Raw genomic sequence first — 68,749 nt, 5'->3', positions numbered from 1 at the left:
AAACGCCCCATGCCCCACTTATATGCTTCAGTGTCGGATATTTTCTTCCTTTTCTCTTCCAGCAAAAGCCTATTGGAGGGCTTTCACGAATGCTAGCAATGAGTCGACATCCCGTTTCTCTGAGGGGTATTTGATGGGTGTGGATGAATGCTTAGGGAAGAACAGGATCGTGGGGAAGCTACCCAACTGAAGCTGCTCCTTCGAGAACTCCTTCTGCTCCCCATCTGCTCTGAATTTCCCCACTTTGACACCAGAAGACATGCCCTCCAATTTCTCTGCCAGCTCCACGAAAGAACCTTCCATGGCCTGAGAAAAATGAAAATTGCTTTAGTGTAAAGAACTTAAAGAGATTCCAGATATGGCTGGTTTACATTTTGGACATCAACTTTGCTTACTTGGCAAAAGCGGCACCATGGAGCATAAAGGACAACCAGCCATGGCTCCCTCCGGTTCTCCACCTTCATCAGATTCTCAATTCCAACACGGCTGAGGCTCACCACGCTCTTGCTGTTGAAAATGTCTGATGGGGCAGCAGAACCATTCGTGGCGGCGCTCCCATTTCCTTCGACCTCCTGCTGGATGTTTCCCTTGTGAAGGCCGCACTCCTTCGCCTTTGCATCCTCCCACCACCAGCGGCCTTCTCGCTCGTGTTGACCCGGTAACACAGGCCTTGTGCAAGGCTCACAACCAATAGAGACATAACCCTGTTCAAAACAATCACCTCAACATGTCTTAGCCGCAACAGTTATATAGCAAAAGAATTGCAATCAGTCAACAACTATGCAGAGCGTTCAATGGACTCATAGAAACTACGATAAATATGAACCGTCCAAGATAATCTATGATCAATTCCAGACGATTACCTGAGAGTGCAAGGAATTCACTGGCACGTTCATGGCCCGGAGAAAATTCCACATATCAACACCATTAACATTAGCCACAGGATTCCACTTGATCAGGCTGCCAGCACCACCATCCAACCCTTCAAAAGAAGGGTCGACTTGAACCACAGGAATGTGAGCCCTGGTGCCCGGTGACTGATCTTTGCGCTGTCCGGTGATCCATGCCCTTAGCCCTTTGAGAGCTCGCCGGAGGGGGCGCACCTTTCTCACCCTGCAGCACTCCTGGTGCCCATCTTCATAGAAGGAGAACAAGCCCTTGGTTCGAACCAAAGCTTGAACCTCAACAGAATCAGGGAACATGTACTCTATGTGGATGCCATAGTGCTTCTCCACCACATCAAAAAACTGATAAGTCTCGGGGTTCAACCTTCCTGTATCTAGACTGAACACCCGGAACGGCCTGCCGGTGAGCCGTGCGTATTCGATTAGTGCTACATCCTCAGCTCCACTGCACAGCAAAGAAATAAAGACGTGAGATTCTGGCCAAGAATCTAAGTTCAAGGTTCAAACCGCAGTTACCAGCAAAGCGTAACGCATACGGGAAACGATACACGACCCGGAAGAAAACAAAAGTAACGAACGAATTCAAAGCGGGGAAGCGAATTTTGATAAAAAGGAAGCGGATTTTCTGATATCAAACAATTCTGAGAGGAAGACAAAAAAGCAACGGTTCGGTCTCGTAGTGAACGTTCGATCTGGGGGCGAAGGGACTGGGATTCATCCAACGATCAAGTGGAGTCTTTAGAATATTCTGTTATAAAACAGAATCTACCATCATCTTCCATGGTTGGCACAGAAGGACCATACCACGATGACCCCACCACCGCACCCAATCAACTGATTCTAAAATGGTTCTTAAGGCTTCAAGGCACGCAACTTGGCCCAGGTGAAGCGAGCCGGACGAAAAAAAACCCCTTCATGGAACGACTCGTGCCGAGTCTCCTAGACTAATCCAGTGGTGGATCCCTCTTATCCACCAGCCACAAGTCATTCAAACAAAAATAGCTGCACGTATCACCATCTTCGTCACAAATAACGGGTCGTCAACAGCACAAATTGGCAATTAAGAAAACGAACACCTCACAGAAGAATAGGCAGTAAAAGAGGAGGATAACCATGGCCGTTCGAGCCTACCTGAAAGCAATGGCTATATCGTTGCCGAACCGGGCCAGGGCGTTGTCAATTATCTCCAAAGGCGATGCATTCTGGAGCTCCTCCGCCAACTTCTCGTAGTCTTCTTCTACAACAAAGCCAGCCCCCTCCTCCACCTTTTCCTCTTTCTTCTTCCTCTCCACCGCTGGAAAAATCAAACCCCCAAAAGGGATACCGTTATATTAAGTTCAGCGTTATTCCCAACAGAAAATGGCATCTCCATTAGCCCCCCATGCATAACCCCACCATTCCTCGCCCCACCGAGATGAGTCAGACAACCCCAAGAACCAAGCGCTAAATTCCCGTCAAGAAAGCGAACGTACCAGGGAATTCGACGGCGGGCGACGCCGTCCGGACGGAGAACCCACTCTTCAGAGGTGCGACATCTTTCCGCCCGTGGGTCGAGGTCGCCGGAAAGCAAACTCTCTGCAACAACCCCGCTCCTGAATGAAACACAGAAGCCGAAATGTCCCGCAGATGAGTTAGCCACAAACCCGAAGAGCAAAACAGAACAAAAAAAGGCCCAAAACAAGAAAGAGAATAAAGAGAAACTGGATATAAAAGGAGGGGAAGCGGAAGTGATGTGCCTCACCTCTCTGGTCCTTGGGGATCGAATGGGAAGAGGAAAGAGAGCCGGAGACTTGAGCGGACGCAGCGACAGACGCCATTGATGGAGAAATTGGAAAATTTTTTCCCCCTGAGAATCCTTTTCTCGTTAGGACTCTCCCAAGCCTCGCGAATGGAGAGGGTGGGGAGGAGGGACCGATATTTGTAGCAGGGGGAGGGAAAGGGCGAGGGGAGGCCACGAGTTTCGATTCATTGAACCTGGACGGGTTTCCGTCTCCCGAGCATCTCGTTCATACGTGGCATTATTTTATAGGGAAAAAGCAATGGCACGGCAGCGCAGCCTCGCGTCACTTGTCATGCCCCTCTCCTCTCTTTAATAATTTTCTTCTTCTTTCATTTTTCAAATTGCCACCCACTTTTCTCAAATATCACTAACAAGTAACAACTGCATCAAGAAAAAAAAATTACCATGAACGGCCCCACGTTTGAGTGAATAACAAAGGGGCGCCTAACTTGTGAAAATATAACAATGGGCCCTAGCTTCCCTAGAAAACTCACAAACAACTGCCCTGAAAAAAAGTCTTAAATTAAATACTAAATTATAAATATGGTCCTCCAATTTAAAGTAATCTTTGAAAAAAAAATAAAAATAAAATAAAGTCATTTTTACCCCTTATTGGATGGTAAGTGATACCTGCCACCCTCGTCCAATTTTCAACAAAAAAAGCTTGAGGTTAAGGGTGAACATGAGCAAAGTTGAGCCCTAATTCAGTCAGTTTGAGCTCAGCTCGACTAATGAAACATCGAGCTTGACTCGGCAGTTACATGTTGAGTTCGAGTTCGACTCGATTAAGACTCGATAAACTCATTTGAATAGAATTAATATTCAACGTTACATGTTGAGCTTGAGTTTCACTCGATTAAGGCTCGACAAACTCATAAACTCGTTTGAATATATCGACTTGATTAAGGTTCAGACTCAGTAGTTACGTATTGAGCTCGAACTCAACTCGATTATTTGAAAGAGTCGATTCATGAACTCAGCTTGACTCATTAAGCAAATGACTCAGCTCGAACTCGTTCATGAGCTGAACTTTAACGAGTCAAACTCAAGTAGCTCAACTCGTTGTTCACCCCTTCCTGAAATTGATTTTTGTGTTTAGTCAAATAAAGAAAGGTCCGAAAGCCTATGACACGTCCCATAAAAGGGGTCAACTTTTACACTCCTCCTTGTTATCGCTGAACATTTAACCTGTCTTGCAAAATTGAACTTGTATAGTGAAACAAATGGAGATGTGATCCTCTTCTTGATATTTTCTGTGACAACTATCATGGACCTCCTATAGAACTTATTACTAGGAACATGATTATCTATTTAGAAAGAACGAATGAAATATTTTTAGCTTATGTTACTATTATATTTTTGAGAACTAGGAGAAAAACATGGTCACAGAAGACAACTTGAAAATACGAAGGCCGTTTCTGAAATTAGGATGACAATGCTGGGTCTAAGAGTGATTTGTTTGCCAAGTTGCAATTGAAGTTCTCATTCCACTCATAATCTGCCAAAGTTGTGAGAGCATCTAAAGCTTGCTTCTCAAGAAATTTGGAAAATGCCATAAAGGGACCCAGCCCCGTGAAACTTTTAAAAACAAAAATTTACTAGGTATAGTATAGTATGACAGAAATTTGATAAAATAATAAAAGTTCCTTCTTTCGTAAAGTTAATAACCGAAAATCCAAGAAGCCATTAAGGTGCCTCTTGTTCCAGTGAAGTTAGAGTATCCTTTAATGGGTTAGAGACTTCTAGAGTTTTATCAATTTTAGCTAAAACGAAATGATTTTGTGAAAAAAAGAAAGTTAAAAAGATGCTGTCAAATGATCTAGTTTACCAGATGTCGATTTTAGGTGAAAACTTGAAAATTAATCACATGCTAATGAGAGACGCGATGAACATCGTTTTCTTTATCTCTTTCTTGTAATTTGGTCTTTGGTGTTATGGACAGGAACAGTAACATCAACGAGATGAAAAGATCGACGTCACAAGTTCGAAATCCAAGTAATCCTCTGAACCGATTAAAAAAGCTTTGATACTGTCAAATTAAGAGTTGACTGCGTTTCTTTTCTGATGAAAGTACCTGTCATACATTTACGAGTGTTGACTACTTGGCATCGAAGCTGCAATCTGCGAGAGTTCCTGTGGTTCCCAGTTGTTGAAGGCGCAGCACCACTAGCATGTGGAGGTCTCCTCTGATTACGTCCACGAAAATTTTTCTGGAAGGGAAACAGATTTTCATATATGAAGGGTCACTCGTATACATAAGAGACCAAACATTTTTTCAAAATAATAATTGAAAATAAAGAACTCTTGAGGAGCTGGTGTGGACAGCAGCCTATACGTGGCTCTGCCTCTGCTTTGCACCACAAAATCTCAATGCACATTCAGGAACATTCCATGGGGGTACTCCGAATATTATTATTAATTATTATTATTGTTGTTGTCGTTGTTGCTGTTGTTGTTATTAACTATTTGTTAAACGGGATCTTGATCTTCGTTCTGCGCCGGCAGAACTCGATCACACAAAGTCCGTAGTGTAGAGATGAAATGAATTTGAAGAGCAATGAATGAACACAGCACATAGAAAAAGTGAGAGATGCAATAACAATTCGGCTTGAAGATCTCCAAGCCCATCGATGATTGTCTGTGGCGGCCTTCAAACTTGAATATCTTGAGACGAAGTTCAATCAATGAGTTTGTGGAGATGAAGAGAGGCTGCGGAAGGATTAACGCAGCCTTTCCCTGCAACATGCACATGCGTGTTTGGTTGGCTGCTTCCTTGATGAGTGAGTTGCTGCTTTATTATATTAAAACTCTGAGCAAGCATTGGTGGCTTCTGGAGCTGTTGAGAGGTGCAGAAATGGAGAATAATTGATCATTAAAGACATTTGTTTCTATATGAATAAATTGTTACATGGTTCCCATTTTTTAAAAGGTTTTACCACTCGTTACTGGTTACTGTGGCAGATCCTGTTGGCCAAGCCCATAGCTCAAATTGTTAGTATTTTTTGCCTTCTGAAGATCACGCGGCTGAACTAGTTGGCTGAGCCACTGTGTGCTAGGAGGAGTGGTGGGTCCAGAAAGAGGCGGCTGAAAGTGGTCAAGTATGGCAACTGGGTTCAAGCAAATTTGGGGAGTGGGCTCCCCTGCTTGATCCGGCCTGTGGAACTTGGTGAGATTTTCCCTTCCTTTTGGTGGATCGTCATTGCTTTCTTTCTTTTCTGTTCCTCAAAATTAAAAAAGAGGACTATCTTTTTCTCATTTCTATTGGGGGAAGAAAATTGAAAAGGACATATGAAAAACAAGTCTACGAAGCGCCATGATTTCATTGTCTATTTCAGAATAAAGTGGTTTCCTTGGCTTGGGGCCGTTTGGCAACAGTAATAGTATTTCATATATCTACCTAAAAATTGGAGCGGATTCGTGAAAACACTTTTTAAAATACTTCATGAATGAATGTAATTAAGTCTTTGGGGTAGAGATGCAAGTGACAGTAACGTATTGTTAATGATACCAGACGGCCCTTCATGTCGCCATGGTTAAAACCCTAGAGATCGCTTCAAGATTAATGCTAGATGTGTGTGGAATGGTGAAGGATTCAACGCAGCAGATAAGAGAGAACAGCAAACCCTTCAGTTGATGATCTGCAGGAGGGCTCAGAATCTTGATGTTGGCATCAGTAAACATCAATGAATGAGGAAGTGCAGGAGAAAAGACATGAAAAAATGCTTGCCACTCTTGAAAATGAAGAAAATTTATCCGTTGTCTTCAAATATTGATAGCAAGGTTGAATAGCTAGTTACATGGCTAGGAGCTCCATTCAACCCTGTTTTGCCTCAATCTGTACCGAATGTTCTTAGGTGCCAAATGCAGACATCTCGATTTACTTTACAACGCATTAGTGAACATATCTATGTATGTAAAGGCTTAAATCTTTCAACTGAATTTGGTTACTTCAACAAAATGTGAAGATGGTCAAGCCAAAAAACTTTGATCGTTCACATAGATTTAGAATTAAGCAGCCATATCCAATCCTGTAGTCAGAAATACTTGTGATGATCTTTTAATTCATGACCAATTACAGTACCTGTTGGCATGAAGCCTGTTTGGATATACCATTTTAGATGCAGAAATTAAGAGTTCATCTTCAGATGTTGCATCAATTAACAACTGGGTAAGCATTAGTCTTTGCTTAGGAACAAAACAAATTAGAATTAGGCTCGGTCAAGAGTTGCACACTTTGCAGCAAGCACCATAGCTTCTTTAAATACAAAAACCAGCACTCACTGGTTTTTGGTCCACCACTTCAACGATTTACTTTAAAAAGAGCTCGCGTTAGAGCAGAAGTGCACTGTGATTAACCTCTTCCACTCGCTACCATGACAAATAGTCCAACCAATACCAAATCATTGACCGAAAGAGCAAAGATGTCCTCCCCACAACATTGAAGAACATGAGTGGCTTAGAAAGATACCATTAAATGCCAAACATGAGCACATTTTTTGTGGTACTCTCAAGAGCTGAGAATATTTTCAAAATTTTTTTAATAATGAAATTCTAACAAGTAGCCTACTGCTTCTATTGCCCTTTTAAAAGATACCATTCAGTAACCCTGCTATGGAGGTGGGACCTCAGATAAGGATTTTGTGGTTTATTTCAGATGGGTTGGTGGGCCTTCTTCAAATAGCAAGCATCATATTCAACATTGGTTCCCACAACCAATCCTCTAGTGTTTTTCTGGTGAAGGTTTAATGGTTAACTACTGTTCTGCAATTGTGGGTCACCATACTTGGACTCCAGATTCTGTGGGACAACTCATCTTCTTATCAGTTTTGGCTTCACGCATCACTGATCAAACAAATTTTCCTTTACCACATGAAAACTTTGTCCATTCTTCTGCATCTGTTTTCATTAATTGTCAGTTAATCCCAACAACAACTGCTCCAATCTTTGAGAAGAAATCAGTAACCTTCAGAAAGAAAAAAACTATTGCAAGATAGATAATTGCCAATATTGAAAACTCCAACAAGTGTCTCAACGTTAGAACTAGAAAGTGGATAGTCAGAAACGGAAGCAAATTATACTTCAGATGAGATACGGTTTGGTCGTTTCTCCGATATGGTTCAGGTTCATCTGGCTGAAGACCCAGTCGCAACAGAATTAAAAAAAAAGAAAACGCATGTAAAGTGCGAGGCATTTATCGCTTATCAGACTGTAAAATCTTCTGTCACTTGATGCATTCCGTATCCGTTAATAGAATTATTAATTCAGTGGAACATGGGGAGGCGTTTGGCAAGAAAAACATTAATAAAGAGTTATGTGAATATATCAACAGATTAATTAAAGTAGATTCAATGAACTTAGCAATTCAAGAATCCGTTCCAATTTTTGGGATACATTCACCAAACACTGTGTTGGTGTTTCTTTTAGCAAACACCCTTTTACGAGTGCCTTTTTTTGTTCCTCAAAAGAGTATCTTTCTTCTCTTTAAATGGTTATCTTTTTGGCTTTTTCGTCTCTTTCAACTTTGTAGTTATAGGCAATGTTGTCACTGGTGTATTGTATTGTGTATCAGTCTAAAATTGATTTTTTTAATTAAAATACACTAAAAAATTAGTAAAAAAAACACTAAAAAATTAGTAAAAAAAATCATGAAAAATATCTAAAAATCTGAAAAAATAAGAACAATGTATTTCATGTAAAGAAACTCATCGCACATACATAAAGAACATTAATAATCCATAATTCATCATTCATAAACCATAGACATATATAACAACAACAAATTAAAAAACCAAAAGTACGACTACGAGATTGAAAATAACATATTAAAACATTCATGACCTACCACAAGTTCAAAAAGCATCTATCACATAGTTTAGACTTTGGAGTGTTGTAGAATTTAGTAAACTACATTACGAGTTCATCAAATCCATGGTTTCTTCCTCAAATCAGTGATTTTTTGGAGAAACCAGCAAAATCTCTCCCTCTCACAGGCTTTACAGAAGTTTAGAGAGAGAGAGACAAAGGTTTCGTTTAAAAGAATGAAGCAAAAAGAGACTTCTGAACCTTTTTTTTTTTTGAAATTTAACCCTGTATCTTACGATATGGGGTGTATCATATGATACAGCCCCAATACGGGTGATACACAGACATATCACGTATCGAACCAGTAGGATCTGAGTTTTCTTCACCCTGTATTGTACGATACATATGACACTGTTATAACATATGTCTTCTCTTTTTCTTGTTTGGTTCAAGGGTATTTTGTTCATTTGCTCTATATATGACTTGAGTGTTCAGAGGAGCGTTCAATCTATTTCGGACCTTCGGTATATCAAAATTTTTTCCAAATAAATAGCACTTATCTGATTTTGAACATGTTTAGATTATGATGTAGGTTCATACTTAATGGCATCATTTTAGAGTAATCCAGATTCGGACTCAAGAGTATGAAGAACGTAGCCCCAACCTGATCCAGTTGAATTTCACAATTTCCTGTTTAATTTCTTTGCAAAAATAAACCCGTCATCCCCGTAGTCGTTTTAGTATGAAAACGAACACCATATGCAATTGGTGCCAAAGCATTGAAATGTTGATATTTCAAATTTCACGAAACCTTTTAAAATTAAAAAAAAAATTCACTTACAAGGAAAAAATGTAACTCTAAGTAGTAAAGAAATGGTAAGAAAATATGAGAGGTTTTCTGTGTCTAAATAAGATCTCAGCTAATATGTGCCTCATCTTTCGTACGATACAGTGAGGGCGCATCTTTAATTTAAAAAATGATAATAATCAAGGTAAAAAAAAGATAAAAGGACAATTTGCACATATAAGAAGAAGATTGTATGTTTATAACACACATTTCTAGGACATATGTCTTAAAAATTCATATTCTTATTTTAAGAAACATTATGGGTGTGTTTGATAGCTTTGGATCTCATATCCGATCTCAAATTCCATTCCTTTCATGGGGACATTATGTGAAAAAGAGGACAACATCAAATTTAAGGTTGAATAGGAGACCCCAATCTTTAGATTTGAAATTTCCAATGGTCTCAAATTACTTTGGATCTCTATGAAACACACCCATCGTGGTTTGATTGTTAGATGTGGACATAATGTATCTAATTTCTTGAAACAAGAATATTGATTAGTTCATTTGTTTTGAAGAATATTTGCTCTAAGAAAAAACATTCTTTCTTATCAAACTTTATGATAGCTAGGTGTGCACACTTGCAATTCATTTCTTGCCCAATTTGAGAGTTATAAATCACGAACGCAAACTCAACGGACAATTCATACGGGGGAAGTGCCGATAAAATGATTGATAATCTGGTTTTCGATTATAAAAATTCAACTGGAAATAATAACAATCTTTATTATTCTTCTCATATTCTTTGGTGATAAATCCAGGTAAACCTAGGAAAAGCCTTGACCGTTTGATAAGAAGAATACTGTGGTCTTCTAATATGTGTTCATCGTCACGTTCTTGTTCTATCAAATATGATGTGATTATGTCCAAAATTTAATTATTGGATTCAAAAATAATTTTCATAATTACATCATGTTTTGTGCAACAAGAACATGGTTCATGTTGGGGACGTTTGGGAAGAAGAACACTACATACTTTGAAACAAGGTGTTTAATGAATATGTCCATTTTTAGGACACATGAAATGCTCTGAACACCGCTCTTGTTACCAAATGCCAGCACATTATAACACAACTTTCCACTTACCTAACATCTCCAACACCAGTTAAAATGTCTAAGTAGTCTACATCAAAACACTAAAAGGTTTTTTAGAGGTTATTTTTTAGCGGGAACACTTTTCAAGTGTCTCATGAATCTACCCCAAAATTAAGACAGGTACATAGAATGTCCCAAAGGTTGAGATGTGCTCATAATAAATTAGTTCATGGGACACTTATTGGGTGTCCTTACCGCATTTGATAAATGAACACAGTGTGAATATGTTATGAATCAGCCCTAAAGACTGAAGTAGATTCATAGACATCTAATACTCCACCCTTTAAATAGATTCATGAAATATTCTCAAAGTGTTCCAACTGCTGAACGACCCCTTGGGACTTTTTGATAATGGTTTCCCATAATTCAATTCAAAGAATTAGCCAATTTCAATGGCACTGGCTCAAAGCTCCCCAAGTTCGAAGAGGTCATCCTTCATTACAGACCAAACTAATGGGAAGTTTTGCACTGTGAACGACCAAAGCATGGTAAATGTGCAAGTGAAACAATACCCATCTCTTGGTTCTCTCGGACTACAAATCAAATAAGAAAAAAACCAATGATAAACTGCATCAATTAGCCAAATGATAAGCTACTTTGTTTGTGTGTGTGTGTGTGTGTGTGAGAGAGATCGAGAGAGAGCAGAAGCATCTAGTGGCTAGTGATGGTGCAGTAGTAGATATATATCAACGGATCCTCCAATGAAGATGATCCAAGTTGCAGTTCATACCCTTCTGCATATGCCCACAAACATGGGCATAATTCATTCTCTTCTCTCACTGTCATTCATAACCTTGTCATCATAAATGAATACTTGTGCAACATGGGATGCTGTTAACATTTTAAATTTCGAAGTTTTGTACTTTCTGCTCATTTCGCTGCATTCTACCTTACAGGCCTTTGAATGGTAGGAAAGACCTGCGTAAGTTTGACTAGCGGATAAGGACACAAGTCACAACTTCTCTAATTTAAGATGTTCATTACTTTGACGTTCCTAAAGCAATCAGTGAACTTTTAGTTTAAGGAAGAAAAAAAAAGAGTTACAGGACTTAACCTATATAAATGCCTGTTCTCCAGCTTAAAAAATTTAATGTTTCAAGCTTCAAATTAGTTGTAACAAAGAAAATTCATTCTTCTAAATGCAACTCAACTGCCATTCTACTAATACACGAGCCCTACGTAGTTCTTTATTTCAAACAGGCTTCAGACTACTTAAAGCTTCTTATGCGTAATGTAGCCATCAAGCCGCATACACCTAACGAAGTGGTCGACTTAACAATCTCGAACTTAACGAGGTCAAGAGTTCTATATCTGAGATGCATCTCTTAGCATAACACAATCGAATTGTGCCCAATAAAAGGAAGTGTGAAAGGCACAGCGGAGAGAACCTTCCTGACTCGACCATGGACTCTGTACTTTGGGAATCATGATAATATGGTCTTCGCAAGTGGGGATTCTTTTAGGTAGACAGAGACCCTATGATGAAGATTGAATAATAGGAAAGGCATACCCACTACCATCCGTCCGTGAACCAGGCGTGAACCACAGGCAAATACATTAAAGAAGTGGCAAAAAATTTACCTAGAGCAAAAGCTCTGCTCCTAGCGACACAAGAAAAGAACAGATAGGATAATTTATTAGAAATTTGGCAGAAACTAATAGAAGAAACCAGAGCCGTGATTCATGGATGGTTCTATCAAAGAACAAGTATCTCGTGATTCAAGTTCGATTCCTAGTCGAAATTTTACAGAAGAAAATCCTATGCATACCTTAGAACAGGTGTACTTTTATGCAGGGTGACATTTTTAATGGCCCTCTTTATTGAGGAAAACAAGCTGTTCTCAAAATGTCGCGAGATTTTCTGTCGCGGAAATTTTGCCGTGAACTTGAGATTGGCAAGAGTGGCGGATGGCTGTTGCTGACGCTTTGACCGTTTGACAGGACCATCGCACCGATCGCAGGGGAATCAAGGGCACTTTCCATAATTGCCTTCCCCAGGGCGGTGGGAAGGGAGTGCTGGGATGCCTTTATAAAACCTCAAGGGCCACCATTTTGATCAGCGTCTCTTCCGGCCATACGATCTCAGGTACGGGAAGACTGAGGCTACCCACATCCCATTCTTCTATTTCTGGGTAGGAAAGTTGGTTTCCTTTTCGGATGAGTTCGTTTCGGGGTTCCTGGTGTCACTTGTTCTCGTGAATGATGGGTTCACTTTATATGCTTTGTTATGTGCGTGTTCAAAGACTTTGAATTGGCAAACGAGTGACGGTTTTGGTGTTGTCTACTGTCTAGTTTTCATGGTTTGCAAGATATTGGATTTGCTTGGTGATATAGAAATGCGTGCTGCTTTGGTATTTGGGTGGCCTTCCAAGCATGTCGATGTTTTCTGAACTGTTAGAGACGTATGGCTTGTTTCAATTTCTGGAAAACAACGTTGAAAGAAAGTCTAGATGGAATTTGGAACTTTGTTTGGAAAAGTTGAAGTTTGTGATTTTTCCGACGTACCCTGAGAGAACGATGACTGCTAATCCCGTATACCATCTCCGCTCTCTGTGTGTGTTCGCGCGGGCGTTGTTCGGTTGTTCGCACGAATGATGGGTTCGTTTTATATTCTTTCACGAAGAAGCTGGATTGACAAATGGGTGGCACTTTTTGTGCTGTTTGTGTATCTTTACGGTGTGCAAAACATTGGCGTTTGCTTGGTGATAAAGAAACGTGTACTGCTTTCGTGCTTGGGTGGTCTTCGTAGCATGTTGATCTGTTCTGGACTGTTAGGAAATGTATGGCGCTGTTTCAGTTAGGAGCAGTTAAGGTTTGTGAATTCATCCAATACACCCAAAAAGAGTGATGCCTGTCAACCCGTTAAACAACCTCTCTCTTTGCATGCTTGATTGTTGAAGTTCAGTTTATTTAGAACGCATATCCTCCTTGTTTTCTTCTCTGATGATCACAATAACCTCACTGTCGTACCGATATATAGCAGCCGGGATATGTTTAATCCTGCCGACGTCACTTAGTGATTGTATTTAATTTTACCGTCCATCACCTATCCCAAGAATGGACTGTTAGGTAGCGGAAGTGTTTTGATATGTCAGTTGAACCTTTGTTATGCGTATCAGGTAACTTGACTTCTTTCGTTCATAAATTCTTTGAGGATTATGAACTGAAGTTGTCTTTGTGTGTAGTTGTTTTAAAATTTGTATGGTCGTTCCTCAAGTTAGTTCAGTTACTGTAGCTAAGAGTCTGGAAAATACATGCAGAGCTTGACTATGTCTGACTTACATGTTACAGGATACTGTTTAGAGTTGTACTTTTTTTGGCAATGATATTCATTGCCTGATTGCATTGGTTTCTTTTCCTTTGGGGCATTTCAGTCTCTAACTTAGGCCTCAGCCAATCCTATGGCTGTTAGGTTGAATAACTTTGAGGTTTCTTGGCAGCAATTAAAATCATGATATGGGGTGCCCACAATTGCATCAAAATCCAGAATTAGTCTGTATTAGATGAAAAGGTGCGAAAGGACATGGGTTTATGGCATTTATAGCATTCTAGTTCAAATACCCTTTATTTGTTATCAAAGAAGTTATTTTCTTTGTTCTGATTATTATGTAAACAAAGAAAAAGGAAAAACTTACATAACTTATCGCTTCATTTATACTTATATTTTTAGAGATTTTGCTAATGACAGGTTAGACATTGCTGGAAATAATGGCATCTGAACATGAAGCTGAAAAGGCTGTTCCTACTGACGATCTACTGGAATGGCCCCAGAAAGACAAACGCCGCTTCTTACATGCTGTTTATCGTGTTGGAGACTTGGAGAGAACCATAAAGTGTGTTCTCATTTGGAAATTGATTTTTTTTATCTTGAATTAAACTTTGTAAGTGAATCTTGTGCTCAGATCTAACCTAAGAAGTGCATGGGCAGATTCTATACCGAATGCTTTGGAATGAAGCTATTAAGGAAAAGAGACGTTCCAGAAGAAAAGTACTCAAATGCTTTTCTTGGTTTTGGGCCTGAAGAATCAAGCTTTGTTGTGGAGTTGACTTATAGTATGTACATGCTTCCTTGGAACTTAAATATGGTCTATATTGTTTATGCTTATGTCTTATTATTGTACTTATCTATTTTCTGATCCATTTCTTTCATGCGTGATGGAACCATTTCCTGGATAACTCCTGAGCTTCTCATATTTTACTCTTATTGGTAGATTATGGAGTTGATAAGTATGATATCGGCACTGGCTTTGGGCATTTTGCAATTGCAACTGAAGATGTAGGTACCATGTTAGGAAGTAAAACATGTTACAGTTGATAATATGTTGTGAGCTCACTATTTCTTATGATGAAGTCACACGTGTTCCTAGGTATACAAAATGGTTGAAGACATCCGGGCAAAGGGCGGGAAGATAAAACGTGAGCCAGGTCCTGTTAAAGGAGGCACAACGGTAATAGCATTCGTGGAGGATCCTGATGGGTATGTCTTCGAGCTCATCCAAAGGGGTCCCACACCTGAGCCATTATGTCAAGTTATGCTCCGTGTGGGAGATCTAGAACGATCTATCAAGTTCTATGAAAAGGTAGAAGAACGTCTTCTGAAGCTTGTGTTCTGAAATCTCAACTTTTTTGTAAATGTTGGTCCTGCTAACATGCATAGTGTCCTGTTATCTGCATTGTTGTTTTCTCACTTGTAGAATACCAAATCTCCTTTGACCAATTTCTGAGGTAACTTTCTCATCCTGGGAAGCTATGGGATCAACAACTACATATATTTCAATATAATGATGCAGATTATCATAGTACAGAATCCAACTAACAGATTTGGCTTCAAGCATCTTAGATATACAGTATTCTTTTCATCTAGTGAAAGTTTGACCATGCACTGTAGCACGCTATGTGGAGAATACTTTGTGATACGACATTGCATGAAACATCATGTATTCTACAAGTATGGAAACAGATGCTTAACCTACTTTTGGATTGGACTTATGGGGTACCTATTAATATTTGCCCCAGTGATGTATCTAGCTAAAGGGCATCTTATGGACAAAACAAACTATGAAGGAGATTCTATGGCAAATATGGAAAACTGACCCTAATGTCTTTTTCAACTGAAAATAGTTAGTTTCATGTGATTAGGCATGGTATCTTTGTGTACAAGGGGCCTTAAACCTTCAATCTAAGTCACATGGACCTGCCAAGTTGCTGCATCTGGTTCGACACAACTTGGGTGCAACAATGGATTTCTTTCTTTTTCCGTTGAAGTGTTCGTAGAATAATAGCTTGTCGATTGTTGATTTTGTTATTTCTGGATAGCTTTTATACCCTTGCTGCATTAATGACCCGTGTTTTCAGAAAATGCTGAACCCCGTGCCTACCTGACATATCCTTCCAAACAATAAGGCAAAAGATTAAGCACAGTAACACAAACACACACAGCCACAGATACATGCACACAGACATACAATAAACATGAAGATGTGTGAGCTTTGATCTATGAAACCTAATTTTGTTACCTTTTAGAGCTTATCTATGTGTTAAAAGTACTTCAGTTGGGCTGTCAAAATTACAGGCAGTGCTAATTGCTGCTATGGATATGCAGGCATGCGGAATGAGGGTGGTGAAGACAGTTGACAGGCCTGAGTACAAGGTAAATTTATTAATCCCATGTTTGATGTTGATCTTCTTTTTATGTTGGCTGAATTTCCTTGCAATCTGTGTATGAGGTTCCATGATTAACTGTTCTTTATTTGAAAATCAGTATTCTATAGCTATGCTTGGTTATGATGAAGAAGAAAAAACAACAGTCCTGGAGCTGACATACAATTATGGTGTGACTGAATACACCAAAGGCAATGCATATGCACAGGTCAGAATATGATCCATAGCTCATTGTTTCATGGTTGTTCATCTTCTGGATGCAAATAAAAGTGTCTAATTCTTTGGTTTTCATCATTTGATATAGGTTGCTCTCAGTACTGAAGATGTTTATAAAAGCGCTGAGGTTGTTCGTCGGGTTACACAAGAGCTAGGTGGTAAAATAACTCGCGAGCCAGGTCCTATTCCAGGAATCAATACGAAAATCACCTCTTTCCTTGATCCTGATGGTTGGAAAGTGGTACGTTTTAACTTTTGCATATTCAAGCCTCCCTGAACAGTGCTCATCCTTTTTATGTTTACAATCCTAAATTGTTCTATGGTAACGTATAGGCTACTATTCACTTATGGAGCTCCCCATGAACATGACCTGAAAACACTTTATCAAGTGTACAACGTGCTGCTGCTATATCATGGCTGTGGAACAGCAAAATGATGTTTCCAGGAAAACCATTGCATTCTGTTCTCTGCCTATTCTCTTGTCATGACATGACTTGAAAGTAATGGGTGGTTTGTCAAAAACCTCCAACTCTATCTGCAATATCCACAAACAGAAAAGGGAAATTTTAGGACAATGGGAGAGCGAAGTAGAATTGTGAAGGTGATTATGAGAGTAATAACGAATTTTCTACTTGGCAGCACAGAATGGTGGGGCAGCAACTTGTGTGCAATTGTATACTGCGTGCAAGGCTTAAACTAACAAGGATCCTACATACAAGGTTGCTTTATCTAAAATTAGAGCAAGAGTTATTGAGATTGACCCCTGAATAACTATCATAGATATCAGAATGAAAATCATGTTTAAGCATGTACAACAGGCTTTTAAGAAAAAGTTAAATTCTCAAATGGGAACCACTTACACGATTTCACTTCAAGGTCTTCAGAACAATTTTCTCACATATGTCTCTCTATTTGAAAAATGTTCAGACTTTAGTATTAATGAAATCCAGATGTAATGTACTTCTGTTATTACAGTATGCTATAAAATGTCAATCTTTCCTCCTGAGGTGTATTTTTTTGCGCCACTTTTACCTCATTTTCCATTAATTTCAGCACCAAGACCAGTTTCACATTCTTGCATGTCCATATAGTATCATTCTTTATATTCTTTCAATTGTTAGTGAACCTGATCTTCGCCGAATAATGATTTCATCAACATATAAAAATGTAAAATGTAATAGTTACTAACAATGTGTACGGGCCTTGGAGTTGCATTTATTATTTTTGCATGCTATATCTGTTAAGCATTTAGTGTCAAAAGGTGGTTAATTTTCCTTCTTATGTTCCGGCCCATCTCAATTATTTTGTGATTATCATTTCACTTGCAAATAAATTTGTTACATAGAGATCCGGCAGTTAATCACTAATTTGAAGTTGTCAGCTTTTGATGTGGACCTATTCTTCTCTTGTATGTGTGTTTTCTTCTCTCTCTCTCTCTGTCTCTCTCTTGTATGTGCGTTTAATATATCAAAAACAGGAATCAAATGTCGGGCACTGTCTATGATACCTCACAAGTGTTTCCACAACTGTGTTGTAGGTTTTCGTGGATCATGCTGATTTCCTGAAGGAGCTTCCTAAGGGAGAGTGATTAGTATTGCTGGTCTGCCTATTTCTAGATCTAGATGTTGGCCTAAGAGTAAATCCTGTCTAAAAGTATGGTTGTCCATCTTTAGTATCATTACGTGCATGTGTGCACGCGCTTTTGCTGGTACCGGAGTTTGTGTTCTGTATGCTACGTTTGGTATCCTTTTGCTATGAATAAGCGTGTTCTGTTGATTCCAAGGGCAAACGATAAGTTCATCGCGGCTGCATGTGTGTGCGTCATGTGCGTGTTTGCATGTGCGCACTCCCCTATTCATATGAAAACACGTCCTGGATAATTAATCGTGGTTCGAGCCCGCAGATCTGAGGTGCAGTAAAGCTAAAACCTAGATGTTTTTTTGTTCTGCAACGTAAGATTTTGAATTTGAATTGTTGTAGATAAGAATGAGAGAGACTGAGGAGATACGTTTATGTCTTATTGCCATAAATTTTGATTTATCACCCCATTCATTCAGGCTTCACTTTTATTTTTTAAATTACATTAAAGATAATCAGATTCTTGATTTTATATACCATCGGGTTATCTACAAGGAAGCAAAAATTGTTTGGAGTTCGATGTCATAGACGAAGGACTTTGGTGAGTTTAAATCCATTCTTCGTGTATTTTATGGACAACCAAAATCCCCTCGCTGTCATCATCGCTGTGATGTGTCTTTTCGCCGATAAAAATTTTCATCACCCTGAAGAGAGAGAGAGAGAGAGAGAGAGAGAGAGAGAGGAAAAGGCGAAGATTAGTGTAGACCATAACGAGGATTTTTTTTTAATATTAATACCATCTAATTGAAGGCAATAAGATATTTTGTGGAGACAGTGGTCTGCCGCTAGTCGCTCGACACAATTTCACAAGGGCAACATCATCAAGTAGTCTGCATTACAACCGAGATAATATGTTCTTCTATGGAAGGAAACTGCGGCAATGATGGGTTTATGTTCATGTCAACAAAATAATAAATAGAGAGAGAGAGAGAGAGAGAGAGAGAGAGAGAGAAAGAGAGAGAGAGAGATTTGATGAACTTCACCAGCCTCCAGTTTGCATCGTCTTTGAAGGGCAAAATTCATGTTGCATCCTTCCTACCACCAATAAACAAGAAGAAAAAACGGCGTATAGATCTCTTGTATCGAAGACTCCAAATAACAACAAAGGACATCAGCTGCCTGATGGAAGTAGCGCTCACATATGCATATCCATTGGATACGATCCAAGAACCCTCAGAAAGGTAGCAAATTCCTATACAAAGTGGTCTCAGTGAGTGCTAAAGAAATCTAACAAAATATGACGGCGGAGACATAAGGACGCAGAAGCAAATAGTTTTTTGAGAGAATCTGAATGTGCAGAGCAATTGTGATTTTGCTTCAAGTGGTCATGCAATATATGTAGAAAATAATAACCAACTGGCAATGTTTGAACTGATAGCACTGTTAAGTAGATGTCATGTTCCAGTCGGACGTGAATTTTCAAACCACTTTGAGAGTTCAACCTATAAACGGATTTGTTGTTGACACAAATGCATGAAGGAATGCAGCAATAAGTATTTACTAGCTGTCTCAGGCAATAGACGCATGTCTCCCACCAAATCTACAAGAAAATGAAACAGATTGAACCTGATGCCAGATTGTTAATGTCAAGATACTCGAACTTATATCCGTCATGATGTGTTGCATTCAGACTGTACATGTCAAAAGGTATGTGAAAAGTATGAATTATGCACTTTTCAGAGCTAAACTAGGTTCATTGATGACTTGACTGGCAGATATGGGCAAAAGTTCGAGCATACCCTTACAAAATCCTACAAGCTGACATGCCACTGATGTTTAGACTTTAAATGCAATGAAAATGTCCAATACTGTTCTCAAATTCCAGATCAAGCTCAAAGTGAAGGCTTGAATATGACCACTAGGTTTCGTTAAACCTTGGAATGGGATGTCATGGAAGACTGTAACTGGTGGCAGCCTTTTTCATATCTCAAAAGTATTGCTACAGTTATAATTAAATCACGAGAAACTACTAGTTGCAGCTGGGGGAAATGATCTGGAAACTAATAGCATTACAAATTTGAGATTCAACCGGTTGGGCCTAAATATCAAGTTTATCTACAATATGCCAACATGATGACTTCAACAGAAATACATTACATAGAATATCCATAAAGTTCAGTAAAAACCACAGATAATGCAACAAACCTCAAAATCATTATATTTTTGAATGAAGGGGGCTTGTACTTGAATAACACTTAAGCATAGACTGTTATAAAGGCTAAACAAATATGATTTATGCATGATTTTACAATAATATATGTGGATACAACAGTTAGCATGTACATCCTGTGTTGACATGAGATGATAGACACGCTATTCACCAACAGAATGAACCAGTGTTGATATAGTCACAATCAACACTATGTCCTTTGTTTATCGCCTGTCCTGTTGTCAACTGCATATTCTCTATGTGACCAAAGGAAAAAAGCAAATGCCTACAGCCTGTGGTTGGAAATTTGTTTTGGCTATATTCTGCCGTTAAGAACTTGGTCAGAGAGGATGGACCATTTTCAACAGATCACATGGATGGTGACGTTTCAGCTCTAGGAAATCAATCTCAATGTAGTCACTGGATTTCACTCTTGACAGGATTGCAGCTCATGATCATCTTTTCTTTTCCCAAAAAATGCAAGCTGGGACTATACCTGAAGCTCAAAAGCTGGTAAAGTCACTATCATCTAGTAATTCCTTTTCTCTTTCAGTGCTGCGTTTAGGCGCTAGAATGGTCTGACAGAGATTCATTTGCATCTAACCTTTACATGTTTTGTTAGTTAATAACGAATACTTGAGAAAGATGGATATTTTTATGCATAAGCCAAATGATCACTTAGTGCCTACTTCAGCAACCACATCTTAGAAATACAAGTGAATATGCTTGTACGATTTGAACTAGAGTGATTGCATAATACAATTACCTGAAGATGCCCTAAGGCATTTTGAGCACGAGTCTCTGCCATAGATGCTTCAAAATCAATGTAGAAAAGATAGTCAAAGTATCTGCACCAAATTAGAGCATTCTAATTAACTTATAATACAAATTTTAACTTATATCGGCAGATGTTGTTGATACTTTGGTAATGATTCCACAAATAAGCATTGTGAACTAAAGTGCTTGCCACAAAGAACATAAGAGTTTGGCCTAGTTCTACATAAGGAAGAAAGGCACCACTCACTTAGCACTTCCATTGTTAGAGTCATCAACAATCCTCAAGGGTCGTTTTCGCTGAGGTCTGCTCTCTATCTAGGTAAAGAAAACACCAAATCACTTAACCTAAGTTGACAGGTAAACAAATAGCTGCTCCAAACTACCTTAGTACCTTTGTCAGATTAATATCCCTTAAAGCAAAGACAGCCAATGCCTTGAAAAGAACACCTGGACCTTCTTCTAAAGTAAATACGATACTTGTCTAGAATGGAACAAACAGAAGCATCAGAAACTAGAAAATAATGAAGGGTTGGTGAACGGATATAAAAAACACATTTACCTTGAAAGTCCTATCCGTTCTAGGGATTATAGGTTCACGAGCAAGTATTAGAAACCGAGTAATGTTATCCAAATCATCCTGCAAAGACATTGGCAAGACATTTCAGGCTGAAAATTTTACACTATTTTTGCTGATACTAACAGCAAATAAATGTATACCCACGTTATCAAAAAAGAAAACGAAATTTTGCAAATTAACTAGCAGAAGCAAAAAAGAACAAAAGAAAGATAGCAAAGGAGACGTGAATATAATGCAAAAACTTGCCTGTATATTTTCTGCAAGAATGTCAAGTCCATATATTTGTGCAGCTCGTGCACTTGCAATTGCTCCTGTATTTCTGACTCTCTTAGCAGCTATAATCTGACCATGAAAACTTTGAATTAAACAAATAAACTCTAAACATAAAAAATATATCAAATAGAAGTACATGACTAGAACTTGCTAGAAAACTATCAAAGGCTATTAACCTGAGCCGCACCAGCAGTATCATCAATATTCTCACGAATAACTCCCAGTTTACCTAGTGCCAGCTCACACTGAGAAAGGGCCTGAAATGAATAAATTTTATTAAGAAATGCATATGAAAAGCCACTTAGAGTGACTGTAGCCTTTTTTTTAGCAAGAAGAGTGCAAATATCTGCAGAACAAGACCTGGGGATGACTCAATACGCGTTTTAACTCCTCCTTAGCAACACCTGGTAGTACTAAAAGACAGTGATTGACAGCCATCTGCACCTCACCAACAATATGCAACCTATGACGAAGTAGCAAGTCATAATTTCTGTGAATACTCCCACCTACTGAATTTTCAATGGGCAGAACAGCTTTATCCACAAGCCATAATTCAACTGCCTGCAGGTCAGTCAATGAACTCACAGATTAACTCCATTAACCAGGTAATTTTTTTTAAAGTAATCATCAACTGAAACCTTGAAGGCTGCTTCAAATTCTTCACAAGGAACAGCTTCACATTGAGGATATGCTTTAAGGGCAGCCTCCTCACTGTATGCACCTGGTACACCCTAGAAAGATCGTTTTTTCATGAACCAAGATTAGAATAAGACATACGACTTTAACTAAATGCTAAATTTGTTAGCAGAGAAACCAACTGACCTGATACGCAACACGAACTTGAGAACCATAACTAGGAGAACCAGCAGTATCCGTAACAGATAATGGCCCTATATGAAAATAAAGTTAATCCGTAATTGCAACATATGCAATATCTGGTTGCAATAATTGACTACAGAGCAGCAGCGAGGATCAGTTAACATATGGCTGTACAAGACTCCACCAGTATAGCTTTTAGATAATAGAGCTCATCGGCTTATTCTGGGTACTCCTAGTAAGAGTCTCAAGTGGAAGCCCGAAACAGTGGATCTATCCAAAGCAACCAAAGGCCCACAACAAGAAGCAAAGCAATCTGCCTTGACATAGCAAAAAGAAACACATTTGTGTTATTTTTACTGTTCTTTCATTAGCCAATCTATGAGGCAGATTAATGCAATTGAAGCTGAAGGCTGCATAATCGGGGACGATAGTGGCTCTCCTTGAGCATCAAGATATTTGCAAGAAAAGGCTCCTCCAAATTCTCCAATGCCCATGATTCAGGAACAAGCACAAAAGCGCGGAGGCCACAATCTTCTATTTTTCAGGTACAAGTCACGTAGATGTATAATTCATTTGCCATCGCCGTTAGAAACAAACACTTTCAAATGGCACGATCATAATATCTACTAAAAAATTTTCGGCCTACCTTTCAACGAAATAGGGACTAAGATTCAAGTGTACTGATATTAAACTCAAGAAAACCAAAATGAAGAGGAAACAAAAAAATGCTCTTGGACTCCCAAAATTCATGAAACCAGGTCACACGTAAAGGATGAAGGGAGTGAAACAACCACAGGGGCTAAACTGAAGAAAGCCAAAGCAAGAGGAAATAAGAGACGTCATTTGGCACCTACTAACTCATGGAAACTAAACAAATGCAAACCAGGAAAGATGAAGTTGGAGCAGGCAGCCATACTTGGCAAAGGGATCAACTCCTTCTTTGGTTCACCGTCAACCGGCCGTAGGCCCACCAAGGATGCCGCATCCCCGTCATTGTGCAGAGTGGCCTGGCAAGCGCACAGGCACCACTCACCGTCAGTAGAGACCTGTTTCTCCCACCTTTTACTAGTAAGCCGCAGGCCATACCCACAACGCTTACGCTCCAAATTCCACCTCTCCAGCCGGACGCAGTGCTGAAACCCAAGCACGTTGAGTGCTTCCAGAGCCATTTCACGCCTCAATAATGATCATGGTAAAATCAATCGAAGATCGGAAAAACAGGCATCTGCCCAACAATCCTAGCAAGTGACAGAAAAGAGATGGGGAGTGTGTTGCTTCTTCCTTTTAGCCTTCTTGAGTAAAACTTTTGCGAACAATTGATGGGCAGTTTGTATGAGCTATGTCATATGAGGATCGGGGAGGCAGATCGGGAGCGGTAGAGGAAGTAGGTGGGGGAGTGAGTGGACCTGTCTCTGGTCGTCGACGCTCCATCTAACATTCAGGAAAAGGCAGTAATTTGAATCACCTCATGGAAAACACCCAGCAGCATTAACTATATGCACTAAATGACCTCTTTTGTTTTGAGTTACCATAAATTCATATAATCAAACTAGACTTAACAGAGTTGTGAACCGGCTTAATTCACAAAGTTCAAATGAGCAAACGAATTTAACAGAATTCAATGCGTGTTAAAACCAACTTATTTTTTCATACGATTTGCACTAGAGAACAGAAATATTTCAAACAGAATGGTCCTCGAAGCGTTTTACACTAGAATGCTACACCTTCACAACCTGACCTGCAACTGGGTTCTGGATACTTGAAAAAGAAGGAAAACCCTGAAATCAAGGTTGAACGGCAGGCCTGCTAGTCTGTGCCAGATGAAGGGGTTGCACTTTACAAGGATGTTTCATGCGCTGGCGCTGTCAAAATAGACTCCTTGTGCCAAAAGTAAGAAAACATAAGTGGGATCGAGACAGATAAAAGATCATTTCCATGAACCATACAGTCTCAAGGCAAAATCCAATTCCAGCTCCCTGATAAGATTGTAGATTGTTTTTTACATGAAAATTTTTAGTCAAGCTTATTACAAAGGTTTACGGCCCCACCATGATGATTCTTGGTGCCGCCCATAGAGTTTGCTTTCTTCCTGCAAACCTAAGCCGGCATTTTAGCTTGGGAACTGTGTGCTGGGCATAGAAGTTTCCAAAACCCATTCTGGAACGATTTTTTTTCCTAAATGTTTTATTTAGAGAAAACCACTTCAACATAAAAATCCTTAATGTCATCTTCTTTTTTACATATCTAAGGTTCTATATCTATGTGAACTTATGATATATCCTTCAAATCGAATGTCATGCCGTACTTGCCATCATTTATAGCTTAAACACTGAAACATGAAAGGGACTACATGATTTGAACCTCAAATCCTGTAAGTCGTCTTACTGCCCAATTTTGGTGTACTTCCTGAAGTGCAAAGGACAAATTTCAATCTAGCCAAACTCTGCTTGTTTTTGGCAATGCCATGAAAAGGCAAACTCCCTCCCTTTTCTGGTCCTCATTGTCAGTCAAACTTTACAGGTAACAGGCGTTAATCCAACTACATTTATCAGCATTTTTATCATGCAGCTGCTTCTTTATTTAGTTTTCCACCCAAAGACTTGGACCACCTTTTTATGTCACTAGCCCCTCAAATTCAGTGGGTCCCACCAGCATAGTGACCATGACACATGAAAAGGCACCATGAACAAGCAAAAGTTATGCTGAGGGTGGCAGGGGACATGCACCCACTTTAGGGCTGCATGTTGAGTTTGAGGAACCTAGAGATGTCAATGGATCAGATATAACTTTTAGTATATCCAATATATTGGATATTGACACATGCATATTCAAATTTGGATTTGAATACAAATAAAGAAAAATCTACATTCGCTTTCTTAAATTCTCAGTTTGAATCTGGTCTCTGTCTGGCTTTTATTTTTAAATCTGCATCTATTAGATACACAACCGATTCCAAACCACATTATGAGATGTGAATAACTATCTTTTGAAATGTATGGATATGGAATATATGATGTTTAGTTAAAACTCCACACAGATGCAAATCCAAATCCGAATGTGATCAGATATTTTATTTGAAACCGAATACAAGCAGATGTCATTTCTTCAATCTTCTTAAATTATAATCTGCTCTGATTTCTTTATCGAATGTTTAGACTTTTTCTATATCCGACTTTTTTATTAACAGTTCAGTCGGATATCTAACTTAAATACAATCATTGACATCCCAGAGTAACCTCAGTTCTCATGAATAGAAGTTCAGCTTGAAATTCATTCGTTTACCATTAAATGAGTAAAGCTCGATATTCGGAAGAAACTGTCTAGTTAAACAAGATGAACACAAGCTTTATAGGAATCTGGCCTGGACTAAGTTTAACTATATGGACAATATGTTTTGTAGTGCTAAAAACAAAAAAGATTTGAGCTCAAAGAATCCTCCATCGTTGATGATAGAAAATTTAGGGCTTCACCTTAACCCACAGCTTCCAAAGAGGAGTGGCAGAGTTAAAAATTTTTAGCTGAAGGGCAATGATTAATCTTATTATTGCAAGTAATCTTATTATTACAATGAGTTGGATGCATGTTGGACTACAAGGCAGTAGCCTAAGTCTGGTGTGGGTCTGCATATAACTACGCCTGAGTCCGGCATTATCATAGTAAAATTTTTCGAAGGGTTTATTCAAGCTGGGGTGCGTGGGCAGTTGTCCATGCCAGCCACAAGGTAGTTCCGTCAATGCCGAAAAGTCTCCAAAATGAATTGGTCATCCATTCATGCGTTGGATCAGTTCCCGTAGAATCCTACAATGGCTGCAAACTGAAATTTCTCCTACATACATTTTTTATCGCAGCCGCTAGAAATTCAATTTCTTAATTGGATGCCAAATGTTTTTTTGATATCCAATTTTTCTCAGTAGATCTAAATCAGATTTTATTAACATCCCTAAAAGTAAGGTTCATTTGCTCAAGAGGCGTAATACCACTCAACTCAAATAGCCAAATTAATGTAGAAAGGTCATGCATTAGGCCTAAACACATGTTACATGGGTCTTTCTGGCACAAGTGGCGGAACTAGAAATTTTACATGAGGGGGCTAAAATTCTTTTTGAGGCATAATAGGGCTCCTGCTGGCCCTTCCTTGGCTTCTGGGCTTCGCCCTGTCTGACACAAGAGAGAAGGTTCTGTGTCGTGCAGGCCTGCCATGTTGGTCCTGAAGACGCACCGCCCTTCTCCCGAAAAAACACAGATGTGAGATATGTGGTGGGTTCTGTATGGGAAGTCTCTCACAACTACCCGGTGGAATCACGTGAAAACTTGGCTACTTAGCTACTTTAGTTGAGAAGTAGTATTACTTACTCCTCTCCTCAGTCAACTACCCAATACAAGTAGCTAGAAGCATTAGTCGGGGGCTAGGGAGTACTTAATCTAGTATCTCTTTTAGTGTTAATCAGCTCAGTATCACGTATTCCTCCTCCTTCTAAATCATTTACATGCTCATAATATACTAGCCTTTTTCATTTTTCTCTATCTGACAATTTAATCATGGCCCTTGTCAAAGCGATCACTAATATAGTAAAGAGAAATGATATCAATTAAGGTAGATATTCACAAGGAAACCATGTAAAAGTATGTATACATTATGAAAGGACTGCGACCCACCACCTAAAAAAGAGTTTGAAGCGGTGTACTAATCATTTTGGCTAAGTGGACGTGATGGTATCAGATTCAAGCAATGAGCATTCCCCTGTTGGTATGATTGTTGGTCGGTTAATGAATAAGGTTGGGCGTTGAGCCAGGTATTCGGTACTCAACCCGATTCGGGCCTAGGAAAAAGGGAACCGGGCTGACCTGATCAATTATCGGGCTGGTTCGGGTGGGTCTGATAATATTTTTTAATATATATTTTATTAATTTATATAATTATAATATTTTATTATGATTAATTATATTTATATATCATTTTATATTAAAATATATATTTTTTAATTTAATTAGACTGAGTTTGTGCTGGGCTTGAGCTCGGATTTTAAGTGTCGGGCACATTATTGAAATAATTTCGGCTCTATTTGGAGCTTTCCTTTGCAACCAAGATGTAGTTTTCATGCGTCGGTGAAACATGATTTTCAAAAATTATGAAGTTGGAGAAGCCAGATCTGAAGCTGACTGGGAGCATCTTTTTATTTTCATTTTCAGGTGATTTCGATTCAATGCTCCCATCTACGGAATTTTTCAATGGGCAGAACTTCTTCATCCACAGGTCTCCAGTTTTCAAGTCCAACCCCCCATCCTATTTCAAATCCATGCTTTTTACATTAAAGTATGGATTTGAAATCTACTCTTGGAGTGGATGCCGAAATCACCGTTTGATACAACCGTAGATTTCAGCTATCAAGGATTTAAGATTCTCTCGAATCCGAAATCTGTGGCGAACCAAACACAACTTTTACCTAAAAGTGATAAAAACACTGAGAATGAAGAAGTAAAAGATAAAATTACCTTTATGGAAAGGTGACATGGACCCGTCACAAGCCACCACAAGGTGGTGGGATGGGCATTTTCCACTTTTAAAAAAGTATTTAAAACTTTTTTAAAGGGCATTTTCGTCTTTTCAAAAAGACGTTCTTCTCACATTCTCCTTTTTGTCTATATAGAGAGGGCAGGACTCGGGAGAACCAGCAATATTGGTAGAAGCGATGTCAACAACATTTGCCGATCTTTGAACATTGCTTGGACCTTACTTTTCATCGTCTTACCTGCCAAATATTCTTTTCATCACACTGCAAATTCATGTTCGTCCGTCTATCTTGAGATGAATGGGCAAGATTAAAGCCAAAGTTCAGTAAAAGGATGTCTCCGTGGGACGTTGATTGATTAATTTGCAAGGAATCGTTTCACCAATTATTCTGTGTTTGTCTAAGATATTCGATACTGAAAAAATTTTCATTTCACCGCAAGAATCTAGAACCAGTACCCGAGCTAAAAGTTTATCCGCGAAAGGCCATCTTAATGTGTATATGTAAAATATTTTGGTAGGTTTAGACTCTTGGATCATGTTTGATAGACTTGGATACGATATCTGCGGTTGCCGCAGATTGAAGGAGATCTCTACTCTCTAGCAGTAGTGTAGCCAGGAATTTTCGGCTGTTTTACACTAATTCAAAAACTTTCACAGTTTAAAAGACACTACCATACATAAACGAGTAAATTTCCAAAAGCACAACAAAATTCTTGTCGATAATCAAAGACATAACTCTTTTAAATATCATAAAAAACACATTGTTAAGTTCTTCAACCGTTAAATAAAGAACCATATATTTATTTTTTGTCAGGTCAAGTGAAAAAATTATTTTGGAGTGCAAAAATGATTAAAAGTTATACCAAACTTTATCAATACAGGAGCTTTCTCGTTTACCATTAATAAAAAGAAAAAAATTCCCGTCACTGATCCGGAGTCAGTAGAATGAATCTATTGTTTGAAATCCAAACATATATAAAGATGCTAATACAACGCGATGTTATAATAAATCTGTTTGAATCAAAGGCGTTCCGGTGATTTCAATTCTTTAAATTTAGGTTGAGTAAGAGTTGATGGAACGTTATTTCTGTTAATAGTCCAAAAGTTAGGCTTGAACTGTCGCTAAAGCGTTGCGCGCGTTTCTTTATATAAAGCGTGGTTATTGGAGTGCGCAAACGGAGGAGGAGGAGGAGGAAGAAAGATGGACAGGGAGGAGGTGAGAAGCAGAGGATGGGTGTTAAAGGCCTACGCCCCACGCGGCAACCTCACCTCCGAACACCTTGAGCTGCGCGAGACCATCCTCGACGTCGGCTCTCTACCGGAAAACCACGTCGCCGTGAAGGCCCTCTGGATCTCCGTCGAGCCCTACCTCCGGGCCAAGATGTACGGCCGCGACGTCGGTCTCTGCGCTACACAGTGCCCCTTAAACCAGGTACGCCTGACCATGGCTCCCATGCCTGGTTTTCAACTTTGAGGTTTCCACCCGCAGCCTGGCCGCGCGCGCTACTTGGCTCCCTTCGCACAACCGTGGGGGCGCAGGCGCACGAGCCCATGTGGGTCTAATCCAGGCGAAGCCCAACCTAGTGGTGCCAGACCCTCGGGGCTCACAGCTCACTGGGTTCAGTTAGTCCAGCATCACTTGCCTCATTCCTTTGCTGTTTCTAGATATGCCCTTCCTGTCCTATTCCATTTACCTGCAGCAATGGCCTTTCACTTTCAGTCTGTACATGGCAGGTTGTGAAGTGGTATGGTATAGGGGAGGTGCTGAGATCCAATTCCCCAATCTACGGGAACGGAGACATAGTGCTGAACCCTTTCCTTTCGTTGTCGGAATATTCCGTGGCTCCGGCGGAGATTATACATAAAGTGGATTCGGATGCCGGAATTCCGCTTCACGAGTACCTCGGCACACTTGGTATGTAATGCAGGCTTGCCCGATCGGTTCGGATGTACCAACTTATCCGGAAAGGAGATAAAGTTCGAATGTTACGAATTTCATTCATGAATTCCCTTTTTCACTCATTCTGCGAAATTTGAAGCATTAAGCAATTCACCTGTTTGGTGGCAGACGAACTTGGTCAAATTTATATATCAAATTTCTTTGAGTCTTTCAAAGTAGTTTCTTGATCTAACTGCCTGGCTCTATCGAGTCTAGATGAGACAACAATGTGGACCAATTCCATTCTCTTGGATTTGAATTCAGTTGGACATTTTCGATCCCTTATCCCAGACGCTTTGTACCTCGACCTATCACAATATTTGAAGGTCCCACCATTGATGAGGAAAGGATAAAGACCTCAAATTTCAGTATGTCGTCTCCATCGAAGCGTCAATTCATGTTCATGCAGTCAGATCAATCGGAAAATGGCACTGGAAATTCTCCTTTTTGGTTGATTCTTAAGCTTTTACCACTCTTCACTTGACTGAGTAACTTGCGATGTCTATACATTGCACCTGACTAGTCTTGTTTTACTGAATTCCAGCAATGAACACTTCTCACTTGAATTATGCACTTATGACCTGTGAATGGGTGACAAGTTTTCCAGAAAATTTCAACTTTTCCTGCAGAGTTGTAGGGGTACAGTTGATGCTGTTGCTGACACTATGCATCAAACTTACAGAGTTTCTTTCTTTCTTTTGTGTTAAAGGGATCGCTGGTTTCTCAGCATGGGTGGGGGTGAATGAGGTTGGACAAGTGAAAGCTGGTGAAAACGTATTTATTTCGGCGGCAGCTGGAGGGGTTGGTATTATTGCTGGTCAGTTGGCCAAGATCAAAGGTTGCCGGGTCATCGGCAGTGCTGGGACAGATGAGAAGGTAACTTGTGCAGCTGTTCTTGTCGATTCCTGAAAGAAAATAAACAGAGGTTGTTTGTGACACATCCTTGTTAAACATAACGACCATGAAGATAACTTCATGCGTTGGTGAAGCGTGATTAGAAAAATTATGAAGTTTCAGTCTCCAGAAGCTATTTGGGAGCATACTTTCAATCTTCATCAGGTAGAGAAATGGCCAAATGATTGCCAAATAATTCATTAATTTGAGAGAGAAATCGCTGGGTTGAAGGGAAATTTGCTCGTGGGAAACCCCATTCATGATTAGAAAAAGAAGGCTTTTGTATTTCATCTTCTACAAAAGGCATGCAGTCTTTCAGTTTTAAAGTTTTGCGTATATATCTATTGTTTTCTAAACATTACCATAGGTTTCTATTTATTTTATGAAGTTATTTGTTTTACTTTGTTAATATGTTGTTAACATATTATGGCTTATGAGTGGTGAATCATAATTTTCATTATGTGTGATGAGTTTTTTAATAGAACACATTTTTCCTGCTTTTCATGATTTTTTTTGAATTTTGTCTATTTTTTCTGAATTTTCTTATTTTCTATGAATTAAAAAAAAAGTATGATACATTACAATATAGCGTATAGGTCGACCCAACCGATATGTGTTACAATACACCCCGACTGATAGGTGTTGCGATACAACTTTTTTAGAACATTGCATCCAAAATTCAGCAAGCATTCTGAAAACAACGATGCACATTCCATTGCCTGTAGCACCCTGTTCCTTGACGGTGCTATAGTTCATTTGAAGTTTTTATCTTTTCCTCATTGTGGCAAGGGTTAGGTAAATCATGCATTTTGACTTTTCATTTTCTCTTCATCAAGGCAAAGATAAAGCGAAGCTCTTTCTCCCTTTCTCTCCCTAGGTCAAGCTTCTGAAGGAAGAACTTGGATATGACGATGCATTCAACTACAAAAAGGAAAAGGACTTTGATGCAGCCTTAAGCAAGTAAGCTCCATTGTTAAGACATGAATGACTGAAGTTGATATGTTATAGGCACCTCACCTGCCAACAAGATTCTCAAGTTGTATACCGGTACAGGTTGAGTTTCTTACACATGATTCATCGACACATGCTTCTTTCTGAGTTTGGTTCTTGTACACAGTTATGGTCTCTCAGGAATTCGACGGGACTAAACTCTTAGAGATGCTGAAACCATGTTGGGGGGCTAGGTTTAAGTCTTAGCATCTCTCGTCTTGGAGCAGTAAATTTTGAATAGACTGTCACTGCATCCGTGCCTCGAACTCATTCCATCATTTTCTTCTTTCCAGACCCTGGCAGTCTGGGGTTAGCAGGAGCTGTAACTGAAGCTCGAATTATACTTAAGTCACTTTCTATCAGTTTACTCTTTGAATTTGTTAACATTATTCTAAATTTGTTATAATTTGTATTGAAGATATTTTCCAGATGGTATCGATGTATACTTGGACAATGTAGGGGGGAAGATGCTTGAAGCTGTACTAAACCACATAAATAATGGAGCTCGCATACCCATCTCTGGGATGGTCTCCCAATATACACAGGTATTGACCAAGCAATTTCCCTCGAGCTTGTTCTGTTTTAGGTGTTTTTAAACTGAGTTTCTTGTCGCAGGAAGACGCTTGGATACGCCTGTTCCTGTTTTTTCTATGATATTCTTTTGCTTCATTGCTTAATTCTTTGATTAATAAAATTGATGGGGCACGCTACTCCAGCTGGATGAGTTTGGATGCATCCGTGTGGAGTATCACCATGAGTGCATACGAAGTCCACTAGTTCTGTACTTCTATTAAGTGCAACCAGAAAGTTTTCTGATCATGTAATGTCTCTACTTCATTGAATACTGGCAGCCCACGTATCTTTCAGTACAAGGCAATTTTGATGATCTCAGAAAACACCTTCCCTGAACAGGAAACGTGTACGTGGGAACATATACGTGTATGGATTTGCTAAAACCTTTTGAAATACTTGTATTAGTTTTACATCTACTGGAGAACAAGAAAAGACATACTGTAAGCATGTCAATCCTAGACTAAAAGTTTCTGTTATGTGCCAAACAAAAAAGGATGGTAGTTTCCTTTTCATTGGAAAAAAAGCTCTTGGCTGAATGGGTCCCTGTGTAGTGTGTACCTAGACTTACTTAAAATTCTTCTCTAGGTTCCTGCACGAAGAGAAAGAAGCAGCGCATGGTGAGTATACAGTATACAGTTTCAGTAATGGTTAATTCTCCGCATTGACGAAGCTTCATGCTTCTTGAAAAGAAAAACGCTCAATTATATGTGTGGAATCATGGATAGAACATTATTCATGTCCTGAAGTAGAAACAATACTGTTAATCTGGAACCTATATTTTATGCTAGATTTAGCATGTAAGATGTTATTTTAGCAAGGGAACTGTGTTTTTAATGGCCATTCTTCTTTGACAGGTGTGGACAGAGCGGGATGGTGTGCGAAATTTATTAAATTTGGTTGGCAAGGAGGCGAAGATGCAAGGCTTCTTGATTAGGTCTTATCTCCATCTCCTGCCAGTTTTTACGGCCGAAATGATTGGCTATATGAAGCAAGGAAAACTGAAGACTAAACACAAAATATATGAGGGAATTGAATACCTCTTAGAGAGCCTGAATGCCATTTTTTCTGGTATTAATACTGGGAAAGTAGCTATCAAGGTCCTCTGAAATGATTTCTTTCTTTTATGTGTTTGCACTTACAGCGCTTCCAAGAACATAACTACAAATAAGATCTTAAACATGGTCAAAGTGCTCTCCATGTTCATGATCACATATTGTGGGGCAGGGAAGGCGGGAATTATGTTTGTACTTGTGATCTGGAAAAGGAGCAGTACAAGGAAAATTATTTTATGGTCCTGGGTGTATGGAACTACTAAAGTGGATATCATAGGTGCAGCTTTGTGTACCCAATGGATTTGTTCATCTGTTTTACTTTGTATCAACTAGATACTGTTACAGTTAGATTACGTCTACAAGGTTAACATACAAAAAATTTGGTCAATAGTTCCATACTTTCAATGGTTTCCCTGGAAAATAAGAAAAAAGGAAAAACACTCGTTAGTCAAGCTCCTTCTTAGCAGGGTCTCTAGGAGCAGGCAGCATCTATTCCAAATGAAATCCTAACCTTAGCTAAAATCCAAAATTTCGATTTAGAGATCCATTGGCAAATTAAACGTCAACTGAACCTCTGCATCGAAAACCATACTATGGAGTCCTCGTTAGCCGGATAGTAATATCATGAGAAAGAAATGAACCCTTGTTTCACTCTACCAGTATCAACCTGTACGATTAATAATATGATTTCCCACTTGGCATACAAAGTCTGCCCATAAAATGCACTATTTGATGCCCACAATGGCTATGCATACTTTGTTAAATGGGTTGGCTAAAACCTCCATATTGAAGAAGGTCTAGGGTTCAGTATTTGGAGCCCACATCCTCTGTTTCTGCAAGGCAACATCACTAAAGCTTTTCTAGATGAATTAGAATGGGTCGCCAGTGGCATAGAAAATATGCATCTTTCTTGTCCTCCAGTTCCATTTCAAACACCTCGGTTTGGACCCATCATTAGAATAGATGATGCTAAAATCGTGCTTAAAACCGGATCAGAGTGTCTGAATAAGCCATTTGGAGTTTTTTTCTTTCATTCTAAAATCAGGTTTATAACATGGGTTTGGTTTCATCTAAGCAATAAATTATGCCTGTGTATGGTAGCTCTCTGTTACCTCGTTGATAAAATGGTATGAGGAAATTAATCTGGTTTTAAGTTCAGTTAAGGGTAAAACCTGTTTGGGTAAAATTCCTTACCAATGTTTAATTAGTGAAGCAGCTAAATATTCTCACGCTTAATGTTGATTTGTTGCCAAACTACTGACCAATTTATGTAAAATTAAGCACTAGATTACTGATATCGGCCAGCCGATTTGGTTCAAAGTATAGGTCAACATATGTCTATCATTTTTCATGATTGAACTTATTTTAGAATATTAAGAAGAATATTATGTTCTTGAGAAGCATGCTTCTGGAATGCATGTCACACGAACTCCATGTTCTTGCTCTCGGTTGGCGGAACTAGAAACGTAACTAAGGGGCACAAATAGTTTAAGTTTTGGACTTTACTTAGAGATAAACAAATAAAAATTATGGAGGTATCGGGCAGTGTGGGCAATGGCCCTCCGGATTTTGAGGACATCGAAGGAAACAAGAAAAGGAACATCGAACGTCCCTTTGGGACAGGGGAAAGTGGAAAAGTGAACTTTCCACTCGGTCCTGCCGCTAATGTACGTAGAGATGGCATGGTCCGGACAAGTAGCCTTGCCACCACTGGTGGAGCTACGGAGACAGAGATCCACCAGCGATGCAGCTCTCTGGACAAATTAATGGCAGCACTGTTCCACCAATTGGTGACGATCTTCTAAGTGTTATTTGCATAGTAAGCTTGCCAATTTATGCAAGCAAACAAGCTTCTGAAATGATAAAAGCAAACGGAAAATCTGGACGTGGAAGGCAGGGAGACTCGGAGGTCATCGAACTTCTTTTCCGGTTGATGAGTTGTTTACTTCCGACTCATTCCGACGCACCCGGAAATGATAAAAGCAAGAAGAAAACTTGGTTTAGGAAGAAAGCCCGGCCCTTTCTTTCTCTGTCATTTCTTCAACTAGCAGGGCGCACAATCCGCCATAGAAGCAAACTCTGGCCATGAAGGCTCTGGCGCGGTATTTTCGCTTTCTTTGGCACTAAAAGAGTGCCAGAGCACTTGGTAACTGTCATTGTATTTAATCACATTACGCTGTGTTTTATCTCTTGACGGTCCTATTCAACTTTAAAAATGCATATCGATAACAACTGATGCTGAATAAAATTTTGGAAATGGTATCTGCTGATCGAGTTTCTGAATACATGTTGCAAGTTTTAGATTCAGTTTGCCCTTTTAGAACACCCACGTGAAAGCTAGAAGGGTTGTCAATGGAGAAGATTCAAATTGAATGAAGCCTTTTTATCATATTCATATCCGAATCTTTACATATTTGAATTCGTATACACATGAAAAAAAAAATCAATATGATCATAGTTGACTTGGATGTTTGTAGAATACAAAAACTACATAAATAAAAAGTAAAATGGATTATAAATCAGACTTTATTTACGAAAATTGCAACCTTGGATGCGAAACTCATGCTTTACATGATCGGAATCTCTCGATTCTTAGATGATGCCACATTGATTTGGGGAGTTTGTCACTCATCTGCCAACCGATTCCAAGGAGAGAGAGAGAGGGGGGAGGGAGAAGATGCAATTAATGTGATTAATTAAGGAAAATAACATATCCATCTTTGACCAATGTTCCTAAACTTCTTCATAAATATTTGAAGCTTGGAGAGATCATGTTCACAGGAAACTCATGATTCAACCATTTCACCATAAATGTCCTTCACTTGTTCCAGAGAGGAGTAATGGGCTGTCCCTTTAGTTGCGAGAGAGAAAGATGATGCAATTAATAATGTGATTAAGCAAAGAAAATAGCATGTCGAACTTTGACCAAGGATAATGAATTTCTTCATAAATATTTGAAGCTTGGAGAGATCATGTTTTCTCACAGGAAACGCATGATTCAGCGGCTGACTTACAGGCATGGTCCTTCTCCTGGTGCTCATATTTTGACGTGTATCTCTGAATAATTCAAATCCTACGTAACAGGCCTTAATATATACCAATTTGTGAAACATTTTGCCTTCTCCGACCATGTACACTCCCTCACCCGCTCTACCATAAGCGCTTACCCAAACTATACTTTCCCTTAATAGCTAAGTGTGTGTTTGATGAGTAACGTTATTTACTTCATTATGTATATAAGGTACACCATCAAACTCACACAAGGTACACCATCAAACTCACACAAGGTACACCATCAAACTCACACAAGTTAGAATCATCGAAGGAGTTGGTGCAACAGTCAGAACATGGGCTGGTAGGTGGTCTGTTTCTGTTTTAATCTCTCATGATATCAATCCTCTGTAGCGTAAAAGATGGCACCGATATATAAGCTGATGCATAGCGAGAATACCTCCCTAAAACACTAAAGCAACCTTTGACCCTAAGAAGATGGAGAAGGTAGGAAATTTCAGCCTTCATTCGAGCTGTGTGCTTCCTTCGGCTCACCAAAAAGAAAAAAAAAAGTTACCATAAACAACTTGTCTCCTTGAACTGCCAGCCATGGAAAAAGCCATCACGGTGGTGAGCACTCTTGGAAAAAACTTCTCCAGCTATCAAACACCCGACTGGCCGGTCTCAACAGCCCATAGAATACGTGCCGTCATGGATGCATGTCTGGTATTCATCCATCATCTTGAATCGTTTATAGACGCATTTATACGTTGTCAAGTTTCCGCTCATAACGTTGAACTTCTAAGCGAAACAAGTGAAATAAGTTGGGGGGCATTTGGATAACATTCTAAAATCAAGTTTTGGAGGCAAAACTTGATTTCACTTCTAAAACCAAATTTTTGGAGTGCTTGGATCCAACAAAACTGGGTTTTCCTCAAAACCCAATTTTGACAAAATCATGTTTTCCAAAAAAAAAAAATTGGAAAACCTAACCGCTGGGAAGTTCTTCATAAAAAACTGGGTTTGGGCTGTGTTACCCAGAAAAAAAAATCTTTGTTTTCAAAACTCATTAAAAAAAAAATCTGGTTTTCGTAAGACCAAATTCTCACAAAATTGAGTTACATAAAATTGAGTTACCACTTTATCACGTTAGTAATAGCTGCGCTTACTGTGTGTAAGAGAGGGATCAAACTGCATCAAGAGAACTGGGAGTTCCCAATCCTTGGCTTTTCTTTTTTTTCACTGTCACCAGAAGGAGTTCATGACTCTTTCATTTCAACTGCATACCTTGAACATTTCACGGAGGTGAATTTGGATCTACATTCCCATGTGCTGCCACAGATAGGCAATTACGGCTCCATTTTTGTGAGCAGTACTGCTCTTTATGCAGACCGGAGTCGGGTGTACGCTGGCACGTCTAGAAAGTCCATATAAGTTATTCCACTGCTCCAATAAATTCATGACAGAGATTTCCACTCTGACTTCCCGGAAAAAACCATTAATGTACGACGTCTTAAAAAGCATTTGAATCGGCCGACTCGAATCTACTCCGATTCAATTCAATTTGAAGCTTGGGGAGCTTAATACCGTGAATCTTGTCTCAGCTACCAGTTTCCAAATTAACAGAGCCTCAAAAATTTGGCGTTGCTTCTTGATAACCAGCTTTCATGGAGGTCATTTTCACGTCGTTGAAAGGCTGGCTACAAGACACCATTCTTTTGTGCACGATACCTTCTCTTCATATCAATTGACGTCGGGGAAACTCTTTCCTTTAAACCAACCAAACAGGTGAAGGATGAGAATAAAGTGAAGACGTTCGAGTCCTCCTTATGGAGAGTTCATGCTAGAAGGCCGTACCACTTCTCGTCTTCTCATGCCGTGCCTTTTGTTTTAATTCCATTCAATGCGCTTACCCAAAAAGTATGGGCATTGCCCTCTCATGAAGGTGGTCCTAATGTTTTATATATATATATATATATATATATAGAGAGAGAGAGAGAGAGAGAGAGAGAGCTTAGACGCGCACATTAAATTCAGTGAACTATACATCCAATTGAAGTTCACAGTTTTTTTGTGTCATAGAGTTGTTGATCATTATAGAAAACCTAGATTTAAGATTATAAACTAGCCTTTCTAGAAGTTTAAAATTGGAAGACCATATATATATATATATATATATATGAAATGTGGTTGTGGTGATTTAACTTCTGTTCTTGCCTTTTTAGCAGTTTAAAACTGGTACACTACCAACATTTAAACCTTTTGTCTCCAAAGGATGATTATTCACACGAACAATGAAATGCAAAGAAAAGAGTTTGAAATTGTGGTTTCAATTGGGACCGACCCACCATCTTATAGATTAAGAATCTTGGTGCATGTAACCTGACCTGATCCCCAAAGAAAACGCAGTTGTTGAAGAAGCCAATGTAACTCTTTGTTTTTCCACCGTTGCCATACATGAAAGTTGAGTCCCCGTAATCTTTCTAGATTATTCTTAAACAATCTCCATTTCAGGAAGGGAGAGACATTGATTGGTGAAATCTAAAAATTTATATCCTACGTTGTACTGAAGGTGATCATCTCAAATTTCTTGAACTAACTATCCCCATGTTCAGGAATTATGGATCATTAATTGGTCACTGTGTATGCTCTGTGTGTGTGTGTGTGAGAGAGAGAGAGAGAGAGAGAGAGAGAGGAAAAGCATTAATGGAAAAACATCTTGCTGGCAATTCAAACAGAAGTGCCGACACCGGAAGGCAACGGTTGGAAGAACTCCTAACTTGCATTAATTTGTGCAGCTACCTATCAGTTCTCATTTGCTAATGCCTTTTGTGAAGAGGATGATGCAGGTTGCACACAAAAGAGAGAGAGAGAGAGAGAGAGAAAGCGAAGACAGATTTATAGAAGAGATCGGTGCGGGAAGAAACAACCAAATTCAAGCCTGTTGTACCTGCGGTAGTTGCTTCTCATAAATTTATGCCGCCAAGAAAGTAGTGCTCATAAATGTAAAAATGGGGAGCCATTATCGCTCAACCCCCTTATTTCTATGTGCTCGTTTCACTGCTAGCTACCCATTAAAGTTACAAACTTCCAACACAAAAGAGAATAAATTCTATCACGAATTATGCATGACAGATAACAAAACAGTTAGCAGAGATCCATATTTTGTGATGTATTTCTTCTTGTTACCAAGTAAAATTAAATCTACAAAACAAGAACATGTAGCTGGCAGGCTCGATCGAAAGGTATGGACCACTGTTGCAGGAATCGATCAGCTTCAATCTCCAGAATCGTCCGAGCAGAAAGCACATGATTGATGTGGTGGAGGAGGCAGTACAGGAGCTCCTTGACTCAACAGTTTCTTTGAATTGAATAGGTAAAATCAGACTGAACGAGACCGATGTTATCCTGAATCGATTCTCCGAATCTTTTTTTATTACACTCCAACAAAAGCAGTTGAAATTGACGTCTTCAGTTGGCCCTCATCGAGAAAAAAGTAAAATTGGTCCGATTCAAAATGGTTTGATTTCATGGCGATACCTTCCGTTAAATCAAAGGAGTTGTCATGTTGTGGATCGATCTCAGCCACAATTGCATGATGATGATCGTGCTCGTGACCATGATCCGGCGGCCGGAGCAAGATAGAAGAAATTGTCCGTCTGCTATACTTTTCGATTGAAACCAAGCTATTAACAAGCGTCAATCACGACATGGGAAGAAAGAGCAAAGAGATTTCAAAATAATCGCAGATGAAAGACATTAAAATTTGGTGAGTTATCACAGCAAACAAGAGAGAGAGAGAGAGAGAGGAGGAGAGGGGGGGGGGAGGGGGAGAGAGGAACGGTTTTACCTGAAGGGCTGGGGAAGATGCAGCTAACAGATCGTGCAGCAGGAGATATTGACGCGGCTCAATCCGATCACAGAGCTATAAACTCTATAGCCGTGCCATCAGATTGAGGCACGTCAATACCTCCTCCTAATGCAATAGTTTATTGCAACCCAAATCCTCACCGGATTCCAGCAACCCTACGAATTCCACATCCGCAGTTGTAAAAGGTAGAAGGAAAAATGATTGTTACCTCCAAAATTCTATGAACATGCAGATAAACCGCACCAGCAGTGATGGGGGCAAAAAGCTCAAACTCAAAAGTTTTCCTTAACTAACTCATCCCCACAGAGAGCGAGAGAGAAAGAGAGAGAGAGGAGGTTGATCAATGATCTTGCATCCCAACTTACATAAGAAATTAAGGTAAAGGATGGGAGCACGGAGAGGTCAGAAGCAGTGGTTTTCTCACTGCAATTAAAGTTGCACCACCAAGAAGAGTCTCGAGCAGCTGTGACTGAATGCCTTTTGGCAGAAGGATCTTCCAATTCTCAGCTTGTGACTCATCCCCCTCTCTAGTTCAAGGGCACTTGGCTTGTGGACAAGCAACACACCAAATAAACAAGTCCAGAGGGTTTATATAGCAACTGTGGGCTGCAATCCAGCGAAGAACCTCCAAAAGTTAGACGCTCTGTAATTAGCGGGCACCTCTCGTCCTTTCACTCGCCGCAGTAAATAGAGGTTACTCAGAATTAAAGCTTGTATGGAGCTCAATGCCAAGCAAGCGAGAATATATGACACCGACTCCATGGGCTTGGGGTCGATGTTATTCAATCACTAGCAAACAAACTGTTAATTCTGCAGGGAAATAAAGTCTAAGAGATGCAGATGGCAACTTATTTATTGTGAATTTATTCCGTCACCAGCGCTATATATAGATTATAGACCGTAAAAGTATGGCCATGGATCTCATGACCTGAAAATTCAAAACAATGGTCGTCGGAAAAAGTGTCGGCCTCGGAAAACACGGCCGTCCGGGGTTCTCTGATCAATAAGATAAAGCTACTTATCGATGTCACGAAGTTAAGGGGAGGTTCGGGATATAATTTCCATTAATTTGGTAATACAGATGGAAGAAAAAATGCATATTGCTCCATTGTGCTAAGAGCCGACACCTCTTGAATGCTAAAAAAAATTGCATTTTCGTGTCTCAGATATCTACCAAAAGGTTATGTAACGTTAGTTGTGAAGCACAAGGGCCTACCCACCTCGGAATCTAGTGATGGGTTCATATGGACGCCTTCGGGACATTTGACTCCAAGATCAAAAGAAGACAATCTGATAATTACAGTGTACTGTCCGATCAAACTCATCGGACGTCGTCTGTCGGTCTGCAGAGTTAGGTCTTCACCAACCAAGTTCCTCTTGCACACATATATATAAAACCAAATAGGTGTCTCTAGGTTCCACCGTCTTACTAATGGTTGGAAGAACAGTAAACCTCTGGTTCTCTCTCTAAAAATAGTATGATCGTGTGGTGTTAGATGGAGGACATTAATGAGTCGGAAGAAGAAATTAAACCAACTTTCTCACCCATTCTGTTCGAGAATTTATTTTCCCTGACATTCCCACGCCTCAGCGTTCTTGATTAGTGACTGTCTGCATTCGCATGCACCTCCGCAGCTTCCTGCTTGCTCCCCTATGCCCTCCTTTTCGTCCCTCATTTCTTTACTAAATTTCGGTTAAGCTTCTTATATCCTGCTTTGATCACGCCCCACACTTACTCTACTCGTACCTTTTGGTCGCCAGAATATGCGTTTCACCTACTCTCTCTCTCTCTTTCTCTTTTATCTGCTGACAGAAGCACACCAACAACTCTCTTTTCTGTAGTGATCAGTTCGCTTTTCCCCTCGGTTTTCCTTCGTTTCTCGCAATAATTCTCAGAAAGAACCAAGAGAAGTATGGTTGGTCTCTCGGGCCAACCATCTCACCGACTCATATTCAAACAATTAACTCAAAGGGGACCTCGCGCCACGCCGGATTCCATTTAATTAATGCCTTCTTCTCTCTCTAGTTGGACCCTTGCCATTACTGCCATTATGGCCATTGTTTCTGCTTCTTGGGTACATCCAATTAAATTTGCCATTTATTCCTAACCTGTCCGATTCCCTTCCTGACACTGAAGCATGCTTGTACTGAGTACCACTGAGTGACAAATTCACAGGCCCCGCCCTTCCCTCCTCCCCTTCAAATTTTAAGTTCTTTTACATTTCACCGGGACAGCTCTGCCGCCCGGTTTTTGAAGCTCCCACTGCTCCGATTGGAATCTTTGGCAGAGCAGGGGAAATGGCTGAGCGGTCAGTCGCTTTTTAGCCTCCAATAAAAGCCCCGCACCCCTTGTCTTTAATGGTGGCCTCCAACCTCCCAACTGCTGCTGTCAACGACCACCTGACCCTCGAAAATTTCAGAAGAAAAGATGGAAAGGGAAGAAAGGAACAATCTGCTGTAGCAGCAGGACATTATAGAAAGCTCTTTGGAGAGTGCAGCAGCCCATGGGTTGCATTCTGGTTTCTGTGTTAAGTGATCAAGAGGCTGTGAATACAATGGTGATATACACTATTTTGGAAGAAGCATTAGATTTTGTGTTCTCTACCGTGAGCTGATTCACCAGGAATAGGGTTCTGGCTTTTAACAATCAGGAAACGGACCAAGGGAAAGTCGCTTTTCTATGGTGGGTATCTGAGACTCTCCCTTTCTCTCTTTTATATATATATATATATATATATATATATATATATATATATATATAGTTTTTAGAGTCACATTTCCATTTAATAAGAGCTGATCAATCCTTCGTAATGAAAAAACAAAAAGATGAGTATTTTCACAATCTACCATTAGTTTTCATTTTTATATTATGTTTTTTTCTCAACCGTCCCTTTGCATGGAAGGCCCGATTAAATGGCCGGCACCCTTGCCCCACCTTATGTCTGCCCTTATATTATAAGAGGTGAAATTCTCTATGCATTCTGCGCTCCTATGGATGACTAAAATTAAAAAATTTATAACTAAAAAAAATTACTACATGAATATTACTTAGAGCTTATGGTGAGCCGATAGCTTTAGTGATGATTTATGTTTTTTTTTTTTGTTGACAAATTTTTAAATTTTAACCATTTTGAGCATCTCCTATCTCTCTCTCTTCTCATATATATATATATATATTCAAAGATTGGCTGACCTACTCTTTTGACTACTTTTTAGGTAGCGCAAATGTCCAAAAGTTAGAAAAATCACGAAAATTTCCAGTACGGAGGGCATTCCATAGGAGTTGTAATTTATCTTAGCTAGTCGTTATTTTCTTGTTCAATTCTTACGTTTGGCCGGCGCGCTGCATTAGTATATCAAACTCCTATGATTTGTTTTTTCTGTCTTTTTCCTTTATGAAATCACCTAACAACGGCAACCCAATGATATTCAGCAGGAACACCTGGCTGTACATCATATATGATTAAAAAATCTACTAGAAAGTAGAAAGTCGTTAGCTACTTCATTTCATCGATCTTCTTGTTTTATTTGCTTTCATAATCATGAAGAACCTTATAGGAGAAAGTATAGACAATATTCATGATTGTACACGTCCAGTTTCTGCATGCCTGTGGCTTAAATACAATTATTTCTCTTAAATCATACCAACCAGAGTTATAAAAGTCGGCCTGATAATTGCATCCGCCCGTGCAAGGAGGCCACTTGTCGTATACATTTCATTTAACTTTATGTTTTTTAAAATACGTTCAATTGTTTTCTAGGTTTTTGTTACTTTATAGTTTTATATTTAATTTAGAAAATGTACTTAACATTTTTTTTTTGTTCCGGATTGGTTATTGTAATTAACTATTCCTTTTTGGGGATTGGTTACCGATTCATCTGAATTGCCGAATCAGCCGAACCACTAAGACAACAGCTTCAAGTATGCAGATTTTATACAAATTTTTCAGAACATAGGTAGACCCATGATGCATCTACCGCACTGCTACAATTTGCAGTCGAGAAAAGTAACTGCTCACAAGAATCAAACTGAGGATAATTATGTTGCAACCTAAAATGTATTTAAAAACTAAAAGAATGAACCAATCATTGATATATTTATAATACTATCCATTTAAAATTGTGAATGACCTGCTGGGTTTGCAAAACAATTAGCAAACCGGTGCTTTATGGAACATAAAACGTTAAGGCCAAACTTAAAAGACGTTTCCACAGGTAAGGCTAAAAAAAAGAAGAACTCTTATCTCTCCTCTCTCTCAATCGCAAATGAACTTTATTAATTTCCAAAAGCAATTGCAGGAAAATAAATTTACAATCTGGTTGAAGGAAAACCATGAAATAACAATTCGGTGATTACAAAACAACAACGGCGTATAATTCAGTTCAAAAATCAAGAAGCAAGCGTCCATCCCTTGTAAAATTTATTACTGCTTTTAATGACTAAGTAGCAGGCGCCATCACCGCCATAGATTTATAGCGGTGATCCATACTACCACTAGAGCCAAGCAGATAACGTCATCCGCTCGCCTTTTTGTTCCTTCCAAATTAAGGGCCTCCCTTTCTTTCTTTCACAAATTTCTGGTATATAGTTCCATCTACCTGGTTAGGTAACTACACTCCGACATATTATACTATCTTCTAACTACCCATTAAGCAAGCAAGGTTCTTTGGTTCAGTCCTTTTAGGTATGCTCCTCCGGTTGAACTAACAGATGATTTTTTAATTGGATTATATCTCCAGCTTCTAATTTCGACCATTTATACAAGAAAGGATTTATATTATCAAGGATCCACTGATATCAGGGGTCGTATAAAACGGACGGGGTTCGTTGCGAAAGCCCGCTTGGGACAGGTTTACTAGGTGGAATTATATGAACATTTTCAGATGAAATTGAATGAAAAGCACAAAACATGAACATACTTGAGCAAGTATTTTGATTGTGGCTTACAAAGCTGAACAGCAAGTGACAAAAGTACTGCTTCTTCATAATTTAAGGAGCTTTTCACTTGAGAAAATTCCTGGAGATTGTATTTTTAAAAGCAAACAGTGTCCGTTGCTCCCTGCTCTCCAGGATCGAGTTTTATTGGTGTTCAGTTGATGGATAAGCAAGTCCAGGTTGCCTAGACTTGGTGGTTTGATCTTATGAGTGAACAAGTCAAGCTCGAGCCTAAAAGGTCAGAGTCACAGTTTGAGTAGCCCATTCAAAGTTCAGTCAAGTCCGAGTAGGCTCAGCATTAGAAATATTTTAAGTGCTTTTCAAAGGCGCGTACTGCAATGCGGTTCGAGCTTATTTATTGATCCAAGCTCAACAAACTTTTATATATTAACATTTTTAAAGTTATATACTTGACTAAGGTTTTTTTTTTTTTTTTTTGAAAAATAAAAGTTAACCCTCATAAAAAGTTTCAAAAATATTATTAATCAGGTGACAGCCCCTCAAAAGCCAATTCTTGTCCGCACCTACTCCGGGTGGCAAGGGTCAACAACGACGTCTCCATCGTCCATACTTGTTAGACAGCCAAGGTCATCTCCGTCGGCCCTTTTCTTTCTCCTTTTTGCAATTTTTATTTTTCTGTTATCGGTAATTTCGTCATTCATGTGCATATTTTTTTTTTTGTTTTCTCATGCTGCCTAACTAAAACAAATACTTTTAGTATTTTTAAAAAATTATGTAAGCATGCTACTCTCTTCAAATTTTCTGTCACTTACATAGAAACTATCAAATAAGAGCCAGAACTGAGCTTTCTTTAATTGGAGAAGCAAAAAAGCATTAGCTAGCTATAACACCAGCTAAAGAGGAAATCCGTTTCCATATTTTTCGGGGAGTACACAACAGTGTGCGTTTTGCATGATCTCTGTGCTGCCTTCATTTTCAACCTTCATGATTGATTTTCAAGAGACAGATGACAAGGAAGCTACTTGCACAATCGGCCATTTCCCAAATTTTATTTCCTGTCTTTTCATGCAAGTAGGAAAGGAATCACTGTTGATGCAACTGTGAGAACTCGAGAAGTTGTCGAAGCCACATGGGCATGCACATCTTTGGCTTGCAGAAAGCGTGACACGAAAATTAAACTGCGCTTTACCACAAGGTTCACAGCCATGGCTACCAAATTAAAACAACTCTATTGACAGGACCAAGTAATTTAATATATAAGAATGGGAATGGAGACCGTCGTGCACATTTTCGGCTTCTCATAAAACTGCCAATCAGGAATTCCAAGACCATACTGAATGCTGCCGATTGTGATGAAAAGAGGACAGAAACATGCAACACAGACACTACAGTCGAGAGAACTGGGACGCCACGGGAAAGTAGGAGACAAGTATGGGAGCCTCCTGCCTCGCGGGCTTCACCAACCCCTTCTCCTGTTTCTTGGTGCTGCTCTTCTCACCGCAGGGCTGCTTGCCGACTGTGCACGCTTGCTCGTCGCACAATACCCGTGGCGTGTGGCCGAAGCAGCTCAAGATGTTCTCCAAGAATGCCATGCTCGATTCGATGCAGTCTGCTGCTTGTGGTGTTGCAGCTTGCATCAGAGTCTTTGCGTCTATATATATAGAAAAAGAAGAGAGAGATTCAGAGGGAATTCTTTCTTTAACTTGGTCTTTGAGTTACTTTCTTCGGGATGAAGTATTAGAGATCAACTCCACGGTTCAAAGGTCAAACACACCCTTTGACTTTTACTTTGCGAGTTCATTCTAGGTCCTCAGACTCCTTCGGGTGAGAATGAAGAAGAAAATTTAAATGTGTCCCTGCCAGAAAGCTAGCGGTGCGTGACTGACTTATAGTGTTTGGCGCAAACACGCAACCATACATGTGCCTAGTTCACTAGTGCCTATAGTTGGCAAAGTCGTGATTGGAACTTACATGAGTGGATGATCGGGTCAGTAAATTGACTTGTTGACTCGATCGAGTTTTAAAATAACTTGAATTGAGCGAGTTAGGACTGAGTCAAACTGAGGTGAATTAGGCCGAGTCAAGACACTCTTGTTCCAAGGACCGCAGCTTCCTTGTAATCAAAGGGGCCGAGTCAAGACACTCTTGTTCCAAGGACCGCAGCTTCCTTGTAATCAAAGGCCTCCTTCGTATTACTTGGACAGGAAGGAAAAGCTGAAAGCGTCTAAAATTGGTGGTTAGGTTGGCCCCGTTTAAGGCTTCTTTTTCCGTCACATGGTGCTAGTCAAAGCGTTTGAATACCTTACGCCCCATCGTCATGGGACTAATGACAGGTGACTAATGCACCTAGACCAAGTCTTTAGCCACATGTATAAGGTGGCCGGGACCCAGGCCAGGACCTAGTCCGAAGTCGGAACCTACCACTCCAATACACTAGCTAGGCATTCTACGCAAGTAATCAGAGAATGTCAACAGATCTGATTCAAATTGGATGTACTGTTAGTCAAATTCCAATTCGAATTTAGATTCAAAGAGAAATGAAAGAAAATCATATTTGAATCTGAATCCAAAACCCAACTTGCACAATTTGATTTCGGTTTCAATCCGATATTTGAATCCACATCGGAGTCCAAATCCAAATTTTAAATCAATTCAACTGACTTTCAAAATGTAAGGGCATTGGATGTAAGATATGTATTTAAAACTAAATATGATATGTATCAAATCTGAATCTGATCGAATGTTTATGTATAACCACATCCGAATCTCAATCCCATCGGATGGCATTTCTTAAATTTGAACGGGATCCAATTTTCTAATTGGATATTAATTTTTTTCTATGTATAATTTTTCAAAACGGTACGATAGACATCCAATCCAAATAAAATGGATTGACATCCCTAAATAATATCTATGGGTGGTTGGATCATGCCGGAAAAGTAGGTCTAGATAATATTTCATTCTCATTTCATGAGGTCCATAAACCAAATACTGGATCATGCTCTAGGTCAGCGTTGTTAAAATCGATCGGCCAGTATTATGAGCTCGTATTTTGCATGTATAAAATAGGGGTTTGTATTGATGAACAGGAAATATAGGATTATATCTTTTTAGTTTTTATTTTTGAATTAATCTACAATTATTTTGTTTTAATGCAACGAAAAGGATGATACAGAGCACTACCTAATGCATGATGTCAGCCATTACGTATAGGTGATCGAAGGGATATGGCGCCGATACTGATATTCATGATTTTGGTCTACGTAGTTGGATTTGAATTCAAAACATAAAAAATCTAGAAATGAAAACGAATCTCCAGTCAGTCTGAGACAAACAGAGAACTCCTTGGAACGATTAAGAGAGAAAGATCTGAGGCACCATTCGCAACATATGATCAAAGATGTTTTTTTCTATACAAGCAGCATTTCTTTGTTTACAGGAGAAGCTTAATTGGAATCTTTGTTTACAGGAGAAGCTTAATTGGAAAAGAATTTCGTCTTTGATGCAAAGAGGAAAACCGAAACCTCCACACTTCAATAGTTGCAAAATTGTAGAACCAAATCGTGCTAATAGTTCATTCCAATTGACTACGCAGGACATTTTGGACCGATCCGATCAATGTAACCCTGCAGAACGCTACAGCCGTGAGAGTTGAGATCCAATGGGAAAGTAGGAGACAGGAATGGGAGCCCCCTGCCAAGCAGCAGGCTTCGTTGCCTTCTTCCCTTGCTTCTTATTGCTTCTCATGGAGTCAGCCTGGTTCCGGGGTGCGGTCTGTGCATCTCGGCCATCATCGCACGTCACTCTTGATGAATAGCCGAAGCAACTCAAGATGCTAATGGAGAACGCCATGGCGAACGGAACTGAAAAACCCTCTGTGAAGCAAGAATCGAGTTGCGATTACAAATCAGAAGCACCACTGCACCAGTTAGTTTATATAAGAACTTACTTTTGAAGTCGAACAGTGTTGCGTGGAAACGAAGCAAAAGTTATATGCTGGTGATTCCTCGAAGGTTCATCACTTGGGCACCCAAGGAAATTTGTGATCTGGTCTCTTCGCTTGGGCACCAAGGAAAACTGTTGCTGTTATAATCCAAGTCAAGCAGACGAGTGTTTAAAAAGAAGTTTGTGTGTCGAACGGTGTTGCGTGGAACTGAAGCAAAAAGTTAGATGCTGTTGAGTCCTGGAAGGTTCATCACTTGGGCACCAAAAAAAATTATGATCTGGTCTCTTCACCTGGGCACCAATTTAAATTAATGAAAGAAAACAAAGATGAGAAATGGTGTGTCGGTTGATCCCACACGGGAATTACATCTTCTTTCTTATGATCAAGGAGGGCTACGCGCATCTAAGGTTCAGCATGATCTGCAAATAAAAGGTGTTATTATGTTGTATTGAGGAGAAATTATTAGTATGTGCATTCTTAAGAAATATCAATCGACAGTTATTAATCAGCCTCTTAATTACAGCAAGCATTAGCATTAGGTCATTCCCTGCTATAATAACAATTGCTGCCATAAATTAAAGAACAGCGATGAATTATATATTTCATCCATTATGTATGGGATCGACATTCTTGGTTGTGGGATTTAGAATGTAACCGGAAATTACACACTTGAATGGCGATGGTCTGTATTTTCACAAAAAAACTTGTGCTTCGGATTGGTGTTGGGAACAGAGAGATTGAAGAACGTCTGTGTACTAAATGCTCTTTCTGAATCCAAATTTCTTTGTCTAGAGAACTACACGCATAGAAGTTATTAGTGCAATATTCTAAGTAGCCAAATTTCTTTTTCCTTCTTTTTTTTTCTTTCTTCTCAAGCAAGGGTGGAGCTAAGGAGGGGCCTAAGGGGTCTTAGCCCCCCTCCTCAAAAAAAAAAATTAAAAATTAACTTATAAATTTTATAAAATTTCAGTTGTAAAAATTTTAAAAATTGATATTTTGGTTTTTGTCAAAATTTAAACACTTTAATTCGACGTCTGTCACCCTCTTCTGTCAAGATAATACACATCTTTGGCTTGGCTTGCAGAAAGATGGACATGAAAATTAAGCTAAGACCACACGCCTAATTCACAGCCATATGTCCACCAAATCACGCTAACATAGAGAGAGAGAGAGAGAGAGAGAGAGAGAGAGGTGTTCAAGCCAAGATCAAAACAAGTTTGTTTATGTAAAATCAACTCTATTTACAGGACCACAAAATAATTTACTATATAGAATGGGGATCGAGGCATCATCATCTCATGATCGATGCAGGGCTAGTGAAACTGCCACATGTTCAGTTACGAAAAACCAGATGTACTGCAGTGTGCTGATCGTGATGCAGGTAGAACATAAGCCTGCAACAGAGACACTACAGTCGAGGGAACTGGGACGCTACGGGGAAGTGGAAGACAAGTATGGGAGCCTCCTGCCTTGCGGGCTTCACGACCTTCTCCTCTTTCTGAGCGTCGCCCGTCTCGACGGTCGGCCGCTTTGCCATAGTGCACACTCCCTTCTCACATGTTACCCGCGGTGAGTGGCCGAAGCAGCTCAAGGCTTTCTCCAAGAACGCCATGCTCGATCGATGGAATTTGCTGCTTATGTTGTTGCAGATTACACTAGACTCTTTGTGTCTATATGAAGGGAAAATAAGGGAGAGAGAGACACAGATTTTTGTTTTTAATTTAATCTTTTGAGTCGATTTTTTGGGGATGAAGTCTTTGAGATCCACTCAATGGTTTAAGGGTGAAAGCACACCTCTCAGCACAAGACAAAATGAGAAACGACTTTTGGGGTTCCTTGTACATCATTTGGAGGGCATGTTTATCATTTCCATATTCATGGGGTCGAACATTTAATATAACCATCTTCCATTGGAGATCCCTGCGAATAAGGAAAGAGGTTGTGTATTCGGGCAGGACCCAAATATTTGTCCCACCATGACACGCGTTAACTTCTAAACTCGGGCACCAAGGACGAGCAGAAGATGTCTTCGACTGGTTGGCCCTCGTTTTGGACCAAGCCTTTTTCCGTGGTTCTTATAGAAACCGGCAATCACCTTTATATCTATTTGTTCCTCACGTTTAGGCAGTCTATGGAAGTAAGCAAAGAACCGGAGCCAATCATGTGCTTCTTAATTCACATGTTCAATATTGGCACCATAAGGAGGCGTCTGATAGTCTTCTACTTGATAACTGTGGATTTAAGATCAGACCCTTCCCTCTGATTTTATATCCGACATTTTTTCAATATGAAATGGTAGTCTGTTTATACTTTTGTTTTAGTTTTTATGTTCAAATTAATTTAAGATCAGGCCACATTATTTTTTAATGTGTTAATTCCGATGATCAAGAGATGTTTACTCTATAATAATCAACATTTCTGTATTTGCCGGACAATCTTAATTGAAAGAGAATGAGTACCATCTCTTCATCTTATTGCAGCGAATTAAAAGAAAGACAATGATCTCACTAGTTCCAAGATTGTGGAACCAAATTCTGCTAACAGTTGATTCCAATCGGGCTCAGCATGGTATTTTTCACCGATCCGATCGATACAACCCTGTGGCAGCCTACAACCGAGAGAGTTGGGGTGCAATGGGGAAGTAGGAGACGGCAATGGGAGCCCCCTGCCGAGCAGCAGACTTCGTTGCCTTCTCCCCCTCTTTCTTGTTGCTTCTCATGGAGTCGGCCTGCTTCGCGGCTGCGATCTGTTCTTGCTCATCGCACGTCACTCGCAACGACGAATGGCCGAAGCAACTCAAGATGCTAATGGATAACGCCATGCTGAACGGAACTGAGAGGCCTTCTGTGAAGCAAGATTCGAGCTGTGATGATAGTCAGAAGCATCAGTTAGTTTATATAAGAGCTTACTTTTTGTGTCGAACAGTGTTGCGTGGAAAGGAAGCAAAAAGTTACATGCTGTTGACTCTGGAAGGTTCATCACTTGAGCACCAAGAAAAATTGTGATCCGGTTTTCACTTGGGCACCAAGTCAGGCGGGCAGCACGTAATCGAAGTCAATCGGACATAACGTTGGGCACTTATGGACGCAAACATTTGGTATCACTTGGGCGGCAATGTAAAGCCAAAGATGTCTTTATATGGTTTCAGGCATAACCTTGTTGGTCCGGTTAAGATATATGGTTATGTTGGTCCGGTTAAGATATATAAAAAGACATGGTTTTAGTTTGATTCTTTCTCCTAAACGTTATACCTCTAGATCTTAAGTGATCGAGAGAGATATTAAGTTAAAGGCTGCACCGTTGTCATCACAATATCAGTTGAACATGAACCATGAACATAAGTTAAAGGGTGCACCGTTGTTATCGCAATATCAGTTTAACATGAACCATGAACATAAGTTAAAGGGTGCACCGTTGTCATCGCAACATCAGTTTAACATGAACCATGAACAAGTTGATTGCTACAATACATTAACTTGGCCCAGGACCAACGCTGGGTTGCTGGGGCCTGGCCCGGATCCAGTCCGGGAAGGCTGGCCCTAAGATCTATGATACAAGTACTGTGCAGTCTATGTACCAACAACCATAATATATCCATCGGTGCAACTCCATGATGAAAAAAAGTATGCCAAGATAATACCCTCTCTGTTTTTATGTTCATGAAAAATGGTGGATGAGGGTGTGGTGGGTCAGCACCTGTCACACTTTATAGGGTCGTATACATGGGCCCCAGTACACATCGTCATATTGCTTTTGCTGATATGAGATCAGAGTTTACGTATGTATATTTAGATTTTAAATTAATTGAAACTTATTTTGAAATTCAAAAAAAATCTAAAAAATAAGGACATAACAAGTGTCAGCGAATAGGCTGTTTTCTGTGGTTGAAGTTGTCCATAGCCGGCGCTTAAAGATAAGATCTACAATTTGACAAAGTTGAACGCGAGTGTATCCTGTTGAGATCAGGAAGGCCGTCTTGGCAGATTTCGAAAAGCAGGTCAGGACACCTCGAGCGGAACCTTCTTAATATGAAACATCATGGTCACGCTGATGATGACAATGGCTCCTTCAGCCTAATATCATGAGCTTTCCTGATCTCCTTAGCTATCGTTCACACAATAATATCTGACTAGTTAGATATTTCACTTAATCGGGCTTGAGAATGGATTTGAGTTCAGTATATAACTTCCTTTTGTAAAGGTCGCTCGTTTGAAACGTAAAACCCCCCGAAGCCATTCCTCTACCCTTTTAGTTCTGGCCTGTGTCAACTTTCGCAAGGAGTTGAGACTTCTAAGATTTGAAACCAAGGATTTTTAGCTGCCTACCAGTTGTGCCCGAGTCCTTTGTGTTTCAATTGAAGACATACAAAACGCAGAAACAAATACAAATCTCAGAGTTTGAGACAAACATAGAAAAGCAGAGAAGAGGATAGAGAAAGGGATCTGATCGGGCACCATTTGCAATGATCAAGAGCCGATTGTTTTCTATAAAAATCAATACTTTTCTGTTGATAGGACAAGCTTAATCGAAGTAAAGCTTTGTACTCCTTCTCAAGCTATTATCCCTCCAATTACAGCTTTGTACAAGTTTTTTTCATTTGTTTGTGATAAATGGTAGGGAGGCGTATCTCCCAGCCCAGTTGCATCCGACAAACACGTACGCTAAAAACACCCTCTGTTCTTCTTCTTGTCCACCTTCACCATGACCCTCCTTCCTACCACCACGATGGTAGCTGCCCTCTGTTCATTTTTCCTCTCCTAGGCGAATAGATTCGGACTAGTTCCACCATGTAGTGTTCGAGTTATTGCAAGTGGGTTCAAAGAACGCGACACTTGTGACAGAGCCGACACGACCCTGCAGCATCCTACGACCGAGAGAATTGGGAGCCAGAGACCACATGATCCCGCATCAGCAAGCTACAACCGAGAGAGTTGGGATCCAATGGGGAAGTAGGAGACAGGAATGGGAGCCGCCTGCCTAGCAGCAGCAGGCTTCGCTACCTCCTTCCTTTGCTTCTTATTGCTTCTCTTGCAATCGGCCTGCTTCGTCGTTACTGTCTCTTCTTGCTCATCACACGACAGTACTCGCGGTGAATAGCGGAAGCAACTCAAGATGCTAGTGAAGAACGCCATACTGAATGGAACAGAGAGAGCCTTATCAAGCTGTGAGGATAAAATCATGAACACCAGTTACTTTATATAAGAACAAATGCTTGCGTTGAATAGCGTTGCGTGGAAATGAATCAAAAAAAAGTTTATCAGCTGTTGCTTCCTGGAAATCTTCATCCTTGGGTACCAAGAAAAATCGTAATCTGGTCTGGTCTTCACTTGGGCACCAAGGAAAAGGTGACCCGGTTTTCTCTTGGGCACAGAGGAAGGTTTCTGGTTATACAGTCCAGGTCAAGCAGACTATTTCTTTGAGTGGACTGGTCAAAATACCATCCCACTAACGCCTATGCTTCCCTCTGTGAAAACGCCAAATGCCCTATAGGCATGAGAAGATGTAACTTTGAAAAAATGCCATCTTATTGTTTTTACTTTTTAAATTTGGAAAAGCAGGATGAGAGGAAATATCCGGAATATATAGTCTGATGCATACAGCCCGAACACTACTATATCAGTTAGCAATGATTAAATTGCTAACAACCCGATCCTGTCCGGTGCTTACGGGTCTGCATTGGTGAATTCAGCTCTCTACTGGACGATGTTTTAAGAAAAAAAAAACAATAAAATAATTAATTTTTAAATTTTAAATTTGAGACTCGATATGTGGTAGTCTACGCAACATATCATTTTAATTTAAAGTTTCTGGCATGAGATAAGAAACTGATATGGAAAACATTGCAGCAAGTTCCTTGGACAAATTCACCACAAGTGGAGATGAGTTATCTATGGAACTTAAAGAAGATCGTGCTGCTATATAGTGATTTCACATGTCAGTGGTCTAAAACTCAGCTGTCTCTGCAGGTGTTCCTCCTGTTCTAATTCTTGAAACCTGCTATAGAAAAAGGAAGATTTTGAAGAACGCTGAGAGAATTATGGACTTCTCCCTGGACTTATAGATATGCCATCTTCATCCAATCGCATTTTCACTCCGATAAATAATCTAAATAAATTATCAAAGGAAGATAATAAATGATAATACCGAGAAATGCAATGGAGGAAACTCATTTTGCTTGAAGCTAAATAGAATTGATGAATGCCTCAAGCCGCACTTGAGTATGCTGACGTACCGATTACTTTTTTCAAAGCGGTTGGAATAAAATTATTGGCAGAAAGTAAAGAACTCGTCACCCTAACTAATAATAGCCCTTGATGGTCAAAATAAATGATACTTATCATGGTACGGACTACCACTTTCCTCAATTTGTAGTCCTGAAAGAAGAGCTCTCCATGTTCAGCGATCATGACAGAAAAAGATTAAACAATTCATATTTCTTATTGACAGGAATTCCAAAGTTAACATGCTCTCTCTCTCTCTCTCTCTCTCTCTCTCACATTAGGATCGCCATACTAGGGATGCTGCAGAAGGATTTACTTTACTACATACTGAAGGTTGAGATTATATTAATCAAACAGCTCCACCTTTGGAAAAGATTTGGCTCTTGCAACGACCATCTTCTACAAAGCGCCCATCGTCTTCCTCTGGCACGCCAACCAACCTTGATCCTTGCCTCATGCCACAGGCCAGTTTGGTATTGGCCAAGCTAAGAAATCACCAAGATTGCTGGGAGTCCAAATACAGAAAGTGCGAGCACTATATGTAGTATGTACACATTAGATGCCAGATATGGCTGCTTATTTTGCCTTCTTCAACTTTGGTTTCTTCTCTTTTGTCCTGCGCCTTTTGATATCTGCAATGGTAGCCCATACATAATTGGCTGGTATAGCAAAGGGATCTTGCTCACATGGTTTGATGGGCATGGTTTTCCGGTTAACAGAACGAGAAACAACACCATTACTAGGACGCCGTAACCAGGAATTCCAAGATGAATCCTGGACATGCTCATCCTCATCTTTTGAAGTGTGGAACAGTGAGGGGCTTGACAGTGGAGTGAAGAACTGATCTACTGGAGGAAGGTCCTCAAACTTTGTAAACGTGATCACAACTCTTACAGTAGGAACCACAGGAATAGAAACCTGCATCATCGCACCATTGCAGTTAATAAAACAGCCAGAATCAACGCACTCACAAATACGATACCGACGTGAATTGGTCAGAAACTGAAGTCAAAATAAAAATTGGAATTGCTAAGATGATAAAAGGACTCGTACGTGCCATCTCATCATAGCCACTGGCCAGTATAGACACAGCAAAATACAGTTCAAATTCAAATAATAGATAAAGCTGGATTGCTTGCAAATACTTTTGTGACTCAGGATCAGCCACAAAGGATCTACAATCAATCACCAAGAATGTAGGAACATAATATTGATTGCTAACAATATTCAGGTGCAGAAACAAAGGACTGTGGACATGATAAGGAGGAGCCGGTGTAATCAGTACTGTTGTAACATCTGTTAATTTTCCTCTTAGCATTAACCGCTAAAGAGTAACATCAGTTATGCCAAGAAGAAGGTGAATAGTGTAAAGATGAAAAAAAAAATGTAAGCAAGCCAACAAGAAAAACATATATTGACTTTGTCTCCATGAACGTAGGCTCCAGATCCAACCACAACGATATTGACTCCGGAGTATTCCTTGCTTGAGAGTCTCTCCATCTTTTTCTGGTCTATTTTTAACGGACACATGCTCATATGCAAAGAAGTCAGAATGCATGGCTGGTGCATTATAAGGGTCAGGCAAATAAAATGGATGTTGGTATTCAGGAAGCAGTTAGCAGCCAGATATCAAATGAAACAAACCAAAAGAAAAAAAAAAACACTTTTACTAATTCCACGTCCTCCTGGATGCTAACCAAATAATTTATGACAGCACTTCACAGAGTTCACTCGGTTACTCAAGAGAGGAATCATATTGTCATGACAGCAGCAAAGAGAACAGAAAAGAAACCATCAACCAATCTGCTATTCTTGAGACTTTTAACAAGCAGCACCTCAGAAAAAAACAAACCAAAGCGCAAGCACAGTTGCTTAATAACAAATTTTGGGGTTACTTGCACGGCAACATCGAAGAACAAAGTACTCAATCCGAGTCAGACTAGTTCGCTTCTGACCATCGATGCAGAGAAAATTCCGATAACATTTCTTGGTGCCCATGCTCCTAACTTGGACAAGTACTAGCTTCACCTAATCAAACTTGGCAAGGTCCTCCCTCACAAGTTCCACAACCCCCCACAGATCAAACCAGTTTCCGTATGTTCTCTGGGCCCGTAGCACATGTTTGAGGGTTCAACATGGGTGTCGCTACCGAATAAAAGCATCCTGATCTCATCTGGGTCTTCATTCTGCTAGGGCAAGCCCTCAAGACAGATCCACTTGAATAAAAAACCAAAACCCAGAAAAACCAGAAAGTAACAAGGCCTCTGCATTTAACACTAAAACCTCAAGAATCTTCAAAATCATATTGGGCTTACAATATCTCAACCTTATGTATAACTAAGAAATTTGGATGATAAATGTATACCTTCACAGGGAAAGTCCCCGGTGGAAGCTTAGTTGTGAGCAATTCCCTGAGTCTCCTCACAGCCTTCACCTTGTTGGCCAGTATATCCAACAAAGGCAGCAATTCCTCTGTTTTCAGGGGGAACTGGTCAGTAAGCCAAATGCAAGGCCTCAGGCTCTTCTTGTACTCGCTCTCTTTAATGCATTCCTCAGCCACCTTCCTCCCTGTTTTCGCCGGCAAGGGCTTGCTGAGAAACGACACGTCCACGCTCCTCCTCCCTTTGGCGAAGCCCTTGTCGACTGGAATGCGCTCCCCCTGCTCGTAGCTGCTGTTTCTTCGGCGGCCCACGTCCGGATTCTCGGCCACCAGGAACCCATCATCGTCAGTGTCCTCAATGAACTCCAACGGAGAGACATGAAAATCGTCTTCCTCAACCTTCCTGGTCTTGAAGCTGAAGGAAACATTGTGAACGTCAAAGAGCCGAGCCTTCCATGGACCAACCATCTCAGTCCTCTCCTGCCGGCGCCAATTTAGGCGGCTAACGAGCTCAGCTCGCGTGACGTCCATTCCCGGTCGGAAGACAGCGGACTGCGAGCGGAAAGCGGCCTCCTCAGCGACCGACGGAGGCGTGCTGGCATTTTCCAACGCGTCAACGATATCCCTGTTTTCATGGTCCAGCAGGAGGAGTGAACCGGGGGGCACCGAATTGCCGCCTGGTCCAGCCCCGGTTCCGTCCCCGAGGAAGAGGAATGACTGGTCCGAACGGTGGGTCTTTAGGCCATCGAAGCCAGAGATGGTGGTGTCTGCCCGGAGATCGGCGTCGCGCTTCCAGACGCGGTAGGTGTCCGAGGGGGCGACGCGGTTGAGGAAGGGGACAAGGGAGCTCTCGAAGTGGAAGGAAAGCTCCATGTAGAAGTCGCGCATCCGGCGGAGAGCGGCGACGAGCAGCGGCAGGCGGCGGCGCCACTTAGCCCAGGCGGAGGCCTGGTGGTGGCGGACCAGGATGCCAGTCATCTCGTCACGCCGGCGGCAGACGGACTCCTGGAGGGCGTTCCACCCGCGGGCGTCCTGAAGAGAGGGGTCCGCACCAGCTGCGACGAGGAGACGGACAGAGACGACGTCGCCACGGGCAACGGCGAGGTGGAGAGGGGTGAGGCGGCCTGGAACGCCATCACGGCGGTCGACGACCGCGGAGATGGCTTCAGCGCGGGCGTCCTCGGCGATAGACTCAGCCTCGGAGAGAAGGACGGAAGGAAGGCGGAGACGGGGGAGCCTGGAGAGAATAGAAGAGAGGCGGGAGTGGTCGGAAAGAGCAACAGCGTAGTGGACGGGGCTATGCGAGAATGCTTCAGGCGGAGAGCTGGCCATTGTGCCTTCCGGCGGTGGTGATGCTGTTAGCAGCGGGGAAGAGAAGAAAAGGAGAGGCGGCCTCTGGTGCCGTTGAGGAGCTACATCAAAGCAGTGCAGTAATAGTATGCATGAGCGAGACGTGTACAAAAGTAAACTCCCACCGTTTCTAGAGAGAAAGTCTTAACAGGGTTTCTCAGAGAGGAAGAAGGAGTTATGATTGGTTATAATTCAGAGAGAGAGACAGAGAGAGAGAATCCATGATCATGGCAATACAGAGACAGAGAGAGAAAGGCAGTAGAGAAATCCAAGCGTCGCTACTCTGTATGAAGGAGATGAAACCTTTGATGGGTCGTAGTCTTACGTAGAGAGAGGAAGAGAGCTTTTCTTTTTCGATGGGAGTGAAGGTGGAAGATCATGCGTTCCTAACGAGAAGAAGATCGGTATGCGTGAACTGTAGAAAAAGGAAGGGTCATCTTTTAAGGCGAATTCTTTGGTAAAAATTTGAAACCGCGAGCATCTTGCCGATGTTTGATTAGAGGTAATCACAACACCAACTTACAGAGAGAAAGCTGTAGATGATCTATGACTCAAGCTCTAGAACTAGACCCTGAAGAAACCTTTTGCAAGGTGATGGAACACCAACTTAGAGAGAGAGAAAGCTGGTTGGCGCTTATAGAGACTAAAGAGTCTTTGGCTCGCCTTGGTGTGGGGGTTCGCGAAAACGATCCTTTTTGACGACCAATAAGAAGCGTCGGATCTGACACCGTCGATTCTTTTGGCAGCTACCATCGTACGGTCGAAATCGCACCGTTGCTTTTCTTCCCCGCTGCCGATTAAAAACCGATGAACCCAATCTTTATCTATCGCGTCTGCTTCTTGTCGGACCCAACCCAGCTTTAATGTTTTTTGACCAGGCAAACGGATCGGATCCATCGGCCTTTTTGTTTAGGATCCGAAGACGGAGGGGTCCTTTTCCTAAAGGGCAAGCATACGAAGGGACCACCTGCGACCCCCTGCTCCTTCTTTTCGGGTCTTTTGCTATCAATTAGATTATGTTTCCGGCAACCTCTTGCTCAGAACACACACCTTGGAATGAAACCCGGTCCGGCTAGGTTGGTCCGGTCGCGAGTGGGCTCGAGATGGCTCCAGTATCCCCCGTGTTTGAATGTGGGTGGCCGATCCCGATATGCTTATACCTCTCAATTAGTTGTTCTAATCAAATCATTCTTGCATGCAACCACCCACGAATTCTCATCATTTATTATAATAATGACGATCTAATATGGCAATTCAAGTTCTCTAAATCTATTTCAGTCTAGAAGTAATTTCTATATTTATACTATTCAGCTACCATTACACTTTTTAGGGTTTATGAATTGCTTGAGGATCTATATGGATCCACAATACATCTTTCAAGTGAGCAAGATGTATTAATCCTACTGTCCTAAAAAAGGCTCGAAGGTCTCTCTATTTCCCTTGCTTTTAAGATGCTGAGCTGCGTCAATGTCAGCGATAGCAATGGTGCACCCTTTAACTTGGATGTCGCGCCCTACCACCTTAAGACACAAGAACATAACACCTACCAGAATCGAATAAAAGATCTATCTTTATAGAGGCCTCTATCTCGACCAGCTACACTATGCCCCTTAAAACCACAATACATCATTCAACTCGGTGTTGTGCTAAAATAAATAATAATGCATCGAAACGTGACAGTAACCATAAAATATAAGGCCCCTTCAATGTAAGGGCATTACTTTCTAGTTAGGTCGCTTCCCTTCTATCTTTATACTGGCCTCTATCTCGACCAGCTACACTATGCTCCTTAAAGCCATAATACATCATTCAACTAGATGTTGTGTTAAAATAAATAATAATACATTGAAAGGTGACAGTAACCCTAGCCCTTCAATTTAAGGGCATTACTTTCTAGTTAGGTCGCTTCCCTTCTTATTTAATAACTGACATTTTACCTTTAAAATGTCCTCTAAGCAGAGCAAGAGAAGAGAAAAGAGATGCGGTTGTTGTACACGGGATTTAGCAAAGAAATTGGTGAAGGCACGCTTTTTCAGGTGGCAGTCTAACGATACAGTAACGCTGTGTAGATGGTGGTGCATTTGTGAGAAATAACTCATGGCGTCACTTTTTTTTTTAACGAGGAAGGAAAGCGGCAAACCAATGAAACGAGTGTTCCAACATCCACCTACCCCGTTAGGTTCACGAAAAGCAGTGCATCTTACCGACGCACACATAGAACCAGAAATGTGATCCTTCAAAAGATCATACAATAGATCTGATTTCTACTGCATCTGGTAAAGAAATTCAGTATGCAGTTTCACAGCAAAAATCTAATCCAATTACTCTCTCTCTCTCTCTCTCTCTCTCTGCTTGCAGAGGAGCCACTTGCATTCTATATTGCTAGTTACCATTTATTGTCTTAGTTGAAGAGTGCATCCAACCAGGATCATCTGCAGTGAAAAAAAGTAAAGAAAAAGAGGAGGGTTAAAGTGTTTGGGCAATTCCCAATTCGATGATAATTGAGAGCTTCTATATATCAAGCAAGGCCTTTCTTTTCATAGGAATCCTTGTCTGTATCTTATATATATATATATACATATCACTATCTTTTCCCCCCTACAACTAGCTTAGCTATGTATGGCTAGGCTGCCTTGGAAGGCTTCAACAGTTCTTTCCCCTTGTTGTCTTTCTCTTCTTTTTCCTGCAGCACAGCAGAGTGTGGCAGCAAACATCATGCTTCCTCCTCCCTTTCCTTCCATCACTGTCTTCTTCAACAAAAACATCAGCAGAAGCAAGGGCTTGGGCAATGGCTGGGCCCACTCCCTCTGTTCTCTCATATGCCATTGTCTGTCCTCTGCTGATGCTTTATGTTGGGGGAACATTGTCCTCTGTCTTCCACCATACAATCACACTCCTTCTCTAACATAGCTTGAGCATGTGTAAAAAGACAAAACTTCATTCTTCAATTTTCTTTGGCATTAGTAATGAAATGTTTTGGTCAATTTAGGTTTTGGGACTGCCAATAATGGCATAGCATCAATTAGGAGGCGGGAACATGCTGCCGCCACTGCCGCCACCGCCGCTGCCGGCCTCACCCAGCCCAGTTGGGCCCTAGGCTTAGTGGTTGGGACATAAGCAGACGGTTCTTATTAATTTCTGATGATAGGCTGACCGGAACCAGGTTGTAGGCCAGCCTGGGTTGGTTATCCAATCAATAATTGTTCATCTTTTTTATTTTTTTCACTAATTTGAATTGAATTAGTGTTATCCTTTCGGTCAGTTTAAATTGCCCATTGATTGAAAGTTACAAAATTGGCCAATTCATAATCCGCATGGTGTTCTTAAATTTCACTAAAAACTGCCATTTTTTAATCCAAAAGCAGCTTAAATTTTGGCAAAGGTACCACATCCATATGTACAGGAACTGAAATCCTTGGGCCATCTTCCTTCTGATGTATTGGATGGAGCAGAAGTGATTAAATACATTACTGTGGTGTTTATATATATATATATATATATATATATATATATATATATATATATATATATGTCATTGTTGCAATCCATCTCCAACAAAAATAGAATCTGGGAATACAATTGGCAAGGTTCGTCTAGGACACTTCAATGGCGGAATCTGATCCGATGCACGATTTGCAAGTGAAAAACAAAATCCACATCTGTATTTTTCCTTTTTCAGAATCAAAAGATTGTGTACCTCATTGAGAAAATATAGTCCAAAAGATTAGTTTGTACAGAAGATCAAACTTGACGAATCTATTCGCTTAGTGCCCGTTTTCTTCATAAAGAAACACTCAAGTGGATAATTCTCGAAAAGCTCGTAAATAATGGGACGTGGGAAATGCAGGAACCAATCTCTGAAATTAATATGGATTTTTCTTTGTTAGTGAAAGCAATTGATTTCTTCCGTTTCAATTAATTAATATGGATTTCTTTTCTCAAAGGGAACCTTTCTTCAAGAACACTATAGCGAGCCATTCCTAGTATGGCAAAGTAACTCCTACAATTTCACCCGTTCTAAAGAGCCAAATTGTTATGTCAAATTATGTTTTATTTTAAACAGGAGAATGCAATGACCGTAAAGTATATCAATCTCTGTTTTTGAATTCAATTGTCTTTCAAGGTATTGGACAAACTCACTATTTATTTAAGAAATATTAAAAAGTTTGAATTTAGCAAACAATTAAAGGATGCAAAAACATGAAAATGAAAAAAAAAATCAAAACACTTATTAAAATTAATAATGTATAGTAAAACTAATTCCATATGCTAATCCAATGATTTGACATCATACTTCTCAATGATTCTATAGTTTAAGCATCCCAATCAAAGCCTAACAACGATCGGACTCGATGTGCCCACTTCCTAACATGCATCTAACTAATTACATTCAACCAAACTTCTGATGGTTTTTATGTGTCCATCTTAACCCACCTAATTGAATGGTTGAGCGATCATTGTCCCGCTATTAGACACTGGAAAATCTTAATCAAAATGCTAATTTAATCTTTGTCATGATCAACGCTAATTTAAACGTCCGTTTTCATCATGATTTGGGCAAAGAACGACATTTTTTTGCGCAACTGTAGCATATGTTTACAAATAAATTTGCATGTAGAATTCTACAGTACTCCCGAGTTCGCTTAAACTTTACTGCATGTACTGCACAAGGTGAATGTTCACAAGTACTTGTGCATTGTGGCAAAGCAAAATATTCATGAATGACATATTGATTTTTAAATATATGGGAGCCAGATCATTAAGAAGTCTGGTAACTCGAAGGTTCCTATTCATTAAAGAAAGAAGAGCTAGGTATCCTACCCTTCTTAGAGGATCAAGTTTTTCTTTTTTCTGCTTTTGTGATGCATGCGTTCTTTCTTATACTTTACTATACAAAACCTATTTGGCTGTCATCCAAGGCAGCATAAAATCCGCAGCGGGTTATGACAGTATATATCATTGGAGATACTTTGAAGATACTATGATAATTCTCTAATGTTATCAACTAGCTCTAAAATGTATATACACAAATGATGTATGAGATATTCAATTTCTTCAGGTGGGCAACCCCGTTTTACAGTCCTTTTGCAGGTGAAGAAGAAGCGTTATGGACAGTTAATCCAAAGGGAGGATTCATGGGCAGCAGGCGGTGAGGGCCAACCAATAACCATATCCAAGGGAGCCATGTGAGTCCAAGGAGGACCATTTAGAGAAAGGCAGTAAATTGGGAAGGCGAATGGTACTTGCTGCCATTAATGGCGGTTTACTGCTCTTACTAAATGCCCTTCTGCTCTGATATTCTTGACAAAGATCTCTCTGGCCGCGGCCTCATTAACTTCGCAACTGAACATGGTTGCACCTGTCTTAATTAAATGAGGCAGACTCCATCATCCATGGCTGAGGGGCTTCACTTTCAAATGGGAGGTACGCCCTTACTGTTTGCTACAAAATAGTAGCTGTTTCTCCCTAAACATTCCAAAAACCGCCCACTTAAAGGACAGTTGAGCCGTGAAGGAAAAGCCTCTAGGGTTTGACAGGAGAAGCTTGTGGGGTACAGTGTCTGCAGAGTCCGGACTCTGGCTCTTGTCCAGTGTTTGTCTGGTCTGGAACCCTGTTGCCCACCGATAGGCATCTCTGGTAGAGGTTAAGGTTGTGGTTGCTTGCTATTGAAGTGTTACCGTGTCATTGAATGAGCCTCTTTTGGGGTCATACCACATTAATCCTCATTGCAGAAAAGTCTAGTCTGCCGCTCTCTAATTGGGTATATGTCGATTGGATTTGAATTGAATGTGCCTTTTACCATATCCGATTTATCGGATGTTCACATATTTAATTTCGGATTTCAAGCGAATGAAGGAAAATATATACTATGCAACTTTTTTACATTTAAAGTCTGAAGTACGATCTAGATCTGGCTTTTATCTTCACATCCGAATTTTGAATTTGAAGCGCATGTTGTAATATGTTAAGAACCGAATTTCAAAATGTATAGATATTAGATATAGGATATTCACATGAGACTAAATCCTACTTTGAAAGCGTATCTGAAGCTAATATGATACTTATTTTTTTAACCAAAACCAAATTTGCTTTGATGTCATGTTCTTAGATTCGAATACAATTCGATCCGTTAATCAGATGTTAAGTTTTATTTCATATTTTGACTTTTTTAAGCAATTTGGTCTGAATATCCATTGACATCTCTAGGCTATTCACAGCTCATTTGCAGTGGCCCAGCCCTTTAAAGGAAATCATTTGGTGGAGTAACAGAAACATGTTAAGTTTTGATTTCTTTCATTAACTGTTTAAATTGGTTAGCAGGCAGAGAGTTGGCTAACGAAATGTATATTTACATGCATTTTTGTCACCACCAGCATTTGATAGTGCATTTTTATAAAAAGTTCAAAAAGATATTTTAAGAGGAAACTGTTCATGTATCTTTTGCACAAATTTTAAGGAAATATGAAGGTTCTTTCAAAAAATATGTACATATAGTTTTAAATTTTTTAGAAATTCAGAGGGGATTGATTTCATAGTTCTGGGATACCAAGAACAGAATTTCTTTTTTCTCTTTCAGCTCGTCTGACGAATGACGATCCATTCAAGCCTCTTTATGAGTCTTATGACAGCAGTGTTACTGCTTCTAAAAGTTGCTCTATGTAGAGTTTCACGTTATTGAGAAAGCGACCTGACATGCATTGTGAAAATCATACATTGAATTGGATCAGCCTGGCAATTTGAAGAATAATCCCCTTTCGACTTAATCGATTATGAATTGCTAAAAAAATATATATATATTATCTTTTGTCTACGCCTGCACATTAAGTAAACTCAGCTCATGCTGGAGTTTGAACTTATGAAGATACTTGAAAAACGATAAATGAGTCGAGTTCCAGTTTCAAGAACTCGACTCGTTTATACTCAACTCGACTCGTAAACTGGTGCTCTATATAATATTGCTAAAACCGGTTCACTGAATCACTGGTTTTAATTTTCAAGGCAAAAACAAATTTTCACAAGTTACATGAGTTAATGCTCACATGAGTTAAACGAGTTAATACTAAACGAGTTAAATGGGTTAAACGAGTCGACTTTGAGCTTGATTTTGTATAGTCGAGTTGAGCTCGAGCTTGCTACAAGGAGCTCGACTCGAATTCGAGCCGAGCTCGAGGTCGAGTTTTTTTGAGCTGAGTCGAGCTCGAGCTAGCCAGAATTGGGCTCGACTCGACTCGTGTGCAGCCCTACTCCTATCACGTGGGTGAAAATCCGATACGGTATGCATCGGTTGACTCCGGGTGAAGCCAAACTGGAGTGCGTTTGATCATTCGCTCAAAAATGCCACGAAAACAGTTGTGCAACTTATGCGTCCGGATAATATTTGCCACACGAGTGCCGAATTCCTTCACTGAATTTAATGTTTTCAATTCCTTGCTTGAAATCAATGTTCAAAACTAGTTTGATATAAACTTAATTATGTGCGTGAATATGAGTTGCATCTCATAAAATATAAGATTCCACATAAAGATTACATCAAAAAATTTTGATACATTTACAAGTTTTTACGACCTAAATGTAGCCTCATTTGTCAATATGCAGACCCTTATAAAACTTTATCTACGTGTTGAAAATCACGATTTGACCTGAACATTAAAGTCTACATTTTTGTTTTTAGTGAAAAAAAAAATTACAAATATAAGTTAATTTTAACTAGTTACTAGTAGTACATGAGACCAGTTCTCAGGAAAATAACTGCAATAACCAAATGATGGTGTGCAATATTTATTTAGAAATATACCCCTTGTTACCGGATTTAATCCTCCTTGCAAAGTTGGCTATTATTGACACAATAACTATATCCTGTCCTAAAGTAACCCAAGCAATTGGATCATATTTATTAGAATGTTCTTTGGAACATTAGACCCAAATCTGTTGTTAAGATCCAAGTGTGCTTTGGGATCAAATTCAGACTTGTTAATTATTTTGTAATATTCAGCTATGTAATGGCTTTCAGTTAACAAAATGGGTCTAAATCCTAATAAAAACTCGGTATCAATGCAAATCCAAGATGCGACATGGAACCGACCTGAAGTATTGGAAAGTTTGGATAATATCTTGTCGAATTCTCATACAGCTTCATGATTTTGGACATGAACATTTTTTAGCCTTATGGGCTTCATTTTGGAGTTACATAGGAGTCTATTGGGAACCGGCAGAATATTGTTGATGTTTGGTCGTTCAAGGAGAAAAGAAAATAGTTCTCAGTCTAGTGAGAATCTTATATAGATCTAATGCCCACACACATTCAAAAGATGGAAATAAAAAGATAAAAAAGAAGTCCCAAATAAAATCATATCAAGTGAATGGATCCTATGAGGGAATATATACATGTCATAAATTGATGTATTATTGTCTAATCAACTCGGTTGATGGTTTACAAGATGCCACTTGTAAAGTTACTTTTCAAAGTTCAAGTATCAATTGCCATTGTCTTTTTTCCAAAAGAATAGTTCTACACATAACACCATACTAATTACCAACAACTAAATTCAGAAGTATGATAATTAGACATTCAATCACACAGAAAGCGCTTTATTTTAGACTGGCAAGAATTTTGGTCATACGCCCAAGCACCCAATATAGTTAGGCAAATGAAGATTGTAAAGGAAGCATTTCATAATTGTGACCAAGTTCCATGAGACTTGCATGTGAACCCTTCGGCAAAAGAATGCGCCTAATTAGAACGTATACTAGAAAATGAGAGACCTAATTCTTGGTGTAATTGAGTTGCCTATAATGGAAAAGTGAGGAATCTTCAAGTGGTCACAAATGGGAAGAAACGAGCCAGGTGGCCATCTATTAGAAGAAAAATAAAGGGATGCCAACTATCAAGATTGAAGGTGAACAAAACTTTTTATAGGAATTGGAACTTCCGTTGGTCTAAAAACTTTTCAGAATGAGGTCAAAGAAAAATCCTAAATAGAAATGGATTGGCAAAGCTGGTTGTATCAATATTGGTTAGCAGCAAGCCAGTCTTATATGTATTTCTAGGGGCGTCAATATGAAAATAAGCTTTTTATTCGTTTGTGTGGGCAATTGCCCACGCCTATAGCCCTAGACCTTGAATCTAAGTTATGGAAAACGATGTCTTAACTGTGCCTCTTTCACATTTACAGCTCTGTGATCTTATGCAAGTGGCTATTTGCAGACAAACCAGGTGCCTTTCAACCCACATGAGGAGAAAAGCAGTCCACAAGTTTGATGTGAACCCCACAAAAAATTTTAATTGTGATTGATTGGTAGAAGAATGAAGGGCTAAACATAAGTCCTGGGATACAAATCCACATATTATGCATGTGGAGGATCCGTGGTCATGCAATTCAAATGTTGCTCATGACTCTCCAAAATATCATTATGGCCCCGAATATCCTATAAGATTATGATGATCTTTTTTTTTTCTCTAGCACAAAAAGAAGTTACTGCATGCACCATAGATATTTCTATTCCAAATTCAGATGAAAACTCAAGCAGGAAATGTCAATGTAGCAAGGGAGTATGGAGCATGTATGAAGTAGCTCGTGATACATATACACAGGAA

General features: G+C 39.9%; 5 protein-coding genes and 1 long non-coding RNA gene across 8 annotated transcripts in view; 2 read left to right on the top strand and 4 right to left on the bottom strand.

Moving 5' to 3' along the window:
* The window catches only part of LOC116246043 (5'-adenylylsulfate reductase 3, chloroplastic-like), a 3,047-nt gene extending 240 nt beyond the window's left edge, over window positions 1-2,807 (bottom strand). Inside the window, exons 1-6 of the mRNA XM_031617728.2 lie at window positions 2,647-2,807; window positions 2,378-2,497; window positions 2,037-2,199; window positions 864-1,350; window positions 396-704; window positions 1-306 (exon numbers count right to left, since the gene is read on the bottom strand). The exon at window positions 1-306 is cut by the window's left edge and continues 240 nt beyond it. Of these exons, the coding sequence (XP_031473588.1) occupies window positions 70-306; window positions 396-704; window positions 864-1,350; window positions 2,037-2,199; window positions 2,378-2,497; window positions 2,647-2,722 (1,392 nt within the window). The 5' untranslated portion in view covers window positions 2,723-2,807 and the 3' untranslated portion in view covers window positions 1-69. The remainder of the gene's footprint in view (window positions 307-395; window positions 705-863; window positions 1,351-2,036; window positions 2,200-2,377; window positions 2,498-2,646) is intronic.
* A 9,514-nt stretch (window positions 2,808-12,321) lies between these two features.
* LOC116264187 (lactoylglutathione lyase GLX1) lies at window positions 12,322-18,081 on the top strand. Of its 2 annotated transcripts, none has more exons than XM_031644271.2 (9): window positions 12,322-12,560; window positions 14,117-14,261; window positions 14,357-14,481; window positions 14,640-14,704; window positions 14,796-15,008; window positions 16,031-16,078; window positions 16,190-16,297; window positions 16,394-16,546; window positions 17,843-18,081. In XM_031644271.2, exons 2-9 carry the CDS (start codon window positions 14,137-14,139, stop codon window positions 17,891-17,893), a joined length of 888 nt encoding a protein of 295 aa, XP_031500131.1. In that variant the 5' UTR covers window positions 12,322-12,560; window positions 14,117-14,136; the 3' UTR covers window positions 17,894-18,081. The 2 variants fall into 2 exon arrangements, with proteins under 2 accessions (XP_031500131.1, XP_031500139.1); XM_031644279.2 differs by having other exon boundaries at window positions 12,323-12,514.
* Window positions 18,082-18,644: 563 nt separating this feature from the next.
* LOC116246176 (arogenate dehydratase/prephenate dehydratase 1, chloroplastic-like) lies at window positions 18,645-23,981 on the bottom strand. Of its 2 annotated transcripts, none has more exons than XM_031617903.2 (11): window positions 23,455-23,981; window positions 22,542-22,609; window positions 22,358-22,450; window positions 22,080-22,280; window positions 21,896-21,976; window positions 21,693-21,788; window positions 21,429-21,506; window positions 21,261-21,350; window positions 21,117-21,184; window positions 20,859-20,940; window positions 18,645-19,135 (listed from the first exon to the last, which is right to left on the bottom strand). In XM_031617903.2, exons 1-11 carry the CDS (start codon window positions 23,705-23,707, stop codon window positions 19,079-19,081), a joined length of 1,167 nt encoding a protein of 388 aa, XP_031473763.1. In that variant the 5' UTR covers window positions 23,708-23,981; the 3' UTR covers window positions 18,645-19,078. The 2 variants fall into 2 exon arrangements, 1 of the variants encoding a protein (XP_031473763.1); XR_007572327.1 differs by having other exon boundaries at window positions 19,076-19,135; window positions 21,117-21,180.
* Window positions 23,982-29,210: 5,229 nt separating this feature from the next.
* On the top strand, window positions 29,211-33,827 carry LOC116248714 (2-alkenal reductase (NADP(+)-dependent)-like). Its single transcript, XM_031621667.2, has 6 exons — window positions 29,211-29,482; window positions 29,785-29,965; window positions 30,699-30,865; window positions 31,761-31,843; window positions 32,292-32,418; window positions 33,301-33,827. Exons 1-6 carry the CDS (start codon window positions 29,252-29,254, stop codon window positions 33,550-33,552), a joined length of 1,041 nt encoding a protein of 346 aa, XP_031477527.1. The 5' UTR covers window positions 29,211-29,251; the 3' UTR covers window positions 33,553-33,827.
* A 5,668-nt stretch (window positions 33,828-39,495) lies between these two features.
* LOC126410487 (uncharacterized) lies at window positions 39,496-41,110 on the bottom strand. Its single transcript, XR_007574546.1, has 2 exons — window positions 40,726-41,110; window positions 39,496-40,515 (listed from the first exon to the last, which is right to left on the bottom strand). It is a non-coding gene; the product is annotated as an uncharacterized LOC126410487 (long non-coding RNA).
* Window positions 41,111-55,622: 14,512 nt separating this feature from the next.
* LOC116246182 (uncharacterized) lies at window positions 55,623-59,767 on the bottom strand. The gene is made up of 2 exons (XM_031617918.2): window positions 57,790-59,767; window positions 55,623-56,342 (listed from the first exon to the last, which is right to left on the bottom strand). The coding sequence occupies exons 1-2, from the start codon at window positions 59,134-59,136 to the stop codon at window positions 56,001-56,003; spliced, it is 1,689 nt and encodes a 562-aa protein (XP_031473778.1). The 5' UTR covers window positions 59,137-59,767; the 3' UTR covers window positions 55,623-56,000.
* Window positions 59,768-68,749: the final 8,982 nt, after the last annotated feature.

The sequence above is a fragment of the Nymphaea colorata genome, chromosome 1, assembly GCF_008831285.2.
Source record: "Nymphaea colorata isolate Beijing-Zhang1983 chromosome 1, ASM883128v2, whole genome shotgun sequence".
Taxonomy (NCBI): domain Eukaryota; kingdom Viridiplantae; phylum Streptophyta; class Magnoliopsida; order Nymphaeales; family Nymphaeaceae; genus Nymphaea; species Nymphaea colorata.
Note: the sequence above shows the minus strand (reverse complement) of the source record. Positions and strands in the feature narration are given on the sequence as shown.

Coding starts and splice junctions, on each gene's coding strand:
- LOC116248714 (XM_031621667.2), top strand. CDS start 29,252: ATGGACAGGGAGGAGGTGAGAAGCAGAGGATGGGTGTTAAAGGCCTAC. Junction 29,483..29,784: donor CACAGTGCCCCTTAAACCAG/GTACGCCTGACC, acceptor TGTACATGGCAG/GTTGTGAAGTGGTATGGTAT. Junction 32,419..33,300: donor TGGTCTCCCAATATACACAG/GTATTGACCAAG, acceptor CTTCTTTGACAG/GTGTGGACAGAGCGGGATGG.
- LOC116246176 (XM_031617903.2), bottom strand. CDS start 23,707: ATGGCTCTGGAAGCACTCAACGTGCTTGGGTTTCAGCACTGCGTCCGG. Junction 22,281..22,357: donor AATTTGAAGCAGCCTTCAAG/GTTTCAGTTGAT, acceptor ACTGACCTGCAG/GCAGTTGAATTATGGCTTGT. Junction 21,789..21,895: donor ATACTGCTGGTGCGGCTCAG/GTTAATAGCCTT, acceptor TTTCATGGTCAG/ATTATAGCTGCTAAGAGAGT.
- LOC116264187 (XM_031644271.2), top strand. CDS start 14,137: ATGGCATCTGAACATGAAGCTGAAAAGGCTGTTCCTACTGACGATCTA. Junction 14,705..14,795: donor TTGCAATTGCAACTGAAGAT/GTAGGTACCATG, acceptor ACGTGTTCCTAG/GTATACAAAATGGTTGAAGA. Junction 16,298..16,393: donor AAGGCAATGCATATGCACAG/GTCAGAATATGA, acceptor CATTTGATATAG/GTTGCTCTCAGTACTGAAGA.
- LOC116246182 (XM_031617918.2), bottom strand. CDS start 59,136: ATGGCCAGCTCTCCGCCTGAAGCATTCTCGCATAGCCCCGTCCACTAC. Junction 56,343..57,789: donor CGGGGACTTTCCCTGTGAAG/GTATACATTTAT, acceptor GCGATGATGCAG/GTTTCTATTCCTGTGGTTCC.